Here is a 70,598-nt window from a genome sequence, read left to right as displayed (position 1 = left end):
CCCCGCGCAGGTTCGAACCCTGCCGACTACGTGGCTCTCTGTCTGATTGTGACATTCAGGAGCTTTGTACGAGCTGCATTTTTTTCTCTAACACGGAAAACTGGGCAACCCACATCTCTTTTCAAGCCTGAAGTGAGCAGGTTTTTGTCAAGTCAAGTCAAGTCAAGTGTATTTATATAGCGCTTTTCACAATACAGATTGCATCAAAGCAGCTTCACAGCATTAAACCAAAACACAACAAGGTTGTTTCTAGTGTAAATTTATTGATTGATAAAATTAAATTAATATCCCCAAAATATCCCCAACTGAGCAAGCCAAAGGCAACAGTGGCAAGGAACCGAAAACTCCATCAAGTGACCTAATGGTGTCCTAAAACTCCATCAAGTGACCCAATGGAGAAAAAAAACCTTGGGAGAACCCAGGCTCAGTCGGGGGCCAGTTCTCCTCTGGCATTTATGAACTAGAGGCCAGATTGTAGTTTGAACAGTAAGATTTATGTTATATGAATGCCTGGCTGAAGAGATGCGTCTTTAATCTAGTTTTAAACTGGGAGAGCGAGTCTGAGCAACGAACAGTATCAGGAAGGCTATTCCAGAGTTTCGGAGCTAAATGTGAAAATGCTCTCCCTCCTTTGGTGGATCTGGATATCCTAGGTATGACCAAAAGCCTCGAATTTAGTGATCTTAAAGAGCGCGATGGATTATAGGGCGATAGAAGATCCGTTAAATAGACTGGAGCTAAGCCGTTTAGGGCTTTATAAGTCAGTAGCAATACCTTGTAATTGATACGGAACTTTATAGGTAACCAATGCAGTGATGATAAAATCGGTGTTATATGATCATATTTTCTTGATCTAGTAAGAACTCTAGCGGCTGCATTTTGGACTAACTGTAGCTTGTTTATTGAGGATGCAGGACAACCAGCTAATAAAGCATTACAGTAATCTAGTCTCGAGGTCATGAATGCATGAACTAACTTTTCTGCATCGGAAACATATTACGTAGCTTTTGTGTAGGTGAAGGTGTCGTTGAACTCCTTTTTGCCAACACAATATGTTAGCTGAGTGCATCCTCTGCTGCTCACATCCACATTGATGGTTGGCCCCGGTGTCCTCTGCTGCTCACTTCCAGAAAAGAAAATAGCATGTGACTCACTACCACTATCACTGACTCACTTTCAAGAGTAGTCGTGACTGAGAGGTTAAGGCGATGAACTTGAAATCCTTTGGGGTCTCCCTGCGCAGGTTCGAACCCTGCTGACTACGTGGCCCCTTTATCACTTTGTCTGATTGTGACAGGAGTTGTGACGTCCAGGATCTTTGTACAAGATGCTTTTTTTTCTAACACGGAAATTGGGCTCTTTTCAAGCCTGAAGTGGGCATCGTTTCAAAAGGCCCAGATCATCTGTGATTTTGGCCATTCTATTCAGGCTGTCGGAGCAATGGCTTTGGCATCCCCCGACAACTTCACGGCCTTCACGATGTGCAGCTCAAGAGTCGCCGCATTATAATTTATGAAAAAAACATGGATATTAGTGTTTTGAAATGTTGCATTCGTTCTCTTTTAGAAAAGTCAAACAGAAACCTACTCATTATGTCCCAATTGCTCGTTTGTCTAAACCACCTTAGAGTTAGCAACATACCATGAAAAAAAAAACTCCACTCTTTCAATATCAGTGTTCCTAGCTTTGGAAGGAGCAGCCTATCTCTCTCGTCCCTTTATAAATTGTGGTCTTCATCCTTTAATGCCACAAACTTTAAGCTGACAAAGCATGAACACTTTAAGGAGAAAGTGCTGTTATATCCCTAGGGTGGCTGTTCCCTGGCAAAAGCCCGGCTAGCTCAAATGGTAGAGCATCAGACTTTTAATCTGAGGGTCCAGGGTTCCTGTTCGAGCAAAGGTTTGTTGCAGACCTCCCCTAAACTCTTGCTGTGCTCTTCCCAGCCTTTGAGGGAGGTGGTCTTCCTCTTCAAGATAAGATGTGGCAGGGTTATTTCCCAGCATTTGGTGTTGTTTTGCTTACTGTAATGCTTGGTTACTAGGGACTTTAAGCAACAGCTGCTGATGGAACGGCAACGGCAGCCGGAAGTAAGCGTTAACTGCCGTAGCAAAAGAGCGCAAAAATCAATAAGCGACAGTAAAGAGGACGGCGTAGGGGTAATTTAATCATCAGACAAAATACAAAAAAAGGAAGTGATTTTAAAAAGCAAGAGAAGGGTTGCTTTTGGCATTTAATGATATACAGAAACAATTACAATGCCACATAACCTAAAGTATAACATTAACTTTCTTAATCTGTCACGTAGTAACGACTACGGCAAATCAGCTGTTCTCCCGTAGTAGACAGTTACAGTAGAATGTCGCGAGTTAGCAGTTAATGTCTCACGTGCACAATAGAACGACAGAATGCCGTTGCCGTTCCACCAGAGGCTGTTGCTTAAAGTCCCTACTGTCTAAGCAAGCGGTGGTGGGGGACTTTAAGAGAACTGAGCTGAAGCTTGCCGTTGACTCTGTATGTGCAGGCCCGGGGCCAGTGGAAAGATTGCTTTCTTTGTATAGCATTTAGTACTCTGTGTTGTGCCCGCAGCATGCCCAGTCCAAATCCGGATCATGGCAGTCTTTTCGTGTAGGTGAAGACGTCGTTGAACTCCTTTTTGTCAACACAATATTTTCGCCGGGTTGATCCTCTTCTGCATGCTCACATCCACATTGATGGTTGGCCCCGGTGCTCTCTGATGCTCAAATCCAGAAATGAAAATAGCATGTGTAAATATATGAGAAAACTTGTGAAACCCGATCAGACTGGCTTTATCGCCCATAGACAGGGGACTGATAATGTTCGAAGAGCTTTAAACCTCCAAATAGTGGCACAGAAAAGGAACACCCCATCAATGCTTCTCAGCTTGGATGCTGAGAAAGCGTTTGATCGGGTGGACTGGGGCTTCCTACAACAGACATTGAGGCACATGGGCTTTAATGAGACGTTTATAAAATGGGTCCAAACTTTTTATAAAAACCCAAAGTCACGAGTAAGGGTCAATGGGCACTGCTCAAAATTTTTCCCACTGGGACGCGGCACTAGGCAGGGTGAAGTTCTTTCAGCCTCACTATTTGCTTTGAGTATAGAGCCGTTAGCCGAACCGATTAGATCCAATCCTCTCATACAGGGAATAAGAGATGAATCAAATGTTCAGCATAAATTGTCACTTTTCGCTGACGATATTTTATTATTTCTGGAAAACCCTATCACTTCTGTTCCAGCCTTGCTCCACAGTCTTAAGGAGTATAGTATGATATCAGGTTATAAAATTAATACAAACAAATCCGAAGCCTTAATGACTGTTGGGACTTGGCCATTTCAGTTGGATAATCTTGTCTCATTCAGACACTCCAAGCAGGGGTTTAGATATGTTGGAGTAATTCTTACCCCTAAGACTACGCAGTTGTTTTCATCTAACTATGATAAATTGTTAAAGGAAATCAGAACTGATTTAAACAGATGGGATGTACTACCGCTTTCTCTTTTGGGTAGAATTGAATGTATAAGAATGAATATTCTGCCAAGATTATTATTTCTGTTCCAAAACCTCCCTGCTGTTATACCACAATCTACTTTCAAATTTCTAGATAAATTAATGTCAAAATTTATATGGCAGAACAAAAGACCAAGAGTGCGCCTTAAAATTGTAATGTCGCCTAAGGAAAATGGGGGCTTAAATCTACCAAACTTCAAATTGTACTATTGGGCTGCCCAAATAAAAGCTGTGGTGGCATGGATCATTCGTGATCCGGAGTCACAGTGGGTCTCTATGGAAGAATATTCGGTGCCAGGAGTCTCTCTCTCTCAACTCCCATTTCTCAACCTACAGTCTCAGAAAAAAATAAAAATTGCAAATTTATGGGTCAAACATACATTAAAGATTTGAAATAAGGTCCAAAAGCAGTTGAAGGGAAAGACTGCTTTATCTCGAGCTATGACTATTAATAGAAATATTGAGTTCCTTCCATCTTTATCAGACAGCAGAGGCTTTCGGGGATGGGCTGAGAGGGGTCTCCTCACAGTGAATCAATTGTTTGATGGAAATGTAATTAAAACCTTTGCCCAATTAAGAGCGAAATTCAAGTTACCCTCAAGTGATTTATATAAGTATTTTCAAATAAGGAGCTATGTAACAAAACATAATGATTGGGAACTGATCAGAAGAGAGCCTACAAATATAGAGAAGCATTTTATTAATTTGATTGAAAATGGTGGTGTAATGAAAAAACAAATGTCCTTGATGTACAAAAAAATGTTGATTGACATGTCAGATTGGAGCTGAATGTTACCCTGGATGACGATGTTTGGGTTAACATTTGCTCTGGCTGTAATAAGGGTATGGGCAGTCAGGTCTGGAGGGAGTTTGATTGGAAGACGAAAATTAGATTTTTCAGGACTCCGTTAAAATCTTTCCTCACCAAGAGTAGTATGAGTGACAAATGTTGGAGGAACTGTGGATTGGTCGGTGATCAAACTCACATCTTTTGGGACTATCCCACCAGACATAGCTTTTGGAAGGACATTAAGGGCATTTTGGAAAATCTACTAAAAGTGAGGAGTCATCTCTTTTTACTCCCATATCTTTCCAGACAATCTTTCTCAAGACCAAGCATTTCTTCTCCATCTCCTCTTAATGACGGCAAGGAAAATGATAACAATCTGTTGGTTAAAACCTGAGCCACCTACCGTTACGCAATGGACACAAAAGATAAGACAAGTTTATTTAATGGAACGGTTGACAGCACAACTGCAATTAAAAACCCCAGTTTTTGAAAGAAGATGGGGTCCAGTTATTGACTTTCTGAAATAGGACATAAGCCTATGCCTTAAATTGTTTATGTTTCTTATTGTAAATAATGTACGAAGCCCAGTCTCAGGACAATGTTCATGTTTTTTGTGTGTGTGTGTGTGTGTGTGTGTGTGTGTGTGTGTGTGTGTGTGTGTGTGTGTGTGTGTGTGTGTGTGTGTGTGTGTGTGTGTGTGTGTGTGTGTGTGTGTGTGTGTGTGTGTGTGTGTGTGTGTGTGTGTGTGTGTGTGTGTGTGTGTGTGTGTGTGTGTGTGTGTGTGTGTGTGTGTGTGTGTGTGTGTGTGTGTGTGTGTGTGTGTGTGTGTGTGTGTGTGTGTGTTCACAATAAGCATTGGACTCACTGGCAGGAGTAGTCGTGGCCGAGAGGTTAAGGCGATGGACTTCAAATCCATTGGGGTCTCCCCGTGCAGGTTTGAACCCTGCCGACTACATGGCTCCTTGTCACTTTGTCTGTTTGTGACAGGAATTGTGACATCCAGGAGCTTTGTACGAGCTGCTTTTTTCTCTAACACGGAAAACTGGGCAACCCACATCTCTTTTCAAGCCTAAAGTGAGCAGGTTTTTGTGTAGGTGAAGACGTCATTAGTTTATAAATAAGAGTTTTGGCACACCTGTCTGAGTGGCGCTACAAATTCTTCTAAAATCTGATTTTATTTCGGGCATGTTCATATTTCGGGCATCTCACAATAACAATTAAATGTTGTGCTTTTGTAAAATAAGGAAAACAAACAGGGTGCGCTTTCTGCCGTCTCGGTCTCCGTCACAGAAATGAACCAAAACTCGGTCACGATAAGAAATATGTCTATAGAAAGCTTGAGTGAACAAATATTATCTGATTATGCAATCCATATGAAACCATCCAATATTAAAGTGGCTATGATATAACCATGGCTGTGTATTCCCCTATATTCACTACAGTGGCTGGAAACATTGTTTTCATTCATAATTACTTGCATGGATTCACGTCGCAAATCAATCAGCAAAATTCAAATTTTAGACATGCCCCTGTGTCTCTTTGAGTTCAATGCAGATTTAAGCCAGTCTCCAGTAGAGATCCATTTCCTGGAGAGTTTAGGTGTAGGAGTTTAGTCATAATTACAACTTGTAACTTGTGGTAGAACTCCGACTTGTACCACGTGATCGCTGGACTACCTGGCCACTGCAGATTCATTTGCCGTTGATAGTGTTGCCATAAAAACAATCAATCATCTCCTAATTACGGTAATTATTACGACATCCAACCCTAATCAAACACACCTGAACAAGCTAATCAAGGTCTTCAAGATTAGGCTATATTAAGAGGATAGCAAGTGATTAAGTAAGCTACAGGCAAGTGATTTTCATTAGGGTTGGGTTTTTCTTTGTAGTTTTGGGGTCCTTGCTGTCCGCTCCTCCTGACTCACTAATTCAGTGCATCTTCCAGCAGAGTTGATTTTGAGATTGCAGGTCGAGAGGATGACAGCACAAGTGTACTGCTCATTTAGTGCTGTTTTATTGTGTCTGTCTGCTTGTTTGAGCACAACAGACGCTGGAGTCCTAGGTGAGAAGTTCTTTTAGCTTCATTACGCAGCCTGAAGAAGTGCATAAATAAAGTGCCTTACAAAATTTGATTTCAAACACATCTGCTTACAAAAATACAGTACAGACGTCAAGTGGAAGTTCATCTTTGTATGTTGGTTTACTTTTATTAATAAGCAAAGTATAAATATGCAAACTGTCATAAGTTTATGCATTTTTTCATTGTACAAGTAAAACCCATATAATCACTAATAGGCATTTTTGTTTATTGTAAGACAAGAACATTAGTGTTATAATATGGCTACAAAATTGCTACCGGACTGTATCAATCCTGAGTTTAAACTTTAGGCAAAAGTTTTTTGTTTTTATTTGTTTTAAGAAATGCATAAGCCTACAATATAACGTGGAGAGCTAATTATACCCGGTAACTCTGCATTTTATCTATATTTGTTTTGTTTTCTGTTGAGTAGCTTTATTAAAATGCTTAAAAGGAAATGAGGGTGGTCATGGGGATGGTGTCATTTTTGAAGATGTACACCAGTAAATTTGTAGACAACATATTATCTGATGTCCATGCTTTCTATCAGCATTGCACTATTACTCGCTCTACTACAGTGGGGTAGGTTGTAACTGCACTCTCAGTCTTTGAAACCGATTGATGCAGTTTAGTGAAATATGATAGATTTCTAAGCTACTTGAATTGAAGCAGATAAATGTGTGAATATTATCAAGTTTGAGACTCATTGTAAAACCCCTGACTTGCAAATGCTGAAGCAAACTATTACAGCACTTCCTGGTCTCCCCTAATGATCCTCTTGAATCCTCTTCTGTAGTGTCTGGTCAGTGTCCGGCGACGCTGACGGTCGTGCCCTCCCGACGAGGATGCACTTCTGATAGAGACTGCTCTGGAGGACACAAATGCTGTAAATTTCCCTGTGGGACTGCATGTGTGCCGCCTGTTTTCAGTGAGTTATAATTATTGATGCATGCTATACATCTTCCAGAGAAAACCCTGAGAAAATGTTTTCACTCAGGAATTGCTAGGAAGTTTCACAAATAATTGCAAAGAAACCGCAAGTAACACTTTGAACTAAATGTGAAACTATGAAGTAGATGGACTGAAAATTCCGGTACGATCATCTCTCATTTTTAGTGTTTTTATTTATTTTTCATACAGTGTATGAGACATTCAGTATTCAGTGATGTGGTTTCTCTGTCATGTGTCTCTATAATAGCAAAGGCAGGGGAGTGTCCAAGCACAAATTTTGGAGCGGGACTGTGTGCGGAGTTGTGTTCCTATGACAGTGACTGTCCGAACAATGAGAAATGCTGCTGCAATGGATGTGGACATCAGTGTATGGATCCATTTGCAGGTATTTGTTATAAGTGTTTGGGTCAGCTTCCTCATTTCCGTTTGTCCGTTTTATAATTAATCGTTCTCAATGTAAAAAGTATTCAGCCAATAGCACAGCTTAAAGCACAGGATGGTTTCACAAAATTAATTCATACAATTAATACGACCATGTTTAATAATTAAAGGGGAGTAAAACTTGGTATTTGGGTCTTGTGCTGTATCTGAGACTGAATGCCTCTAAACGGACTGACTAAAGTTGACTATCTGTATCCATCCAGGGAAGCCTGCAGCCGAACCTCCAAAGCCTCCAAGGAAGCCTGCAGCCGAACCTCCAAAGCCTCCAGTAAAGCCTGCAGCCAAGCCTCCAGGGAAGCCAGCAGCCGAACCTCCAAAGCCTCCAGGGAAGCCTCCAGGGAAGCCTGCAGCCGAACTACCTGAGCCGGAGCCTTCTACAGAACTGCCGGAGCCTTCTACCGAACCTCTGGAGCCTTCAGACGAACTGCCAGTGACGCCTGCAGCCGAACCCCCGAAGCCAGCAGCCGAACCTCCAAGGCCTCCAGGGAAGCCAGCAGCCGAACCTCCAAAGCCTCCAGGGAAGCCTCCAGGGAAGCCAGCAGCCGAACCTCCAAAGCCTCCAGGGAAGCCTCCAGGGAAGCCAGCAGCCGAACCTCCAAAGCCTCCAGGGAAGCCTCCAGGGAAGCCAGCAGCCGAACCTCCAAAGCCTCCAGGGAAGCCTCCAGGGAAGCCTGCAGCCGAACTACCTGAGCCGGAGCCTTCTACAGAACTGCCGGAGCCTTCTACCGAACCTCTGGAGCCTTCAGACGAACTGCCAGTGACGCCTGCAGCCGAACCTCCAAGGCCTCCAGGGAAGCCAGCAGCCGAACCTCCAAAGCCTCCAGGGAGGCCTCCAGGGAAGCCAGCAGCCGAACCTCCAAAGCCTCCAGGGAAGCCTCCAGGGAAGCCAGCAGCCGAACCTCCAAAGCCTCCAGGGAAGCCAGCAGCCGAACCTCCAAAGCCTCCAGGGAAGCCTCCAGGGAAGCCAGCAGCCGAACCTCCAAAGCCTCCAGGGAAGCCAGCAGCCGAACCTCCAAAGCCTCCAGGGAAGCCAGCAGCCGAACCTCCAAAGCCTCCAGGGAAGCCTGCAGCCGAACTACCTGAGCCGGAGCCTTCTACCGAACCTCTGGAGCCTTCAAACGAACTTCCAGTGACGCCTGCAGCCGAACCCCCGAAGCCTGCAGCCGAACCTCCAAAGCCTCCAGGGAAGCCTGCAGCCGAACCTCCAAAGCCTCCAGGGAAGCCTCCAGGGAAGCCTGCAGCCGAACCTCCAAAGCCTCCAAAGCCTCCAGGGAAGCCTGCAGCCGAACCGCCCAAGGCTCCAGTGAAGCCTGCAGCTGAACCGCCAACTTACCCTTATGGCCAATGTCCTGGCCATAAGTAATGTGGCTATGCATGCTGTTAACTGTGCTGATTTAACCATTGGATGTATGGTGTGTTTATCACCCTGTTTATCACCAAATAAATCTCACTTCTAAGGCCATTTTCCTCTCTTTTATTTAAGTGAGAAAATTAGGAATTAGATTTTTGTATTCCAGTGTTAATTTGGCTGTTCTCTCACATAATGGCTCATTGGAATCAATGCATGAGATCCCACCCTCCAAAGCCACGCCTCCTTCAAAACGCTTGAGCACAGCAGAGTCTGTAAAGTGTCACGAGACAAAAGACTGCACCAAGTTGCCTCGTGTCTAAAATGCATAACATTACAGTGATAACGAATGTAAATAACTTGCAGTGCTCTAGTTGTACCACCTGACTGATGCAGATTCATTTTGGCATTGACCTGGAAACGTCTGAATCCAAATGCAATGATTGGACAAACAATTCTATTATTGATTGCTATAGGATCTGAAGTTTCAACCAGTATTGCCTCTTGACCAATAGTCTTCTGCTTTCTGCTGAAGCATTTTAGTGAAATTGTGTCTTCTAGTGGTCATTTTAGGAAGTTGCAACTTCAAGCCTACTAACAGATGATCCCTTTAGTTACCTGCGACCAAATGAGTTCTGAATGCCTGTAATGCCGAGTTCACACTGCACAATTTTCAGAGTAGTCGGGTCACTGTTCTTTTCACACTGCACGACTATCTGGGGTAACGTCCAGTTGCTGCTGTGTGCGCACTGCACGATGCACCAATGACAGGGGGTTTCACACTGCATGACTTGACAAAAGAAAGAATCGCTGACAACCGTCTGGTCTGCAAACTGCGTTTCACAACCAAACCCACGCGAGAAGTGATAAGGAAATAATGCAAGATCATTAAATGGTTATTAAAAAATATAGCCTGCAAAAAGATTTGCAATCCAAATTGTCTGTACGCTAATTTGCAGCAAAAAGGAGAGAAAAAAAACAATTATGCTTGGGGAGACGAGGGGAGCAAGAATTGTGTGTTAATTGTGCAAAGAGAGTTGGGGGTAAATAATTTTACAATGTGCTACTGTTGCTGCTGGTCAAGCAAATGTTTGTGCTTTGTTTCTGTTAAAATACTGATATTCTGGTCTATAACTCTTCCCCAAACATCCCGCTGTCCTGTAGTTTTCAGTCAGAACACATTACCACAGCAGGATTTTGAATCGCAGACAGGTCCAGATATTTAACATGCCAAATATCTCACGGGCGTTGGCGACTCATCGATGATTCTCTCAGATCGCGTCGTTGATAATTCACACTGCGTGATTGTCACTCGCGTGAACGAGCACCGATTGCCTATGATTTCGGGCATTTGTTGGCGATCTTCCAAAACCTGTCGGCGAATGAAAATCGTTCAGTGTGAACTCGGCACTGATCCTGTAAAACAGCCCTTCAAATGAGTGACGTTAATCACCTAGATTTAGCTCATTGCAAACAATGTAAGAGTCTGGAATAGAAGTGGAAAGTGCTTGATTTCTTGAACATCCTCACCTTTCTTGATTTTGACATTTTCTTTGCACACTGAACAAAAGAACATCCTTTATTTCAGTAAAAAACTAATGATTTATCATCAAATTAAAAAAGGTTTCTCACTGTCATATTAACATACAATCTCTTGTGAAATAAGTGCACTTAATTGTATTGTGTAGTGTAATTCAAATGTTAAAAATAATCTATTTTAAAAAAAAAACTGTACTTACAGATGAAATAATATTAATACTTAATAAGGCCGCTTAAGAGCACTTAAAGACCCACTGAAGTGCCTTGAAACGCGCAGCATTTTTCAGTGTTGACGTAATTTCCACTGAAACAGGGAGACAGGACGGGACATATTGAGCAGCTCCTCCCCTTTTTAAAATTGGCAATAGCGTTTCTTTTACATTACAGCTTGGCCAGAGCCGTCGAGCTGAATATGTTAGCTCCGCGATCATCCCAGCCCTCCTTCACACACCACGGGCCCCCCTTACGCGTCAAAGATCGCAGATGGCCACAGATTATTGTTGTTCAACATTCACTACCCATTAAAACTTCACACTCTTACTTGATCTGGACAAACTGACAGAAAGATTTAAGACACTAGCTTTGATATTTGACCACTGTTTATGTTAAAACATTCATTTCTTAATTTATGTCAGGAATGCAAAATAATTCATCTGTAACATTCATTATTTTGAATAGAATGTCATCACTCATATGTAGTCAGTAATGTCTTCTCCGGTTTATCTGTGTTTACGTGCATGCACTAGACAGTTCGACAGCCCCGATAAGGCTCTTATTTCTTATTATTAATTTGTTAAAAGAATTCACATAAGGTCCCAAGAATAGTTTTTCTTTGTTTTGTTTTGTTTTTTAGAAAGACTTAAGATAATAGGTGGATTATTCATGTAAAGTGGGATGAAAGAAGTGTAGATGGCCAAGCCATAATGGCAGAATAAAGAGGTGTCAAAGGTTCGTCGATTGACTACAATAAAGCATGAATGGGCCAGTTCTCCTCACCAGACATTAGTCATAGACTGTAAATGGGTGATTACAGGGCAATAACATATTTGATTAGCATCTCATCAGCCTTCTCTAAAAAACTCCCCTGACATCATCTTAGAAATGAGAACAATAGAAGCAGTTAAACTAACAGTAGGACAACAATATGCAAGTGCTATGACCCTTCTCAGTTTAATCTAACGCAGTAAATGTTAATACAATTTTTTTATATAGAATAGAATAGAATAGAATAGAATAGAATAGAAAGTGTTAGTATTAGTGGATCAAGTGCTGTCGAAAAAGAAGCGTCTTCAGCAGTTTCTTGAAAGTGGCTATGGACTCAGCAGCTCTGGTTGAGTTAGGGGCCGATCACACCTGACGCGTTTTTCAGGTTCGAAAACGCGAGGTGCACAGCACTTTACATTACACAGAACGAGCAGTGCGCTGCGTTTTTTATGTTGCTAGGCAACCAATGAAACAGCTGTCCTGTCAGTCAAGTAAACGTCAAATCAGCCTTTTATTACCTTTATTTACTTTCTGTTAACATTGTGGTAGTTACGGTTCGTGAAGTCGTTAAGCTCCTGGTAACCCGCGAGAGCACCACAAGTTTATCCTCTATCATCGCACTCTCCTGGCGTTCAAGCAACTGTAGCTTTCATCACTTAAACGGAAGGCCCGCCTCTCAATTCATTCGATTGGACAGTGGAAAAAAACGCGATGACGTCGGGCGCTTTTTCCGCTCGGAGTTGCTTTTTTTTCAACTTCAAAAACGCGAGGCGCAGCGGGCGGTAAAACGCGAGGCGCAGCAGGCGTATAAACAGCGCGCAGAACGCTCACTGCCATAGGAAACCAATTGAAAATAGGCGCCTCTCACTGCAAAAAACGCGTCAGGTGTGATCGGCCCCTTAGGCAGTTCATTCCACCAGCAGGGAACAGTCATGGTAAAAGTCAGAGAAAGAGATTTTGTGCCTCTTTGAGATGGCACCACAAGACGTCGTTCGCTTGCAGAGCGCAAGTTTCTGGATGGCACATACGTCCGAAGTAATGAGTTTAAGTAAAAGGGAGCAGAGCCAGTGGTTGTTCTGTAGGCAAACGTCAGTGACTTGAATTTGATGCGAGCGGCAACTGGCAACCAGTGCAATTTTTGTGAGGAGAGGAGTGACATGTGCTCTAGCCACTCTAGCTGCGGCATTCTGGATCAGTTGCAGAGGTCTGACCGTGCAAGCTGGAAGACCAGCCAGAGCATTACAATAGTCCAGTCTGGATAGAACTAGCGCTTGGACAAGGAGTTGTGTAGCATGCTCTGATAGGAAGGGCCTGATCCTCCTAATGGCAAATCTACATGACCGGGCAGTTCTAGCAATGTGGTCTGTGAAGTTCAATTGATCATCAATTACAACACCAAGGTTCCTGGCTGACCTTGATGGAGTTATGGATGACGAGTCTAGCTGAATGGTGAAGTTGTGATGAAGTGTTGGGTTGGCCGGGACCACGAGTAGCTCTGTCTTCGCAAGGTTTAGTTGAAGGTGAAATGTTTCGTTGAAATGTCTGTCAGGCAGGCTGAGATACGATCAGCTACCGTCGGATCGTCAGGCTGGAATGAGAGGTAGAGTTGTGTGTCATCAGCGTGTTGTAGTGATAGGAAAAGCCATGTTTCTGAATCACAGATCCTAGTGATGTCATGTAGATGGAGAAGAGAAGTGGTCCAAGCACTGTGCCTGAGGCACTCCAGTAGCTAGATGTTGGGTCTTAGACACCACACCCCTGCACGATACCCTAAAGGACCTACCTGAGAGGTAAGACTTGAACCGTTGGAGTGCGGTTCCTGAGATGCCCTTCATCTTTAGGATTGACAGGAGGATCTGGTGGTTAACTGTGTCAAAGGCAGCAGACAGATCCAGCAGGATGAGAACTGAGGATTTTGTCAGCTGCTCTTGTCAGTCTCAGAGCTTCAGTTACTGAGAGCAGGGCAGTCTCAGTTGAGTGTCCGCTTTTGAAACCAGACTGATTGTTGTCCAAGAGGTTGTTCTGTGTAAGGAAGGAAGAGATCTGGTTGAAAACAACTCGTTCAAGTGTTTTCGCAACGAATGGAAGGAGAGATATCGGTCTGTAATTTTCCAGATGTGCTGGATTTAGAGTGTGTTTCTTAAGCAGTGGGGTAACACGAGCCTGCTTAAATGCTGTGGGAAAGGTACCAGTGTGAAGAGAGGTGTTTATGATGTGTGTGAGTGCGGGTACAAGTGAGGATGAAATAATGACATAATATGTTTATACATTTAATAAATATACTCTTAATCAAATCAAATCAAATCAAGTATATTTGTATAGCGCTTTTCACAATACAGATTGTATCAAAGCAGCTTCACAGTATTAAAATAAAATAATACAACAAAGTTTGTTTCTAGTGGAATTTATTGATTGATAGAATAAAATTAAATATCCCCAAAATATCCCCAACTGAGCAAGCCAAAGGCAACAGTGGCAAGGAACCGAAAAAAAAAAATATGTTTTTTTTTTATGTTTGAGCTTTTATATCTCAATATTAATAAGAGTCTGATTAATTCTGAGTCCTGAACTGTAAACTGTCAAGAGTTGGCTTTCTAAATATATGTTGGTTATGTGTCTATTCAGAATGACTTTTTATTTTGGGTATGTCATGTATGCCCCACTTGCCAAACTTGGGTCTGTCAGGTAAGGGGTTAATGCCACAAACTTTAACCTGACAAAGCACGAACACTTTAAGGAGAAATATACCTGTATACCTGTTATATCCCCAGGGTGGCTGTTCCCTGGCAAGAGCCAGGATAGCTCAGTCGGTAGAGCATTAGACTTTTAATCTGAGGGTCCAGGGTTCAAGTCCCTGTTTGGGTGAAGGTCAGACAGTTTGTTGCAGACGTCCCCTAATCACTTGTTGTCCTCTTTCCAGCATTCGAGATGGCTGTTCATTCTCTGCTGCTCACATCCAGAAAAGAATATAGCATCTGACACACTGGCGGGAGTAGTCGTGGCCGAGAGGTTAAGGCGATGGACTTGAAATCCATTGGGGTCTCCCCGCGCAGGTTCGAACCCTGCCGACTACGTGGCTCTCTGTCTGATTGTGACATTCAGGAGCTTTGTACGAGCTGCATTTTTTTCTCTAACACGGAAAACTGGGCAACCCACATCTCTTTTCAAGCCTGAAGTGAGCAGGTTTTTGTCAAGTCAAGTCAAGTCAAGTGTATTTATATAGCGCTTTTCACAATACAGATTGCATCAAAGCAGCTTCACAGCATTAAACCAAAACACAACAAGGTTGTTTCTAGTGTAAATTTATTGATTGATAAAATTAAATTAATATCCCCAAAATATCCCCAACTGAGCAAGCCAAAGGCAACAGTGGCAAGGAACCGAAAACTCCATCAAGTGACCTAATGGTGTCCTAAAACTCCATCAAGTGACCCAATGGAGAAAAAAAACCTAGGGAGAACCCAGGCTCAGTCGGGGGCCAGTTCTCCTCTGGCATTTATGAACTAGAGGCCAGATTGTAGTTTGAACAGTAAGATTTATGTTATATGAATGCCTGGCTGAAGAGATGCGTCTTTAATCTAGTTTTAAACTGGGAGAGCGAGTCTGAGCAACGAACAGTATCAGGAAGGCTATTCCAGAGTTTCGGAGCTAAATGTGAAAATGCTCTCCCTCCTTTGGTGGATCTGGATATCCTAGGTATGACCAAAAGCCTCGAATTTAGTGATCTTAAAGAGCGCGATGGATTATAGGGCGATAGAAGATCCGTTAAATAGACTGGAGCTAAGCCGTTTAGGGCTTTATAAGTCAGTAGCAATACCTTGTAATTGATACGGAACTTTATAGGTAACCAATGCAGTGATGATAAAATCGGTGTTATATGATCATATTTTCTTGATCTAGTAAGAACTCTAGCGGCTGCATTTTGGACTAACTGTAGCTTGTTTATTGAGGATGCAGGACAACCAGCTAATAAAGCATTACAGTAATCTAGTCTCGAGGTCATGAATGCATGAACTAACTTTTCTGCATCGGAAACATATTACGTAGCTTTTGTGTAGGTGAAGGTGTCGTTGAACTCCTTTTTGCCAACACAATATGTTAGCTGAGTGCATCCTCTGCTGCTCACATCCACATTGATGGTTGGCCCCGGTGTCCTCTGCTGCTCACTTCCAGAAAAGAAAATAGCATGTGACTCACTACCACTATCACTGACTCACTTTCAAGAGTAGTCGTGACTGAGAGGTTAAGGCGATGAACTTGAAATCCTTTGGGGTCTCCCTGCGCAGGTTCGAACCCTGCTGACTACGTGGCCCCTTTATCACTTTGTCTGATTGTGACAGGAGTTGTGACGTCCAGGATCTTTGTACAAGATGCTTTTTTTTCTAACACGGAAATTGGGCTCTTTTCAAGCCTGAAGTGGGCATCGTTTCAAAAGGCCCAGATCATCTGTGATTTTGGCCATTCTATTCAGGCTGTCGGAGCAATGGCTTTGGCATCCCCCGACAACTTCACGGCCTTCACGATGTGCAGCTCAAGAGTCGCCGCATTATAATTTATGAAAAAAACATGGATATTAGTGTTTTGAAATGTTGCATTCGTTCTCTTTTAGAAAAGTCAAACAGAAACCTACTCATTATGTCCCAATTGCTCGTTTGTCTAAACCACCTTAGAGTTAGCAACATACCATGAAAAAAAAAACTCCACTCTTTCAATATCAGTGTTCCTAGCTTTGGAAGGAGCAGCCTATCTCTCTCGTCCCTTTATAAATTGTGGTCTTCATCCTTTAATGCCACAAACTTTAAGCTGACAAAGCATGAACACTTTAAGGAGAAAGTGCTGTTATATCCCTAGGGTGGCTGTTCCCTGGCAAAAGCCCGGCTAGCTCAAATGGTAGAGCATCAGACTTTTAATCTGAGGGTCCAGGGTTCCTGTTCGAGCAAAGGTTTGTTGCAGACCTCCCCTAAACTCTTGCTGTGCTCTTCCCAGCCTTTGAGGGAGGTGGTCTTCCTCTTCAAGATAAGATGTGGCAGGGTTATTTCCCAGCATTTGGTGTTGTTTTGCTTGCTGTAATGCTTGGTTACTAGGGACTTTAAGCAACAGCTGCTGATGGAACGGCAACGGCAGCCGGAAGTAAGCGTTAACTGCCGTAGCAAAAGAGCGCAAAAATCAATAAGCGACAGTAAAGAGGACGGCGTAGGGGTAATTTAATCATCAGACAAAATACAAAAAAAGGAAGTGATTTTAAAAAGCAAGAGAAGGGTTGCTTTTGGCATTTAATGATATACAGAAACAATTACAATGCCACATAACCTAAAGTATAACATTAACTTTCTTAATCTGTCACGTAGTAACGACTACGGCAAATCAGCTGTTCTCCCGTAGTAGACAGTTACAGTAGAATGTCGCGAGTTAGCAGTTAATGTCTCACGTGCACAATAGAACGACAGAATGCCGTTGCCGTTCCACCAGAGGCTGTTGCTTAAAGTCCCTACTGTCTAAGCAAGCGGTGGTGGGGGACTTTAAGAGAACTGAGCTGAAGCTTGCCGTTGACTCTGTATGTGCAGGCCCGGGGCCAGTGGAAAGATTGCTTTCTTTGTATAGCATTTAGTACTCTGTGTTGTGCCCGCAGCATGCCCAGTCCAAATCCGGATCATGGCAGTCTTTTCGTGTAGGTGAAGACGTCGTTGAACTCCTTTTTGTCAACACAATATTTTCGCCGGGTTGATCCTCTTCTGCATGCTCACATCCACATTGATGGTTGGCCCCGGTGCTCTCTGATGCTCAAATCCAGAAATGAAAATAGCATGTGTAAATATATGAGAAAACTTGTGAAACCCGATCAGACTGGCTTTATCGCCCATAGACAGGGGACTGATAATGTTCGAAGAGCTTTAAACCTCCAAATAGTGGCACAGAAAAGGAACACCCCATCAATGCTTCTCAGCTTGGATGCTGAGAAAGCGTTTGATCGGGTGGACTGGGGCTTCCTACAACAGACATTGAGGCACATGGGCTTTAATGAGACGTTTATAAAATGGGTCCAAACTTTTTATAAAAACCCAAAGTCACGAGTAAGGGTCAATGGGCACTGCTCAAAATTTTTCCCACTGGGACGCGGCACTAGGCAGGGTGAAGTTCTTTCAGCCTCACTATTTGCTTTGAGTATAGAGCCGTTAGCCGAACCGATTAGATCCAATCCTCTCATACAGGGAATAAGAGATGAATCAAATGTTCAGCATAAATTGTCACTTTTCGCTGACGATATTTTATTATTTCTGGAAAACCCTATCACTTCTGTTCCAGCCTTGCTCCACAGTCTTAAGGAGTATAGTATGATATCAGGTTATAAAATTAATACAAACAAATCCGAAGCCTTAATGACTGTTGGGACTTGGCCATTTCAGTTGGATAATCTTGTCTCATTCAGACACTCCAAGCAGGGGTTTAGATATGTTGGAGTAATTCTTACCCCTAAGACTACGCAGTTGTTTTCATCTAACTATGATAAATTGTTAAAGGAAATCAGAACTGATTTAAACAGATGGGATGTACTACCGCTTTCTCTTTTGGGTAGAATTGAATGTATAAGAATGAATATTCTGCCAAGATTATTATTTCTGTTCCAAAACCTCCCTGCTGTTATACCACAATCTACTTTCAAATTTCTAGATAAATTAATGTCAAAATTTATATGGCAGAACAAAAGACCAAGAGTGCGCCTTAAAATTGTAATGTCGCCTAAGGAAAATGGGGGCTTAAATCTACCAAACTTCAAATTGTACTATTGGGCTGCCCAAATAAAAGCTGTGGTGGCATGGATCATTCGTGATCCGGAGTCACAGTGGGTCTCTATGGAAGAATATTCGGTGCCAGGAGTCTCTCTCTCTCAACTCCCATTTCTCAACCTACAGTCTCAGAAAAAAATAAAAATTGCAAATTTATGGGTCAAACATACATTAAAGATTTGAAATAAGGTCCAAAAGCAGTTGAAGGGAAAGACTGCTTTATCTCGAGCTATGACTATTAATAGAAATATTGAGTTCCTTCCATCTTTATCAGACAGCAGAGGCTTTCGGGGATGGGCTGAGAGGGGTCTCCTCACAGTGAATCAATTGTTTGATGGAAATGTAATTAAAACCTTTGCCCAATTAAGAGCGAAATTCAAGTTACCCTCAAGTGATTTATATAAGTATTTTCAAATAAGGAGCTATGTAACAAAACATAATGATTGGGAACTGATCAGAAGAGAGCCTACAAATATAGAGAAGCATTTTATTAATTTGATTGAAAATGGTGGTGTAATGAAAAAACAAATGTCCTTGATGTACAAAAAAATGTTGATTGACATGTCAGATAATACACAACATATAAAACAACAATGGGAAATGGAGCTGAATGTTACCCTGGATGACGATGTTTGGGTTAACATTTGCTCTGGCTGTAATAAGGGTATGGGCAGTCAGGTCTGGAGGGAGTTTGATTGGAAGACGAAAATTAGATTTTTCAGGACTCCGTTAAAATCTTTCCTCACCAAGAGTAGTATGAGTGACAAATGTTGGAGGAACTGTGGATTGGTCGGTGATCAAACTCACATCTTTTGGGACTATCCCACCAGACATAGCTTTTTGAAGGACATTAAGGGCATTTTGGAAAATCTACTAAAAGTGAGGAGTCATCTCTTTTTACTCCCAAATATTTTTACTGGATATCTTTCCAGACAATCTTTCTCAAGACCAAGCATTTCTTCTCCATCTCCTCTTAATGACGGCAAGGAAAATGATAACAATCTGTTGGTTAAAACCTGAGCCACCTACCGTTACGCAATGGACACAAAAGATAAGACAAGTTTATTTAATGGAACGGTTGACAGCACAACTGCAATTAAAAACCCCAGTTTTTGAAAGAAGATGGGGTCCAGTTATTGACTTTCTGAAATAGGACATAAGCCTATGCCTTAAATTGTTTATGTTTCTGATAGTAAATAATGTATGAAGCCCAGTCTCAGGACAATGTTTTTTGTGTGTGTGTGTGTGTGTGTGTGTGTGTGTGTGTGTGTGTGTGTGTGTGTGTGTGTGTGTGTGTGTGTGTGTGTGTGTGTGTGTGTGTGTGTGTGTGTGTGTGTGTGTGTGTGTGTGTGTGTGTGTGTGTGTGTGTGTGTGTGTGTGTGTGTGTGTGTGTGTGTGTGTGTGTGTGTGTGTGTGTGTGTGTGTGTGTATTCACAATAAGCATTGGACTCACTGGCAGGAGTAGTCGTGGCCGAGAGGTTAAGGCGATGGACTTCAAATCCATTGGGGTCTCCCCGTGCAGGTTTGAACCCTGCCGACTACATGGCTCCTTGTCACTTTGTCTGTTTGTGACAGGAATTGTGACATCCAGGAGCTTTGTACGAGCTGCTTTTTTCTCTAACACGGAAAACTGGGCAACCCACATCTCTTTTCAAGCCTGAAGTGAGCAGGTTTTTGTGTAGGTGAAGATGTCATTAGTTTATAAATAAGAGTTTTGGCACACCTGTCTGAGTGGCGCTACAAATTCTTCTAAAATCTGATTTTATTTCGGGCATGTTCATATTTCGGGCATCTCACAATAACAATTAAATGTTGTGCTTTTGTAAAATAAGGAAAACAAACAGGGTGCGCTTTCTGCCGTCTCGGTCTCCGTCACAGAAATGAACCAAAACTCGGTCACGATAAGAAATATGTCTATAGAAAGCTTGAGTGAACAAATATTATCTGATTATGCAATCCATATAAAACCATCCAATATTAAAGTGGCTATGATATAACCATGGCTGTGTATTCCCCTATATTCACTACAGTGGCTGGAAACATTGTTTTCATTCATAATTACTTGCATGGATTCACGTCGCAAATCAATCAGCAAAATTCAAATTTTAGACATGCCCCTGTGTCTCTTTGAGTTCAATGCAGATTTAAGCCAGTCTCCAGTAGAGATCCATTTCCTGGAGAGTTTAGGTGTAGGAGTTTAGTCATAATTACAACTTGTAACTTGTGGTAGAACTCCGACTTGTACCACGTGATCGCTGGACTACCTGGCCACTGCAGATTCATTTGCCGTTGATAGTGTTGCCATAAAAACAATCAATCATCTCCTAATTACGGTAATTATTACGACATCCAACCCTAATCAAACACACCTGAACAAGCTAATCAAGGTCTTCAAGATTAGGCTATATTAAGAGGATAGCAAGTGATTAAGTAAGCTACAGGCAAGTGATTTTCATTAGGGTTGGGTTTTTCTTTGTAGTTTTGGGGTCCTTGCTGTCCGCTCCTCCTGACTCACTAATTCAGTGCATCTTCCAGCAGAGTTGATTTTGAGATTGCAGGTCAAGAGGATGACAGCACAAGTGTACTGCTCATTTAGTGCTGTTTTATTGTGTCTGTCTGCTTGTTTGAGCACAACAGACGCTGGAGTCCTAGGTGAGAAGTTCTTTTAGCTTCATTACGCAGCCTGAAGAAGTGCATAAATAAAGTGCCTTACAAAATTTGATTTCAAACACATCTGCTTACAAAAATACAGTACAGACGTCAAGTGGAAGTTCATCTTTGTATGTTGGTTTACTTTTATTAATAAGCAAAGTATAAATATGCAAACTGTCATAAGTTTATGCATTTTTTCATTGTACAAGTAAAACCCATATAATCACTAATAGGCATTTTTGTTTATTGTAAGACAAGAACATTAGTGTTATAATATGGCTACAAAATTGCTACCGGACTGTATCAATCCTGAGTTTAAACTTTAGGCAAAAGTTTTTTGTTTTTATTTGTTTTAAGAAATGCATAAGCCTACAATATAACGTGGAGAGCTAATTATACCCGGTAACTCTGCATTTTATCTATATTGGTTTTGTTTTCTGTTGAGTAGCTTTATTAAAATGCTTAAAAGGAAATGAGGGTGGTCATGGGGATGGTGTCATTTTTGAAGATGTACACCAGTAAATTTGTAGACAACATATTATCTGATGTCCATGCTTTCTATCAGCATTGCACTATTACTCGCTCTACTACAGTGGGGTAGGTTGTAACTGCACTCTCAGTCTTTGAAACCGATTGATGCAGTTTAGTGAAAAATGATAGATTTCTAAGCTACTTGAATTGAAGCAGATAAATGTGTGAATATTATCAAGTTTGAGACTCATTGTAAAACCCCTGACTTGCAAATGCTGAAGCAAACTATTACAGCACTTCCTGGTCTCCCCTAATGATCCTCTTGAATCCTCTTCTGTAGTGTCTGGTCAGTGTCCGGCGACGCTGACGGTCGTGCCCTCCCGACGAGGATGCACTTCTGATAGAGACTGCTCTGGAGGACACAAATGCTGTAAATTTCCCTGTGGGACTGCATGTGTGCCGCCTGTTTTCAGTGAGTTATAATTATTCATGCATGCTATACATCTTCCAGAGAAAACCCTGAGAAAATGTTTTCACTCAGGAATTGCTAGGAAGTTTCACAAATAATTGCAAAGAAACCGCAAGTAACACTTTGAACTAAATGTGAAACTATGAAGTAGATGGACTGAAAATTCCGGTACGATCATCTCTCATTTTTAGTGTTTTTATTTATTTTTCATACAGTGTATGAGACATTCAGTATTCAGTGATGTGGTTTCTCTGTCATGTGTCTCTATAATAGCAAAGGCAGGGGAGTGTCCAAGCACAAATTTTGGAGCGGGACTGTGTGCGGAGTTGTGTTCCTATGACAGTGACTGTCCGAACAATGAGAAATGCTGCTGCAATGGATGTGGACATCAGTGTATGGATCCATTTGCAGGTATTTGTTATAAGTGTTTGGGTCAGCTTCCTCATTTCCGTTTGTCCGTTTTATAATTAATCGTTCTCAATGTAAAAAGTATTCAGCCAATAGCACAGCTTAAAGCACAGGATGGTTTCACAAAATTAATTCATACAATTAATACGACCATGTTTAATAATTAAAGGGGAGTAAAACTTGGTATTTGGGTCTTGTGCTGTATCTGAGACTGAATGCCTCTAAACGGACTGACTAAAGTTGACTATCTGTATCCATCCAGGGAAGCCTGCAGCCGAACCTCCAAAGCCTCCAAGGAAGCCTGCAGCCGAACCTCCAAAGCCTCCAGTAAAGCCTGCAGCCGAACCTCCAGGGAAGCCTCCAGGGAAGCCAGCAGCCGAACCTCCAAAGCCTCCAGGGAAGCCTCCAGGGAAGCCTGCAGCCGAACTACCTGAGCCGGAGCCTTCTACAGAACTGCCGGAGCCTTCTACCGAACCTCTGGAGCCTTCAGACGAACTGCCAGTGACGCCTGCAGCCGAACCTCCAAGGCCTCCAGGGAAGCCAGCAGCCGAACCTCCAAAGCCTCCAGGGAAGCCTCCAGGGAAGCCAGCAGCCGAACCTCCAAAGCCTCCAGGGAAGCCTCCAGGGAAGCCAGCAGCCGAACCTCCAAAGCCTCCAGGGAAGCCAGCAGCCGAACCTCCAAAGCCTCCAGGGAAGCCAGCAGCCGAACCTCCAAAGCCTCCAGGGAAGCCAGCAGCCGAACCTCCAAAGCCTCCAGGGAAGCCTCCAGGGAAGCCAGCAGCCGAACCTCCAAAGCCTCCAGGGAAGCCTCCAGGGAAGCCTGCAGCCGAACTACCTGAGCCGGAGCCTTCTACAGAACTGCCGGAGCCTTCTACCGAACCTCTGGAGCCTTCAGACGAACTGCCAGTGACGCCTGCAGCCGAACCTCCAAGGCCTCCAGGGAAGCCAGCAGCCGAACCTCCAAAGCCTCCAGGGAGGCCTCCAGGGAAGCCAGCAGCCGAACCTCCAAAGCCTCCAGGGAAGCCTCCAGGGAAGCCAGCAGCCGAACCTCCAAAGCCTCCAGGGAAGCCAGCAGCCGAACCTCCAAAGCCTCCAGGGAAGCCAGCAGCCGAACCTCCAAAGCCTCCAGGGAAGCCTCCAGGGAAGCCTGCAGCCGAACTACCTGAGCCGGAGCCTTCTACCGAACCTCTGGAGCCTTCAAACGAACTTCCAGTGACGCCTGCAGCCGAACCCCCGAAGCCTGCAGCCGAACCTCCAAAGCCTCCAGGGAAGCCTGCAGCCGAACCTCCAAAGCCTCCAGGGAAGCCTCCAGGGAAGCCTGCAGCCGAACCTCCAAAGCCTCCAGGGAAGCCTGCAGTCGAACCGCCCAAGGCTCCAGTGAAGCCTGCAGCTGAACCGCCAACTTACCCTTATGGCCAATGTCCTGGCCATAAGTAATGTGGCTATGCATGCTGTTAACTGTGCTGATTTAACCATTGGATGTATGGTGTGTTTATCACCCTGTTTATCACCAAATAAATCTCACTTCTAAGGCCATTTTCCTCTCTTTTATTTAAGTGAGAAAATTAGGAATTAGATTTTTGTATTCCAGTGTTAATTTGGCTGTTCTCTCACATAATGGCTCATTGGAATCAATGCATGAGATCCCACCCTCCAAAGCCACGCCTCCTTCAAAACGCTTGAGCACAGCAGAGTCTGTAAAGTGTCGCGAGACAAAAGACTGCACCAAGTTGCCTCGTGTCTAAAATGCATAACATTACAGTGATAACGAATGTAAATAACTTGCAGTGCTCTAGTTGTACCACCTGACTGATGCAGATTCATTTTGGCATTGACCTGGAAACGTCTGAATCCAAATGCAATGATTGGACAAACAATTCTATTATTGATTGCTATAGGATCTGAAGTTTCAACCAGTATTGCCTCTTGACCAATAGTCTTCTGCTTTCTGCTGAAGCATTTTAGTGAAATTGTGTCTTCTAGTGGTCATTTTAGGAAGTTGCAACTTCAAGCCTACTAACAGATGATCCCTTTAGTTACCTGCGACCAAATGAGTTCTGAATGCCTGTAATGCCGAGTTCACACTGCACAATTTTCAGAGTAGTCGGGTCACTGTTCTTTTCACACTGCACGACTATCTGGGGTAACGTCCAGTTGCTGCTGTGTGCGCACTGCACGATGCACCAATGACAGGGGGTTTCACACTGCATGACTTGACAAAAGAAAGAATCGCTGACAACCGTCTGGTCTGCAAACTGCGTTTCACAACCAAACCCACGCGAGAAGTGATAAGGAAATAATGCAAGATCATTAAATGGTTATTAAAAAATATAGCCTGCAAAAAGATTTGCAATCCAAATTGTCTGTACGCTAATTTGCAGCAAAAAGGAGAGAAAAAAAACAATTATGCTTGGGGAGACGAGGGGAGCAAGAATTGTGTGTTAATTGTGCAAAGAGAGTTGGGGGTAAATAATTTTACAATGTGCTACTGTTGCTGCTGGTCAAGCAAATGTTTGTGCTTTGTTTCTGTTAAAATACTGATATTCTGGTCTATAACTCTTCCCCAAACATCCCGCTGTCCTGTAGTTTTCAGTCAGAACACATTACCACAGCAGGATTTTGAATCGCAGACAGGTCCAGATATTTAACATGCCAAATATCTCACGGGCGTTGGCGACTCATCGATGATTCTCTCAGATCGCGTCGTTGATAATTCACACTGCGTGATTGTCACTCGCGTGAACGAGCACCGATTGCCTATGATTTCGGGCATTTGTTGGCGATCTTCCAAAACCTGTCGGCGAATGAAAATCGTTCAGTGTGAACTCGGCACTGATCCTGTAAAACAGCCCTTCAAATGAGTGACGTTAATCACCTAGATTTAGCTCATTGCAAACAATGTAAGAGTCTGGAATAGAAGTGGAAAGTGCTTGATTTCTTGAACATCCTCACCTTTCTTGATTTTGACATTTTCTTTGCACACTGAACAAAAGAACATCCTTTATTTCAGTAAAAAACTAATGATTTATCATCAAATTAAAAAAGGTTTCTCACTGTCATATTAACATACAATCTCTTGTGAAATAAGTGCACTTAATTGTATTGTGTAGTGTAATTCAAATGTTAAAAATAATCTATTTTAAAAAAAAAACTGTACTTACAGATGAAATAATATTAATACTTAATAAGGCCGCTTAAGAGCACTTAAAGACCCACTGAAGTGCCTTGAAACGCGCAGCATTTTTCAGTGTTGACGTAATTTCCACTGAAACAGGGAGACAGGACGGGACATATTGAGCAGCTCCTCCCCTTTTTAAAATTGGCAATAGCGTTTCTTTTACATTACAGCTTGGCCAGAGCCGTCGAGCTGAATATGTTAGCTCCGCGATCATCCCAGCCCTCCTTCACACACCACGGGCCCCCCTTACGCGTCAAAGATCGCAGATGGCCACAGATTATTGTTGTTCAACATTCACTACCCATTAAAACTTCACACTCTTACTTGATCTGGACAAACTGACAGAAAGATTTAAGACACTAGCTTTGATATTTGACCACTGTTTATGTTAAAACATTCATTTCTTAATTTATGTCAGGAATGCAAAATAATTCATCTGTAACATTCATTATTTTGAATAGAATGTCATCACTCATATGTAGTCAGTAATGTCTTCTCCGGTTTATCTGTGTTTACGTGCATGCACTAGACAGTTCGACAGCCCCGATAAGGCTCTTATTTCTTATTATTAATTTGTTAAAAGAATTCACATAAGGTCCCAAGAATAGTTTTTCTTTGTTTTGTTTTGTTTTTTAGAAAGACTTAAGATAATAGGTGGATTATTCATGTAAAGTGGGATGAAAGAAGTGTAGATGGCCAAGCCATAATGGCAGAATAAAGAGGTGTCAAAGGTTCGTCGATTGACTACAATAAAGCATGAATGGGCCAGTTCTCCTCACCAGACATTAGTCATAGACTGTAAATGGGTGATTACAGGGCAATAACATATTTGATTAGCATCTCATCAGCCTTCTCTAAAAAACTCCCCTGACATCATCTTAGAAATGAGAACAATAGAAGCAGTTAAACTAACAGTAGGACAACAATATGCAAGTGCTATGACCCTTCTCAGTTTAATCTAACGCAGTAAATGTTAATACAATTTTTTTATATAGAATAGAATAGAATAGAATAGAATAGAATAGAAAGTGTTAGTATTAGTGGATCAAGTGCTGTCGAAAAAGAAGCGTCTTCAGCAGTTTCTTGAAAGTGGCTATGGACTCAGCAGCTCTGGTTGAGTTAGGGGCCGATCACACCTGACGCGTTTTTCAGGTTCGAAAACGCGAGGTGCACAGCACTTTACATTACACAGAACGAGCAGTGCGCTGCGTTTTTTATGTTGCTAGGCAACCAATGAAACAGCTGTCCTGTCAGTCAAGTAAACGTCAAATCAGCCTTTTATTACCTTTATTTACTTTCTGTTAACATTGTGGTAGTTACGGTTCGTGAAGTCGTTAAGCTCCTGGTAACCCGCGAGAGCACCACAAGTTTATCCTCTATCATCGCACTCTCCTGGCGTTCAAGCAACTGTAGCTTTCATCACTTAAACGGAAGGCCCGCCTCTCAATTCATTCGATTGGACAGTGGAAAAAAACGCGATGACGTCGGGCGCTTTTTCCGCTCGGAGTTGCTTTTTTTTCAACTTCAAAAACGCGAGGCGCAGCGGGCGGTAAAACGCGAGGCGCAGCAGGCGTATAAACAGCGCGCAGAACGCTCACTGCCATAGGAAACCAATTGAAAATAGGCGCCTCTCACTGCAAAAAACGCGTCAGGTGTGATCGGCCCCTTAGGCAGTTCATTCCACCAGCAGGGAACAGTCATGGTAAAAGTCAGAGAAAGAGATTTTGTGCCTCTTTGAGATGGCACCACAAGACGTCGTTCGCTTGCAGAGCGCAAGTTTCTGGATGGCACATACGTCCGAAGTAATGAGTTTAAGTAAAAGGGAGCAGAGCCAGTGGTTGTTCTGTAGGCAAACGTCAGTGACTTGAATTTGATGCGAGCGGCAACTGGCAACCAGTGCAATTTTTGTGAGGAGAGGAGTGACATGTGCTCTAGCCACTCTAGCTGCGGCATTCTGGATCAGTTGCAGAGGTCTGACCGTGCAAGCTGGAAGACCAGCCAGAGCATTACAATAGTCCAGTCTGGATAGAACTAGCGCTTGGACAAGGAGTTGTGTAGCATGCTCTGATAGGAAGGGCCTGATCCTCCTAATGGCAAATCTACATGACCGGGCAGTTCTAGCAATGTGGTCTGTGAAGTTCAATTGATCATCAATTACAACACCAAGGTTCCTGGCTGACCTTGATGGAGTTATGGATGACGAGTCTAGCTGAATGGTGAAGTTGTGATGAAGTGTTGGGTTGGCCGGGACCACGAGTAGCTCTGTCTTCGCAAGGTTTAGTTGAAGGTGAAATGTTTCGTTGAAATGTCTGTCAGGCAGGCTGAGATACGATCAGCTACCGTCGGATCGTCAGGCTGGAATGAGAGGTAGAGTTGTGTGTCATCAGCGTGTTGTAGTGATAGGAAAAGCCATGTTTCTGAATCACAGATCCTAGTGATGTCATGTAGATGGAGAAGAGAAGTGGTCCAAGCACTGTGCCTGAGGCACTCCAGTAGCTAGATGTTGGGTCTTAGACACCACACCCCTGCACGATACCCTAAAGGACCTACCTGAGAGGTAAGACTTGAACCGTTGGAGTGCGGTTCCTGAGATGCCCTTCATCTTTAGGATTGACAGGAGGATCTGGTGGTTAACTGTGTCAAAGGCAGCAGACAGATCCAGCAGGATGAGAACTGAGGATTTTGTCAGCTGCTCTTGTCAGTCTCAGAGCTTCAGTTACTGAGAGCAGGGCAGTCTCAGTTGAGTGTCCGCTTTTGAAACCAGACTGATTGTTGTCCAAGAGGTTGTTCTGTGTAAGGAAGGAAGAGATCTGGTTGAAAACAACTCGTTCAAGTGTTTTCGCAACGAATGGAAGGAGAGATATCGGTCTGTAATTTTCCAGATGTGCTGGATTTAGAGTGTGTTTCTTAAGCAGTGGGGTAACACGAGCCTGCTTAAATGCTGTGGGAAAGGTACCAGTGTGAAGAGAGGTGTTTATGATGTGTGTGAGTGCGGGTACAAGTGAGGATGAAATAATGACATAATATGTTTATACATTTAATAAATATACTCTTAATCAAATCAAATCAAATCAAGTATATTTGTATAGCGCTTTTCACAATACAGATTGTATCAAAGCAGCTTCACAGTATTAAAATAAAATAATACAACAAAGTTTGTTTCTAGTGGAATTTATTGATTGATAGAATAAAATTAAATATCCCCAAAATATCCCCAACTGAGCAAGCCAAAGGCAACAGTGGCAAGGAACCGAAAAAAAAAAATATGTTTTTTTTTTATGTTTGAGCTTTTATATCTCAATATTAATAAGAGTCTGATTAATTCTGAGTCCTGAACTGTAAACTGTCAAGAGTTGGCTTTCTAAATATATGTTGGTTATGTGTCTATTCAGAATGACTTTTTATTTTGGGTATGTCATGTATGCCCCACTTGCCAAACTTGGGTCTGTCAGGTAAGGGGTTAATGCCACAAACTTTAACCTGACAAAGCACGAACACTTTAAGGAGAAATATACCTGTATACCTGTTATATCCCCAGGGTGGCTGTTCCCTGGCAAGAGCCAGGATAGCTCAGTCGGTAGAGCATTAGACTTTTAATCTGAGGGTCCAGGGTTCAAGTCCCTGTTTGGGTGAAGGTCAGACAGTTTGTTGCAGACGTCCCCTAATCACTTGTTGTCCTCTTTCCAGCATTCGAGATGGCTGTTCATTCTCTGCTGCTCACATCCAGAAAAGAATATAGCATCTGACACACTGGCGGGAGTAGTCGTGGCCGAGAGGTTAAGGCGATGGACTTGAAATCCATTGGGGTCTCCCCGCGCAGGTTCGAACCCTGCCGACTACGTGGCTCTCTGTCTGATTGTGACATTCAGGAGCTTTGTACGAGCTGCATTTTTTTCTCTAACACGGAAAACTGGGCAACCCACATCTCTTTTCAAGCCTGAAGTGAGCAGGTTTTTGTCAAGTCAAGTCAAGTCAAGTGTATTTATATAGCGCTTTTCACAATACAGATTGCATCAAAGCAGCTTCACAGCATTAAACCAAAACACAACAAGGTTGTTTCTAGTGTAAATTTATTGATTGATAAAATTAAATTAATATCCCCAAAATATCCCCAACTGAGCAAGCCAAAGGCAACAGTGGCAAGGAACCGAAAACTCCATCAAGTGACCTAATGGTGTCCTAAAACTCCATCAAGTGACCCAATGGAGAAAAAAAACCTAGGGAGAACCCAGGCTCAGTCGGGGGCCAGTTCTCCTCTGGCATTTATGAACTAGAGGCCAGATTGTAGTTTGAACAGTAAGATTTATGTTATATGAATGCCTGGCTGAAGAGATGCGTCTTTAATCTAGTTTTAAACTGGGAGAGCGAGTCTGAGCAACGAACAGTATCAGGAAGGCTATTCCAGAGTTTCGGAGCTAAATGTGAAAATGCTCTCCCTCCTTTGGTGGATCTGGATATCCTAGGTATGACCAAAAGCCTCGAATTTAGTGATCTTAAAGAGCGCGATGGATTATAGGGCGATAGAAGATCCGTTAAATAGACTGGAGCTAAGCCGTTTAGGGCTTTATAAGTCAGTAGCAATACCTTGTAATTGATACGGAACTTTATAGGTAACCAATGCAGTGATGATAAAATCGGTGTTATATGATCATATTTTCTTGATCTAGTAAGAACTCTAGCGGCTGCATTTTGGACTAACTGTAGCTTGTTTATTGAGGATGCAGGACAACCAGCTAATAAAGCATTACAGTAATCTAGTCTCGAGGTCATGAATGCATGAACTAACTTTTCTGCATCGGAAACATATTACGTAGCTTTTGTGTAGGTGAAGGTGTCGTTGAACTCCTTTTTGCCAACACAATATGTTAGCTGAGTGCATCCTCTGCTGCTCACATCCACATTGATGGTTGGCCCCGGTGTCCTCTGCTGCTCACTTCCAGAAAAGAAAATAGCATGTGACTCACTACCACTATCACTGACTCACTTTCAAGAGTAGTCGTGACTGAGAGGTTAAGGCGATGAACTTGAAATCCTTTGGGGTCTCCCTGCGCAGGTTCGAACCCTGCTGACTACGTGGCCCCTTTATCACTTTGTCTGATTGTGACAGGAGTTGTGACGTCCAGGATCTTTGTACAAGATGCTTTTTTTTCTAACACGGAAATTGGGCTCTTTTCAAGCCTGAAGTGGGCATCGTTTCAAAAGGCCCAGATCATCTGTGATTTTGGCCATTCTATTCAGGCTGTCGGAGCAATGGCTTTGGCATCCCCCGACAACTTCACGGCCTTCACGATGTGCAGCTCAAGAGTCGCCGCATTATAATTTATGAAAAAAACATGGATATTAGTGTTTTGAAATGTTGCATTCGTTCTCTTTTAGAAAAGTCAAACAGAAACCTACTCATTATGTCCCAATTGCTCGTTTGTCTAAACCACCTTAGAGTTAGCAACATACCATGAAAAAAAAAACTCCACTCTTTCAATATCAGTGTTCCTAGCTTTGGAAGGAGCAGCCTATCTCTCTCGTCCCTTTATAAATTGTGGTCTTCATCCTTTAATGCCACAAACTTTAAGCTGACAAAGCATGAACACTTTAAGGAGAAAGTGCTGTTATATCCCTAGGGTGGCTGTTCCCTGGCAAAAGCCCGGCTAGCTCAAATGGTAGAGCATCAGACTTTTAATCTGAGGGTCCAGGGTTCCTGTTCGAGCAAAGGTTTGTTGCAGACCTCCCCTAAACTCTTGCTGTGCTCTTCCCAGCCTTTGAGGGAGGTGGTCTTCCTCTTCAAGATAAGATGTGGCAGGGTTATTTCCCAGCATTTGGTGTTGTTTTGCTTGCTGTAATGCTTGGTTACTAGGGACTTTAAGCAACAGCTGCTGATGGAACGGCAACGGCAGCCGGAAGTAAGCGTTAACTGCCGTAGCAAAAGAGCGCAAAAATCAATAAGCGACAGTAAAGAGGACGGCGTAGGGGTAATTTAATCATCAGACAAAATACAAAAAAAGGAAGTGATTTTAAAAAGCAAGAGAAGGGTTGCTTTTGGCATTTAATGATATACAGAAACAATTACAATGCCACATAACCTAAAGTATAACATTAACTTTCTTAATCTGTCACGTAGTAACGACTACGGCAAATCAGCTGTTCTCCCGTAGTAGACAGTTACAGTAGAATGTCGCGAGTTAGCAGTTAATGTCTCACGTGCACAATAGAACGACAGAATGCCGTTGCCGTTCCACCAGAGGCTGTTGCTTAAAGTCCCTACTGTCTAAGCAAGCGGTGGTGGGGGACTTTAAGAGAACTGAGCTGAAGCTTGCCGTTGACTCTGTATGTGCAGGCCCGGGGCCAGTGGAAAGATTGCTTTCTTTGTATAGCATTTAGTACTCTGTGTTGTGCCCGCAGCATGCCCAGTCCAAATCCGGATCATGGCAGTCTTTTCGTGTAGGTGAAGACGTCGTTGAACTCCTTTTTGTCAACACAATATTTTCGCCGGGTTGATCCTCTTCTGCATGCTCACATCCACATTGATGGTTGGCCCCGGTGCTCTCTGATGCTCAAATCCAGAAATGAAAATAGCATGTGTAAATATATGAGAAAACTTGTGAAACCCGATCAGACTGGCTTTATCGCCCATAGACAGGGGACTGATAATGTTCGAAGAGCTTTAAACCTCCAAATAGTGGCACAGAAAAGGAACACCCCATCAATGCTTCTCAGCTTGGATGCTGAGAAAGCGTTTGATCGGGTGGACTGGGGCTTCCTACAACAGACATTGAGGCACATGGGCTTTAATGAGACGTTTATAAAATGGGTCCAAACTTTTTATAAAAACCCAAAGTCACGAGTAAGGGTCAATGGGCACTGCTCAAAATTTTTCCCACTGGGATGCGGCACTAGGCAGGGTGAAGTTCTTTCAGCCTCACTATTTGCTTTGAGTATAGAGCCGTTAGCCGAACCGATTAGATCCAATCCTCTCATACAGGGAATAAGAGATGAATCAAATGTTCAGCATAAATTGTCACTTTTCGCTGACGATATTTTATTATTTCTGGAAAACCAGCTTCTAGCTTCTGTTCCAGCCTTGCTCCACAGTCTTAAGGAGTATAGTATGATATCAGGTTATAAAATTAATACAAACAAATCCGAAGCCTTAATGACTGTTGGGACTTGGCCATTTCAGTTGGATAATCTTGTCTCATTCAGACACTCCAAGCAGGGGTTTAGATATGTTGGAGTAATTCTTACCCCTAAGACTACGCAGTTGTTTTCATCTAACTATGATAAATTGTTAAAGGAAATCAGAACTGATTTAAACAGATGGGATGTACTACCGCTTTCTCTTTTGGGTAGAATTGAATGTATAAGAATGAATATTCTGCCAAGATTATTATTTCTGTTCCAAAACCTCCCTGCTGTTATACCACAATCTACTTTCAAATTTCTAGATAAATTAATGTCAAAATTTATATGGCAGAACAAAAGACCAAGAGTGCGCCTTAAAATTGTAATGTCGCCTAAGGAAAATGGGGGCTTAAATCTACCAAACTTCAAATTGTACTATTGGGCTGCCCAAATAAAAGCTGTGGTGGCATGGATCATTCGTGATCCGGAGTCACAGTGGGTCTCTATGGAAGAATATTCAGTGCCAGGAGTCTCTCTCTCTCAACTCCCATTTCTCAACCTACAGTCTCAGAAAAAAATAAAAATTGCAAATTTATGGGTCAAACATACATTAAAGATTTGAAATAAGGTCCAAAAGCAGTTGAAGGGAAAGACTGCTTTATCTCGAGCTATGACTATTAATAGAAATATTGAGTTCCTTCCATCTTTATCAGACAGCAGAGGCTTTCGGGGATGGGCTGAGAGGGGTCTCCTCACAGTGAATCAATTGTTTGATGGAAATGTAATTAAAACCTTTGCCCAATTAAGAGCGAAATTCAAGTTACCCTCAAGTGATTTATATAAGTATTTTCAAATAAGGAGCTATGTAACAAAACATAATGATTGGGAACTGATCAGAAGAGAGCCTACAAATATAGAGAAGCATTTTATTAATTTGATTGAAAATGGTGGTGTAATGAAAAAACAAATGTCCTTGATGTACAAAAAAATGTTGATTGACATGTCAGATAATACACAACATATAAAACAACAATGGGAAATGGAGCTGAATGTTACCCTGGATGACGATGTTTGGGTTAACATTTGCTCTGGCTGTAATAAGGGTATGGGCAGTCAGGTCTGGAGGGAGTTTGATTGGAAGACGAAAATTAGATTTTTCAGGACTCCGTTAAAATCTTTCCTCACCAAGAGTAGTATGAGTGACAAATGTTGGAGGAACTGTGGATTGGTCGGTGATCAAACTCACATCTTTTGGGACTATCCCACCAGACATAGCTTTTGGAAGGACATTAAGGGCATTTTGGAAAATCTACTAAAAGTGAGGAGTCATCTCTTTTTACTCCCATATCTTTCCAGACAATCTTTCTCAAGACCAAGCATTTCTTCTCCATCTCCTCTTAATGACGGCAAGGAAAATGATAACAATCTGTTGGTTAAAACCTGAGCCACCTACCGTTACGCAATGGACACAAAAGATAAGACAAGTTTATTTAATGGAACGGTTGACAGCACAACTGCAATTAAAAACCCCAGTTTTTGAAAGAAGATGGGGTCCAGTTATTGACTTTCTGAAATAGGACATAAGCCTATGCCTTAAATTGTTTATGATTCTTATTGTAAATAATGTATGAAGCCCAGTCTCAGGACAATGTTCATGTTTTTTGTGTGTGTGTGTGTGTGTGTGTGTGTGTGTGTGTGTGTGTGTGTGTGTGTGTGTGTGTGTGTGTGTGTGTGTGTGTGTGTGTGTGTGTGTGTGTGTGTGTGTGTGTGTGTGTGTGTGTGTGTGTGTGTGTGTGTGTGTGTGTGTGTGTGTGTGTGTGTGTGTGTGTGTGTGTGTGTGTGTGTGTGTGTGTGTGTGTGTGTGTGTGTGTATTCACAATAAGCATTGGACTCACTGGCAGGAGTAGTCGTGGCCGAGAGGTTAAGGCGATGGACTTCAAATCCATTGGGGTCTCCCCGTGCAGGTTTGAACCCTGCCGACTACATGGCTCCTTGTCACTTTGTCTGTTTGTGACAGGAATTGTGACATCCAGGAGCTTTGTACGAGCTGCTTTTTTCTCTAACACGGAAAACTGGGCAACCCACATCTCTTTTCAAGCCTGAAGTGAGCAGGTTTTTGTGTAGGTGAAGATGTCATTAGTTTATAAATAAGAGTTTTGGCACACCTGTCTGAGTGGCGCTACAAATTCTTCTAAAATCTGATTTTATTTCGGGCATGTTCATATTTCGGGCATCTCACAATAACAATTAAATGTTGTGCTTTTGTAAAATAAGGAAAACAAACAGGGTGCGCTTTCTGCCGTCTCGGTCTCCGTCACAGAAATGAACCAAAACTCGGTCACGATAAGAAATATGTCTATAGAAAGCTTGAGTGAACAAATATTATCTGATTATGCAATCCATATAAAACCATCCAATATTAAAGTGGCTATGATATAACCATGGCTGTGTATTCCCCTATATTCACTACAGTGGCTGGAAACATTGTTTTCATTCATAATTACTTGCATGGATTCACGTCGCAAATCAATCAGCAAAATTCAAATTTTAGACATGCCCCTGTGTCTCTTTGAGTTCAATGCAGATTTAAGCCAGTCTCCAGTAGAGATCCATTTCCTGGAGAGTTTAGGTGTAGGAGTTTAGTCATAATTACAACTTGTAACTTGTGGTAGAACTCCGACTTGTACCACGTGATCGCTGGACTACCTGGCCACTGCAGATTCATTTGCCGTTGATAGTGTTGCCATAAAAACAATCAATCATCTCCTAATTACGGTAATTATTACGACATCCAACCCTAATCAAACACACCTGAACAAGCTAATCAAGGTCTTCAAGATTAGGCTATATTAAGAGGATAGCAAGTGATTAAGTAAGCTACAGGCAAGTGATTTTCATTAGGGTTGGGTTTTTCTTTGTAGTTTTGGGGTCCTTGCTGTCCGCTCCTCCTGACTCACTAATTCAGTGCATCTTCCAGCAGAGTTGATTTTGAGATTGCAGGTCAAGAGGATGACAGCACAAGTGTACTGCTCATTTAGTGCTGTTTTATTGTGTCTGTCTGCTTGTTTGAGCACAACAGACGCTGGAGTCCTAGGTGAGAAGTTCTTTTAGCTTCATTACGCAGCCTGAAGAAGTGCATAAATAAAGTGCCTTACAAAATTTGATTTCAAACACATCTGCTTACAAAAATACAGTACAGACGTCAAGTGGAAGTTCATCTTTGTATGTTGGTTTACTTTTATTAATAAGCAAAGTATAAATATGCAAACTGTCATAAGTTTATGCATTTTTTCATTGTACAAGTAAAACCCATATAATCACTAATAGGCATTTTTGTTTATTGTAAGACAAGAACATTAGTGTTATAATATGGCTACAAAATTGCTACCGGACTGTATCAATCCTGAGTTTAAACTTTAGGCAAAAGTTTTTTGTTTTTATTTGTTTTAAGAAATGCATAAGCCTACAATATAACGTGGAGAGCTAATTATACCCGGTAACTCTGCATTTTATCTATATTGGTTTTGTTTTCTGTTGAGTAGCTTTATTAAAATGCTTAAAAGGAAATGAGGGTGGTCATGGGGATGGTGTCATTTTTGAAGATGTACACCAGTAAATTTGTAGACAACATATTATCTGATGTCCATGCTTTCTATCAGCATTGCACTATTACTCGCTCTACTACAGTGGGGTAGGTTGTAACTGCACTCTCAGTCTTTGAAACCGATTGATGCAGTTTAGTGAAAAATGATAGATTTCTAAGCTACTTGAATTGAAGCAGATAAATGTGTGAATATTATCAAGTTTGAGACTCATTGTAAAACCCCTGACTTGCAAATGCTGAAGCAAACTATTACAGCACTTCCTGGTCTCCCCTAATGATCCTCTTGAATCCTCTTCTGTAGTGTCTGGTCAGTGTCCGGCGACGCTGACGGTCGTGCCCTCCCGACGAGGATGCACTTCTGATAGAGACTGCTCTGGAGGACACAAATGCTGTAAATTTCCCTGTGGGACTGCATGTGTGCCGCCTGTTTTCAGTGAGTTATAATTATTGATGCATGCTATACATCTTCCAGAGAAAACCCTGAGAAAATGTTTTCACTCAGGAATTGCTAGGAAGTTTCACAAATAATTGCAAAGAAACCGCAAGTAACACTTTGAACTAAATGTGAAACTATGAAGTAGATGGACTGAAAATTCCGGTACGATCATCTCTCATTTTTAGTGTTTTTATTTATTTTTCATACAGTGTATGAGACATTCAGTATTCAGTGATGTGGTTTCTCTGTCATGTGTCTCTATAATAGCAAAGGCAGGGGAGTGTCCAAGCACAAATTTTGGAGCGGGACTGTGTGCGGAGTTGTGTTCCTATGACAGTGACTGTCCGAACAATGAGAAATGCTGCTGCAATGGATGTGGACATCAGTGTATGGATCCATTTGCAGGTATTTGTTATAAGTGTTTGGGTCAGCTTCCTCATTTCCGTTTGTCCGTTTTATAATTAATCGTTCTCAATGTAAAAAGTATTCAGCCAATAGCACAGCTTAAAGCACAGGATGGTTTCACAAAATTAATTCATACAATTAATACGACCATGTTTAATAATTAAAGGGGAGTAAAACTTGGTATTTGGGTCTTGTGCTGTATCTGAGACTGAATGCCTCTAAACGGACTGACTAAAGTTGACTATCTGTATCCATCCAGGGAAGCCTGCAGCCGAACCTCCAAAGCCTCCAGTAAAGCCTGCAGCCGAACCTCCAGGGAAGCCTCCAGGGAAGCCAGCAGCCGAACCTCCAAAGCCTCCAGGGAAGCCTCCAGGGAAGCCTGCAGCCGAACTACCTGAGCCGGAGCCTTCTACAGAACTGCCGGAGCCTTCTACCGAACCTCTGGAGCCTTCAGACGAACTGCCAGTGACGCCTGCAGCCGAACCCCCGAAGCCAGCAGCCGAACCTCCAAGGCCTCCAGGGAAGCCAGCAGCCGAACCTCCAAAGCCTCCAGGGAAGCCTCCAGGGAAGCCAGCAGCCGAACCTCCAAAGCCTCCAGGGAAGCCTCCAGGGAAGCCAGCAGCCGAACCTCCAAAGCCTCCAGGGAAGCCAGCAGCCGAACCTCCAAAGCCTCCAGGGAAGCCAGCAGCCGAACCTCCAAAGCCTCCAGGGAAGCCAGCAGCCGAACCTCCAAAGCCTCCAGGGAAGCCTCCAGGGAAGCCAGCAGCCGAACCTCCAAAGCCTCCAGGGAAGCCTCCAGGGAAGCCTGCAGCCGAACTACCTGAGCCGGAGCCTTCTACAGAACTGCCGGAGCCTTCTACCGAACCTCTGGAGCCTTCAGACGAACTGCCAGTGACGCCTGCAGCCGAACCTCCAAGGCCTCCAGGGAAGCCAGCAGCCGAACCTCCAAAGCCTCCAGGGAGGCCTCCAGGGAAGCCAGCAGCCGAACCTCCAAAGCCTCCAGGGAAGCCTCCAGGGAAGCCAGCAGCCGAACCTCCAAAGCCTCCAGGGAAGCCAGCAGCCGAACCTCCAAAGCCTCCAGGGAAGCCAGCAGCCGAACCTCCAAAGCCTCCAGGGAAGCCTCCAGGGAAGCCTGCAGCCGAACTACCTGAGCCGGAGCCTTCTACCGAACCTCTGGAGCCTTCAAACGAACTTCCAGTGACGCCTGCAGCCGAACCCCCGAAGCCTGCAGCCGAACCTCCAAAGCCTCCAGGGAAGCCTGCAGCCGAACCTCCAAAGCCTCCAGGGAAGCCTCCAGGGAAGCCTGCAGCCGAACCTCCAAAGCCTCCAAAGCCTCCAGGGAAGCCTGCAGTCGAACCGCCCAAGGCTCCAGTGAAGCCTGCAGCTGAACCGCCAACTTACCCTTATGGCCAATGTCCTGGCCATAAGTAATGTGGCTATGCATGCTGTTAACTGTGCTGATTTAACCATTGGATGTATGGTGTGTTTATCACCCTGTTTATCACCAAATAAATCTCACTTCTAAGGCCATTTTCCTCTCTTTTATTTAAGTGAGAAAATTAGGAATTAGATTTTTGTATTCCAGTGTTAATTTGGCTGTTCTCTCACATAATGGCTCATTGGAATCAATGCATGAGATCCCACCCTCCAAAGCCACGCCTCCTTCAAAACGCTTGAGCACAGCAGAGTCTGTAAAGTGTCACGAGACAAAAGACTGCACCAAGTTGCCTCGTGTCTAAAATGCATAACATTACAGTGATAACGAATGTAAATAACTTGCAGTGCTCTAGTTGTACCACCTGACTGATGCAGATTCATTTTGGCATTGACCTGGAAACGTCTGAATCCAAATGCAATGATTGGACAAACAATTCTATTATTGATTGCTATAGGATCTGAAGTTTCAACCAGTATTGCCTCTTGACCAATAGTCTTCTGCTTTCTGCTGAAGCATTTTAGTGAAATTGTGTCTTCTAGTGGTCATTTTAGGAAGTTGCAACTTCAAGCCTACTAACAGATGATCCCTTTAGTTACCTGCGACCAAATGAGTTCTGAATGCCTGTAATGCTGAGTTCACACTGCACAATTTTCAGAGTAGTCGGGTCACTGTTCTTTTCACACTGCACGACTATCTGGGGTAACGTCCAGTTGCTGCTGTGTGCGCACTGCACGATGCACCAATGACAGGGGGTTTCACACTGCATGACTTGACAAAAGAAAGAATCGCTGACAACCGTCTGGTCTGCAAACTGCGTTTCACAACCAAACCCACGCGAGAAGTGATAAGGAAATAATGCAAGATCATTAAATGGTTATTAAAAAATATAGCCTGCAAAAAGATTTGCAATCCAAATTGTCTGTACGCTAATTTGCAGCAAAAAGGAGAGAAAAAAAACAATTATGCTTGGGGAGACGAGGGGAGCAAGAATTGTGTGTTAATTGTGCAAAGAGAGTTGGGGGTAAATAATTTTACAATGTGCTACTGTTGCTGCTGGTCAAGCAAATGTTTGTGCTTTGTTTCTGTTAAAATACTGATATTCTGGTCTATAACTCTTCCCCAAACATCCCGCTGTCCTGTAGTTTTCAGTCAGAACACATTACCACAGCAGGATTTTGAATCGCAGACAGGTCCAGATATTTAACATGCCAAATATCTCACGGGCGTTGGCGACTCATCGATGATTCTCTCAGATCGCGTCGTTGATAATTCACACTGCGTGATTGTCACTCGCGTGAACGAGCACCGATTGCCTATGATTTCGGGCATTTGTTGGCGATCTTCCAAAACCTGTCGGCGAATGAAAATCGTTCAGTGTGAACTCGGCACTGATCCTGTAAAACAGCCCTTCAAATGAGTGACGTTAATCACCTAGATTTAGCTCATTGCAAACAATGTAAGAGTCTGGAATAGAAGTGGAAAGTGCTTGATTTCTTGAACATCCTCACCTTTCTTGATTTTGACATTTTCTTTGCACACTGAACAAAAGAACATCCTTTATTTCAGTAAAAAACTAATGATTTATCATCAAATTAAAAAAGGTTTCTCACTGTCATATTAACATACAATCTCTTGTGAAATAAGTGCACTTAATTGTATTGTGTAGTGTAATTCAAATGTTAAAAATAATCTATTTTAAAAAAAAAACTGTACTTACAGATGAAATAATATTAATACTTAATAAGGCCGCTTAAGAGCACTTAAAGACCCACTGAAGTGCCTTGAAACGCGCAGCATTTTTCAGTGTTGACGTAATTTCCACTGAAACAGGGAGACAGGACGGGACATATTGAGCAGCTCCTCCCCTTTTTAAAATTGGCAATAGCGTTTCTTTTACATTACAGCTTGGCCAGAGCCGTCGAGCTGAATATGTTAGCTCCGCGATCATCCCAGCCCTCCTTCACACACCACGGGCCCCCCTTACGCGTCAAAGATCGCAGATGGCCACAGATTATTGTTGTTCAACATTCACTACCCATTAAAACTTCACACTCTTACTTGATCTGGACAAACTGACAGAAAGATTTAAGACACTAGCTTTGATATTTGACCACTGTTTATGTTAAAACATTCATTTCTTAATTTATGTCAGGAATGCAAAATAATTCATCTGTAACATTCATTATTTTGAATAGAATGTCATCACTCATATGTAGTCAGTAATGTCTTCTCCGGTTTATCTGTGTTTACGTGCATGCACTAGACAGTTCGACAGCCCCGATAAGGCTCTTATTTCTTATTATTAATTTGTTAAAAGAATTCACATAAGGTCCCAAGAATAGTTTTTCTTTGTTTTGTTTTTTAGAAAGACTTAAGATAATAGGTGGATTATTCATGTAAAGTGGGATGAAAGAAGTGTAGATGGCCAAGCCATAATGGCAGAATAAAGAGGTGTCAAAGGTTCGTCGATTGACTACAATAAAGCATGAATGGGCCAGTTCTCCTCACCAGACATTAGTCATAGACTGTAAATGGGTGATTACAGGGCAATAACATATTTGATTAGCATCTCATCAGCCTTCTCTAAAAAACTCCCCTGACATCATCTTAGAAATGAGAACAATAGAAGCAGTTAAACTAACAGTAGGACAACAATATGCAAGTGCTATGACCCTTCTCAGTTTAATCTAACGCAGTAAATGTTAATACAATTTTTTTATATAGAATAGAATAGAATAGAATAGAATAGAAAGTGTTAGTATTAGTGGATCAAGTGCTGTCGAAAAAGAAGCGTCTTCAGCAGTTTCTTGAAAGTGGCTATGGACTCAGCAGCTCTGGTTGAGTTAGGGGCCGATCACACCTGACGCGTTTTTCAGGTTCGAAAACGCGAGGTGCACAGCACTTTACATTACACAGAACGAGCAGTGCGCTGCGTTTTTTATGTTGCTAGGCAACCAATGAAACAGCTGTCCTGTCAGTCAAGTAAACGTCAAATCAGCCTTTTATTACCTTTATTTACTTTCTGTTAACATTGTGGTAGTTACGGTTCGTGAAGTCGTTAAGCTCCTGGTAACCCGCGAGAGCACCACAAGTTTATCCTCTATCATCGCACTCTCCTGGCGTTCAAGCAACTGTAGCTTTCATCACTTAAACGGAAGGCCCGCCTCTCAATTCATTCGATTGGACAGTGGAAAAAAACGCGATGACGTCGGGCGCTTTTTCCGCTCGGAGTTGCTTTTTTTTCAACTTCAAAAACGCGAGGCGCAGCGGGCGGTAAAACGCGAGGCGCAGCAGGCGTATAAACAGCGCGCAGAACGCTCACTGCCATAGGAAACCAATTGAAAATAGGCGCCTCTCACTGCAAAAAACGCGTCAGGTGTGATCGGCCCCTTAGGCAGTTCATTCCACCAGCAGGGAACAGTCATGGTAAAAGTCAGAGAAAGAGATTTTGTGCCTCTTTGAGATGGCACCACAAGACGTCGTTCGCTTGCAGAGCGCAAGTTTCTGGATGGCACATACGTCCGAAGTAATGAGTTTAAGTAAAAGGGAGCAGAGCCAGTGGTTGTTCTGTAGGCAAACGTCAGTGACTTGAATTTGATGCGAGCGGCAACTGGCAACCAGTGCAATTTTTGTGAGGAGAGGAGTGACATGTGCTCTAGCCACTCTAGCTGCGGCATTCTGGATCAGTTGCAGAGGTCTGACCGTGCAAGCTGGAAGACCAGCCAGAGCATTACAATAGTCCAGTCTGGATAGAACTAGCGCTTGGACAAGGAGTTGTGTAGCATGCTCTGATAGGAAGGGCCTGATCCTCCTAATGGCAAATCTACATGACCGGGCAGTTCTAGCAATGTGGTCTGTGAAGTTCAATTGATCATCAATTACAACACCAAGGTTCCTGGCTGACCTTGATGGAGTTATGGATGACGAGTCTAGCTGAATGGTGAAGTTGTGATGAAGTGTTGGGTTGGCCGGGACCACGAGTAGCTCTGTCTTCGCAAGGTTTAGTTGAAGGTGAAATGTTTCGTTGAAATGTCTGTCAGGCAGGCTGAGATACGATCAGCTACCGTCGGATCGTCAGGCTGGAATGAGAGGTAGAGTTGTGTGTCATCAGCGTGTTGTAGTGATAGGAAAAGCCATGTTTCTGAATCACAGATCCTAGTGATGTCATGTAGATGGAGAAGAGAAGTGGTCCAAGCACTGTGCCTGAGGCACTCCAGTAGCTAGATGTTGGGTCTTAGACACCACACCCCTGCACGATACCCTAAAGGACCTACCTGAGAGGTAAGACTTGAACCGTTGGAGTGCGGTTCCTGAGATGCCCTTCATCTTTAGGATTGACAGGAGGATCTGGTGGTTAACTGTGTCAAAGGCAGCAGACAGATCCAGCAGGATGAGAACTGAGGATTTTGTCAGCTGCTCTTGTCAGTCTCAGAGCTTCAGTTACTGAGAGCAGGGCAGTCTCAGTTGAGTGTCCGCTTTTGAAACCAGACTGATTGTTGTCCAAGAGGTTGTTCTGTGTAAGGAAGGAAGAGATCTGGTTGAAAACAACTCGTTCAAGTGTTTTCGCAACGAATGGAAGGAGAGATATCGGTCTGTAATTTTCCAGATGTGCTGGATTTAGAGTGTGTTTCTTAAGCAGTGGGGTAACACGAGCCTGCTTAAATGCTGTGGGAAAGGTACCAGTGTGAAGAGAGGTGTTTATGATGTGTGTGAGTGCGGGTACAAGTGAGGATGAAATAATGACATAATATGTTTATACATTTAATAAATATACTCTTAATCAAATCAAATCAAATCAAGTATATTTGTATAGCGCTTTTCACAATACAGATTGTATCAAAGCAGCTTCACAGTATTAAAATAAAATAATACAACAAAGTTTGTTTCTAGTGGAATTTATTGATTGATAGAATAAAATTAAATATCCCCAAAATATCCCCAACTGAGCAAGCCAAAGGCAACAGTGGCAAGGAACCGAAAAAAAAATATGTTTTTGTTTTTATGTTTGAGCTTTTATATCTCAATATTAATAAGAGTCTGATTAATTCTGAGTCCTGAACTGTAAACTGTCAAGAGTTGGCTTTCTAAATATATGTTGGTTATGTGTCTATTCAGAATGACTTTTTATTTTGGGTATGTCATGTATGCCCCACTTGCCAAACTTGGGTCTGTCAGGTAAGGGGTTAATGCCACAAACTTTAACCTGACAAAGCACGAACACTTTAAGGAGAAATATACCTGTATACCTGTTATATCCCCAGGGTGGCTGTTCCCTGGCAAGAGCCAGGATAGCTCAGTCGGTAGAGCATTAGACTTTTAATCTGAGGGTCCAGGGTTCAAGTCCCTGTTTGGGTGAAGGTCAGACAGTTTGTTGCAGACGTCCCCTAATCACTTGTTGTCCTCTTTCCAGCATTCGAGATGGCTGTTCATTCTCTGCTGCTCACATCCAGAAAAGAATATAGCATCTGACACACTGGCGGGAGTAGTCGTGGCCGAGAGGTTAAGGCGATGGACTTGAAATCCATTGGGGTCTCCCTGCGCAGGTTCGAACCCTGCCGACTACGTGGCTCTCTGTCTGATTGTGACATTCAGGAGCTTTGTACGAGCTGCATTTTTTTCTCTAACACGGAAAACTGGGCAACCCACATCTCTTTTCAAGCCTGAAGTGAGCAGGTTTTTGTCAAGTCAAGTCAAGTCAAGTGTATTTATATAGCGCTTTTCACAATACAGATTGCATCAAAGCAGCTTCACAGCATTAAACCAAAACACAACAAGGTTGTTTCTAGTGTAAATTTATTGATTGATAAAATTAAATTAATATCCCCAAAATATCCCCAACTGAGCAAGCCAAAGGCAACAGTGGCAAGGAACCGAAAACTCCATCAAGTGACCTAATGGTGTCCTAAAACTCCATCAAGTGACCCAATGGAGAAAAAAAACCTTGGGAGAACCCAGGCTCAGTCGGGGGCCAGTTCTCCTCTGGCATTTATGAACTAGAGGCCAGATTGTAGTTTGAACAGTAAGATTTATGTTATATGAATGCCTGGCTGAAGAGATGCGTCTTTAATCTAGTTTTAAACTGGGAGAGCGAGTCTGAGCAACGAACAGTATCAGGAAGGCTATTCCAGAGTTTCGGAGCTAAATGTGAAAATGCTCTCCCTCCTTTGGTGGATCTGGATATCCTAGGTATGACCAAAAGCCTCGAATTTAGTGATCTTAAAGAGCGCGATGGATTATAGGGCGATAGAAGATCCGTTAAATAGACTGGAGCTAAGCCGTTTAGGGCTTTATAAGTCAGTAGCAATACCTTGTAATTGATACGGAACTTTATAGGTAACCAATGCAGTGATGATAAAATCGGTGTTATATGATCATATTTTCTTGATCTAGTAAGAACTCTAGCGGCTGCATTTTGGACTAACTGTAGCTTGTTTATTGAGGATGCAGGACAACCAGCTAATAAAGCATTACAGTAATCTAGTCTCGAGGTCATGAATGCATGAACTAACTTTTCTGCATCGGAAACATATTACGTAGCTTTTGTGTAGGTGAAGGTGTCGTTGAACTCCTTTTTGCCAACACAATATGTTAGCTGAGTGCATCCTCTGCTGCTCACATCCACATTGATGGTTGGCCCCGGTGTCCTCTGCTGCTCACTTCCAGAAAAGAAAATAGCATGTGACTCACTACCACTATCACTGACTCACTTTCAAGAGTAGTCGTGACTGAGAGGTTAAGGCGATGAACTTGAAATCCTTTGGGGTCTCCCTGCGCAGGTTCGAACCCTGCTGACTACGTGGCCCCTTTATCACTTTGTCTGATTGTGACAGGAGTTGTGACGTCCAGGATCTTTGTACAAGATGCTTTTTTTTCTAACACGGAAATTGGGCTCTTTTCAAGCCTGAAGTGGGCATCGTTTCAAAAGGCCCAGATCATCTGTGATTTTGGCCATTCTATTCAGGCTGTCGGAGCAATGGCTTTGGCATCCCCCGACAACTTCACGGCCTTCACGATGTGCAGCTCAAGAGTCGCCGCATTATAATTTATGAAAAAAACATGGATATTAGTGTTTTGAAATGTTGCATTCGTTCTCTTTTAGAAAAGTCAAACAGAAACCTACTCATTATGTCCCAATTGCTCGTTTGTCTAAACCACCTTAGAGTTAGCAACATACCATGAAAAAAAAAACTCCACTCTTTCAATATCAGTGTTCCTAGCTTTGGAAGGAGCAGCCTATCTCTCTCGTCCCTTTATAAATTGTGGTCTTCATCCTTTAATGCCACAAACTTTAAGCTGACAAAGCATGAACACTTTAAGGAGAAAGTGCTGTTATATCCCTAGGGTGGCTGTTCCCTGGCAAAAGCCCGGCTAGCTCAAATGGTAGAGCATCAGACTTTTAATCTGAGGGTCCAGGGTTCCTGTTCGAGCAAAGGTTTGTTGCAGACCTCCCCTAAACTCTTGCTGTGCTCTTCCCAGCCTTTGAGGGAGGTGGTCTTCCTCTTCAAGATAAGATGTGGCAGGGTTATTTCCCAGCATTTGGTGTTGTTTTGCTTGCTGTAATGCTTGGTTACTAGGGACTTTAAGCAACAGCTGCTGATGGAACGGCAACGGCAGCCGGAAGTAAGCGTTAACTGCCGTAGCAAAAGAGCGCAAAAATCAATAAGCGACAGTAAAGAGGACGGCGTAGGGGTAATTTAATCATCAGACAAAATACAAAAAAAGGAAGTGATTTTAAAAAGCAAGAGAAGGGTTGCTTTTGGCATTTAATGATATACAGAAACAATTACAATGCCACATAACCTAAAGTATAACATTAACTTTCTTAATCTGTCACGTAGTAACGACTACGGCAAATCAGCTGTTCTCCCGTAGTAGACAGTTACAGTAGAATGTCGCGAGTTAGCAGTTAATGTCTCACGTGCACAATAGAACGACAGAATGCCGTTGCCGTTCCACCAGAGGCTGTTGCTTAAAGTCCCTACTGTCTAAGCAAGCGGTGGTGGGGGACTTTAAGAGAACTGAGCTGAAGCTTGCCGTTGACTCTGTATGTGCAGGCCCGGGGCCAGTGGAAAGATTGCTTTCTTTGTATAGCATTTAGTACTCTGTGTTGTGCCCGCAGCATGCCCAGTCCAAATCCGGATCATGGCAGTCTTTTCGTGTAGGTGAAGACGTCGTTGAACTCCTTTTTGTCAACACAATATTTTCGCCGGGTTGATCCTCTTCTGCATGCTCACATCCACATTGATGGTTGGCCCCGGTGCTCTCTGATGCTCAAATCCAGAAATGAAAATAGCATGTGTAAATATATGAGAAAACTTGTGAAACCCGATCAGACTGGCTTTATCGCCCATAGACAGGGGACTGATAATGTTCGAAGAGCTTTAAACCTCCAAATAGTGGCACAGAAAAGGAACACCCCATCAATGCTTCTCAGCTTGGATGCTGAGAAAGCGTTTGATCGGGTGGACTGGGGCTTCCTACAACAGACATTGAGGCACATGGGCTTTAATGAGACGTTTATAAAATGGGTCCAAACTTTTTATAAAAACCCAAAGTCACGAGTAAGGGTCAATGGGCACTGCTCAAAATTTTTCCCACTGGGACGCGGCACTAGGCAGGGTGAAGTTCTTTCAGCCTCACTATTTGCTTTGAGTATAGAGCCGTTAGCCGAACCGATTAGATCCAATCCTCTCATACAGGGAATAAGAGATGAATCAAATGTTCAGCATAAATTGTCACTTTTCGCTGACGATATTTTATTATTTCTGGAAAACCCTATCACTTCTGTTCCAGCCTTGCTCCACAGTCTTAAGGAGTATAGTATGATATCAGGTTATAAAATTAATACAAACAAATCCGAAGCCTTAATGACTGTTGGGACTTGGCCATTTCAGTTGGATAATCTTGTCTCATTCAGACACTCCAAGCAGGGGTTTAGATATGTTGGAGTAATTCTTACCCCTAAGACTACGCAGTTGTTTTCATCTAACTATGATAAATTGTTAAAGGAAATCAGAACTGATTTAAACAGATGGGATGTACTACCGCTTTCTCTTTTGGGTAGAATTGAATGTATAAGAATGAATATTCTGCCAAGATTATTATTTCTGTTCCAAAACCTCCCTGCTGTTATACCACAATCTACTTTCAAATTTCTAGATAAATTAATGTCAAAATTTATATGGCAGAACAAAAGACCAAGAGTGCGCCTTAAAATTGTAATGTCGCCTAAGGAAAATGGGGGCTTAAATCTACCAAACTTCAAATTGTACTATTGGGCTGCCCAAATAAAAGCTGTGGTGGCATGGATCATTCGTGATCCGGAGTCACAGTGGGTCTCTATGGAAGAATATTCGGTGCCAGGAGTCTCTCTCTCTCAACTCCCATTTCTCAACCTACAGTCTCAGAAAAAAATAAAAATTGCAAATTTATGGGTCAAACATACATTAAAGATTTGAAATAAGGACCAAAAGCAGTTGAAGGGAAAGACTGCTTTATCTCGAGCTATGACTATTAATAGAAATATTGAGTTCCTTCCATCTTTATCAGACAGCAGAGGCTTTCGGGGATGGGCTGAGAGGGGTCTCCTCACAGTGAATCAATTGTTTGATGGAAATGTAATTAAAACCTTTGCCCAATTAAGAGCGAAATTCAAGTTACCCTCAAGTGATTTATATAAGTATTTTCAAATAAGGAGCTATGTAACAAAACATAATGATTGGGAACTGATCAGAAGAGAGCCTACAAATATAGAGAAGCATTTTATTAATTTGATTGAAAATGGTGGTGTAATGAAAAAACAAATGTCCTTGATGTACAAAAAAATGTTGATTGACATGTCAGATAATACACAACATATAAAACAACAATGGGAAATGGAGCTGAATGTTACCCTGGATGACGATGTTTGGGTTAACATTTGCTCTGGCTGTAATAAGGGTATGGGCAGTCAGGTCTGGAGGGAGTTTGATTGGAAGACGAAAATTAGATTTTTCAGGACTCCGTTAAAATCTTTCCTCACCAAGAGTAGTATGAGTGACAAATGTTGGAGGAACTGTGGATTGGTCGGTGATCAAACTCACATCTTTTGGGACTATCCCACCAGACATAGCTTTTGGAAGGACATTAAGGGCATTTTGGAAAATCTACTAAAAGTGAGGAGTCATCTCTTTTTACTCCCAAATATTTTTACTGGATATCTTTCCAGACCATCTTTCTCAAGACCAAGCATTTCTTCTCCATCTCCTCTTAATGACGGCAAGGAAAATGATAACAATCTGTTGGTTAAAACCTGAGCCACCTACCGTTACGCAATGGACACAAAAGATAAGACAAGTTTATTTAATGGAACGGTTGACAGCACAACTGCAATTAAAAACCCCAGTTTTTGAAAGAAGATGGGGTCCAGTTATTGACTTTCTGAAATAGGACATAAGCCTATGCCTTAAATTGTTTATGTTTCTGATTGTAAATAATGTATGAAGCCCAGTCTCAGGACAATGTTCATGTCTTTTTTTTTGTGTGTGTGTGTGTGTGTGTGTGTGTGTGTGTGTGTGTGTGTGTGTGTGTGTGTGTGTGTGTGTGTGTGTGTGTGTGTGTGTGTGTGTGTGTGTGTGTGTGTGTGTGTGTGTGTGTGTGTGTGTGTGTGTGTGTGTGTGTGTGTGTGTGTGTGTGTGTGTGTGTGTGTGTGTGTGTGTATTCACAATAAGCATTGGACTCACTGGCAGGAGTAGTCGTGGCCGAGAGGTTAAGGCGATGGACTTCAAATCCATTGGGGTCTCCCCGTGCAGGTTTGAACCCTGCCGACTACATGGCTCCTTGTCACTTTGTCTGTTTGTGACAGGAATTGTGACATCCAGGAGCTTTGTACGAGCTGCTTTTTCCTCTAACACGGAAAACTGGGCAACCCACATCTCTTTTCAAGCCTGAAGTGAGCAGGTTTTTGTGTAGGTGAAGATGTCATTAGTTTATAAATAAGAGTTTTGGCACACCTGTCTGAGTGGCGCTACAAATTCTTCTAAAATCTGATTTTATTTCGGGCATGTTCATATTTCGGGCATCTCACAATAACAATTAAATGTTGTGCTTTTGTAAAATAAGGAAAACAAACAGGGTGCGCTTTCTGCCGTCTCGGTCTCCGTCACAGAAATGAACCAAAACTCGGTCACGATAAGAAATATGTCTATAGAAAGCTTGAGTGAACAAATATTATCTGATTATGCAATCCATATGAAACCATCCAATATTAAAGTGGCTATGATATAACCATGGCTGTGTATTCCCCTATATTCACTACAGTGGCTGGAAACATTGTTTTCATTCATAATTACTTGCATGGATTCACGTCGCAAATCAATCAGCAAAATTCAAATTTTAGACATGCCCCTGTTCTCTTTGAGTTCAATGCAGATTTAAGCCAGTCTCCAGTAGAGATCCATTTCCTGGAGAGTTTAGGTGTAGGAGTTTAGTCATAATTACAACTTGTAACTTGTGGTAGAACTCCGACTTGTACCACGTGATCGCTGGACTACCTGGCCACTGCAGATTCATTTGCCGTTGATAGTGTTGCCATAAAAACAATCAATCATCTCCTAATTACGGTAATTATTACGACATCCAACCCTAATCAAACACACCTGAACAAGCTAATCAAGGTCTTCAAGATTGGGCTATATTAAGAGGATAGCAAGTGATTAAGTAAGCTACAGGCAAGTGATTTTCATTAGGGTTGGGTTTTTCTTTGTAGTTTTGGGGTCCTTGCTGTCCGCTCCTCCTGACTCACTAATTCAGTGCATCTTCCAGCAGAGTTGATTTTGAGATTGCAGGTCGAGAGGATGACAGCACAAGTGTACTGCTCATTTAGTGCTGTTTTATTGTGTCTGTCTGCTTGTTTGAGCACAACAGACGCTGGAGTCCTAGGTGAGAAGTTCTTTTAGCTTCATTACGCAGCCTGAAGAAGTGCATAAATAAAGTGCCTTACAAAATTTGATTTCAAACACATCTGCTTACAAAAATACAGTACAGACGTCAAGTGGAAGTTCATCTTTGTATGTTGGTTTACTTTTATTAATAAGCAAAGTATAAATATGCAAACTGTCATAAGTTTATGCATTTTTTCATTGTACAAGTAAAACCCATATAATCACTAATAGGCATTTTTGTTTATTGTAAGACAAGAACATTAGTGTTATAATATGGCTACAAAATTGCTACCGGACTGTATCAATCCTGAGTTTAAACTTTAGGCAAAAGTTTTTTTGTTTTTATTTGTTTTAAGAAATGCATAAGCCTACAATATAACGTGGAGAGCTAATTATACCCGGTAACTCTGCATTTTATCTATATTTGTTTTGTTTTCTGTTGAGTAGCTTTATTAAAATGCTTAAAAGGAAATGAGGGTGGTCATGGGGATGGTGTCATTTTTGAAGATGTACACCAGTAAATTTGTAGACAACATATTATCTGATGTCCATGCTTTCTATCAGCATTGCACTATTACTCGCTCTACTACAGTGGGGTAGGTTGTAACTGCACTCTCAGTCTTTGAAACCGATTGATGCAGTTTAGTGAAAAATGATAGATTTCTAAGCTACTTGAATTGAAGCAGATAAATGTGTGAATATTATCAAGTTTGAGACTCATTGTAAAACCCCTGACTTGCAAATGCTGAAGCAAACTATTACAGCACTTCCTGGTCTCCCCTAATGATCCTCTTGAATCCTCTTCTGTAGTGTCTGGTCAGTGTCCGGCGACGCTGACGGTCGTGCCCTCCCGACGAGGATGCACTTCTGATAGAGACTGCTCTGGAGGACACAAATGCTGTAAATTTCCCTGTGGGACTGCATGTGTGCCGCCTGTTTTCAGTGAGTTATAATTATTCATGCATGCTATACATCTTCCAGAGAAAACCCTGAGAAAATGTTTTCACTCAGGAATTGCTAGGAAGTTTCACAAATAATTGCAAAGAAACCGCAAGTAACACTTTGAACTAAATGTGAAACTATGAAGTAGATGGACTGAAAATTCCGGTACGATCATCTCTCATTTTTAGTGTTTTTATTTATTTTTCATACAGTGTATGAGACATTCAGTATTCAGTGATGTGGTTTCTCTGTCATGTGTCTCTATAATAGCAAAGGCAGGGGAGTGTCCAAGCACAAATTTTGGAGCGGGACTGTGTGCGGAGTTGTGTTCCTATGACAGTGACTGTCCGAACAATGAGAAATGCTGCTGCAATGGATGTGGACATCAGTGTATGGATCCATTTGCAGGTATTTGTTATAAGTGTTTGGGTCAGCTTCCTCATTTCCGTTTGTCCGTTTTATAATTAATCGTTCTCAATGTAAAAAGTATTCAGCCAATAGCACAGCTTAAAGCACAGGATGGTTTCACAAAATTAATTCATACAATTAATACGACCATGTTTAATAATTAAAGGGGAGTAAAACTTGGTATTTGGGTCTTGTGCTGTATCTGAGACTGAATGCCTCTAAACGGACTGACTAAAGTTGACTATCTGTATCCATCCAGGGAAGCCTGCAGCCGAACCTCCAAAGCCTCCAAGGAAGCCTGCAGCCGAACCTCCAAAGCCTCCAGTAAAGCCTGCAGCCGAACCTCCAGGGAAGCCTCCAGGGAAGCCAGCAGCCGAACCTCCAAAGCCTCCAGGGAAGCCTCCAGGGAAGCCTGCAGCCGAACTACCTGAGCCGGAGCCTTCTACAGAACTGCCGGAGCCTTCTACCGAACCTCTGGAGCCTTCAGACGAACTGCCAGTGACGCCTGCAGCCGAACCCCCGAAGCCAGCAGCCGAACCTCCAAGGCCTCCAGGGAAGCCAGCAGCCGAACCTCCAAGGCCTCCAGGGAAGCCAGCAGCCGAACCTCCAAAGCCTCCAGGGAAGCCTCCAGGGAAGCCAGCAGCCGAACCTCCAAAGCCTCCAGGGAAGCCTCCAGGGAAGCCAGCAGCCGAACCTCCAAAGCCTCCAGGGAAGCCAGCAGCCGAACCTCCAAAGCCTCCAGGGAAGCCAGCAGCCGAACCTCCAAAGCCTCCAGGGAAGCCTCCAGGGAAGCCTGCAGCCGAACTACCTGAGCCGGAGCCTTCTACAGAACTGCCGGAGCCTTCTATCGAACCTCTGGAGCCTTCAGACGAACTGCCAGTGACGCCTGCAGCCGAACCTCCAAGGCCTCCAGGGAAGCCAGCAGCCGAACCTCCAAAGCCTCCAGGGAGGCCTCCAGGGAAGCCAGCAGCCGAACCTCCAAAGCCTCCAGGGAAGCCTCCAGGGAAGCCAGCAGCCGAACCTCCAAAGCCTCCAGGGAAGCCAGCAGCCGAACCTCCAAAGCCTCCAGGGAAGCCAGCAGCCGAACCTCCAAAGCCTCCAGGGAAGCCAGCAGCCGAACCTCCAAAGCCTCCAGGGAAGCCTGCAGCCGAACTACCTGAGCCGGAGCCTTCTACCGAACCTCTGGAGCCTTCAAACGAACTTCCAGTGACGCCTGCAGCCGAACCTCCAAAGCCTCCAGGGAAGCCTGCAGCCGAACCTCCAAAGCCTCCAGGGAAGCCTCCAGGGAAGCCTGCAGCCGAACCTCCAAAGCCTCCAAAGCCTCCAGGGAAGCCTGCAGCCGAACCGCCCAAGGCTCCAGTGAAGCCTGCAGCTGAACCGCCAACTTACCCTTATGGCCAATGTCCTGGCCATAAGTAATGTGGCTATGCATGCTGTTAACTGTGCTGATTTAACCATTGGATGTATGGTGTGTTTATCACCCTGTTTATCACCAAATAAATCTCACTTCTAAGGCCATTTTCCTCTCTTTTATTTAAGTGAGAAAATTAGGAATTAGATTTTTGTATTCCAGTGTTAATTTGGCTGTTCTCTCACATAATGGCTCATTGGAATCAATGCATGAGATCCCACCCTCCAAAGCCACGCCTCCTTCAAAACGCTTGAGCACAGCAGAGTCTGTAAAGTGTCACGAGACAAAAGACTGCACCAAGTTGCCTCGTGTCTAAAATGCATAACATTACAGTGATAACGAATGTAAATAACTTGCAGTGCTCTAGTTGTACCACCTGACTGATGCAGATTCATTTTGGCATTGACCTGGAAACGTCTGAATCCAAATGCAATGATTGGACAAACAATTCTATTATTGATTGCTATAGGATCTGAAGTTTCAACCAGTATTGCCTCTTGACCAATAGTCTTCTGCTTTCTGCTGAAGCATTTTAGTGAAATTGTGTCTTCTAGTGGTCATTTTAGGAAGTTGCAACTTCAAGCCTACTAACAGATGATCCCTTTAGTTACCTGCGACCAAATGAGTTCTGAATGCCTGTAATGCCGAGTTCACACTGCACAATTTTCAGAGTAGTCGGGTCACTGTTCTTTTCACACTGCACGACTATCTGGGGTAACGTCCAGTTGCTGCTGTGTGCGCACTGCACGATGCACCAATGACAGGGGGTTTCACACTGCATGACTTGACAAAAGAAAGAATCGCTGACAACCGTCTGGTCTGCAAACTGCGTTTCACAACCAAACCCACGCGAGAAGTGATAAGGAAATAATGCAAGATCATTAAATGGTTATTAAAAAATATAGCCTGCAAAAAGATTTGCAATCCAAATTGTCTGTACGCTAATTTGCAGCAAAAAGGAGAGAAAAAAAACAATTATGCTTGGGGAGACGAGGGGAGCAAGAATTGTGTGTTAATTGTGCAAAGAGAGTTGGGGGTAAATAATTTTACAATGTGCTACTGTTGCTGCTGGTCAAGCAAATGTTTGTGCTTTGTTTCTGTTAAAATACTGATATTCTGGTCTATAACTCTTCCCCAAACATCCCGCTGTCCTGTAGTTTTCAGTCAGAACACATTACCACAGCAGGATTTTGAATCGCAGACAGGTCCAGATATTTAACATGCCAAATATCTCACGGGCGTTGGCGACTCATCGATGATTCTCTCAGATCGCGTCGTTGATAATTCACACTGCGTGATTGTCACTCGCGTGAACGAGCACCGATTGCCTATGATTTCGGGCATTTGTTGGCGATCTTCCAAAACCTGTCGGCGAATGAAAATCGTTCAGTGTGAACTCGGCACTGATCCTGTAAAACAGCCCTTCAAATGAGTGACGTTAATCACCTAGATTTAGCTCATTGCAAACAATGTAAGAGTCTGGAATAGAAGTGGAAAGTGCTTGATTTCTTGAACATCCTCACCTTTCTTGATTTTGACATTTTCTTTGCACACTGAACAAAAGAACATCCTTTATTTCAGTAAAAAACTAATGATTTATCATCAAATTAAAAAAGGTTTCTCACTGTCATATTAACATACAATCTCTTGTGAAATAAGTGCACTTAATTGTATTGTGTAGTGTAATTCAAATGTTAAAAATAATCTATTTTAAAAAAAAACTGTACTTACAGATGAAATAATATTAATACTTAATAAGGCCGCTTAAGAGCACTTAAAGACCCACTGAAGTGCCTTGAAACGCGCAGCATTTTTCAGTGTTGACGTAATTTCCACTGAAACAGGGAGACAGGACGGGACATATTGAGCAGCTCCTCCCCTTTTTAAAATTGGCAATAGCGTTTCTTTTACATTACAGCTTGGCCAGAGCCGTCGAGCTGAATATGTTAGCTCCGCGATCATCCCAGCCCTCCTTCACACACCACGGGCCCCCCTTACGCGTCAAAGATCGCAGATGGCCACAGATTATTGTTGTTCAACATTCACTACCCATTAAAACTTCACACTCTTACTTGATCTGGACAAACTGACAGAAAGATTTAAGACACTAGCTTTGATATTTGACCACTGTTTATGTTAAAACATTCATTTCTTAATTTATGTCAGGAATGCAAAATAATTCATCTGTAACATTCATTATTTTGAATAGAATGTCATCACTCATATGTAGTCAGTAATGTCTTCTCCGGTTTATCTGTGTTTACGTGCATGCACTAGACAGTTCGACAGCCCCGATAAGGCTCTTATTTCTTATTATTAATTTGTTAAAAGAATTCACATAAGGTCCCAAGAATAGTTTTTCTTTGTTTTGTTTTGTTTTTTAGAAAGACTTAAGATAATAGGTGGATTATTCATGTAAAGTGGGATGAAAGAAGTGTAGATGGCCAAGCCATAATGGCAGAATAAAGAGGTGTCAAAGGTTCGTCGATTGACTACAATAAAGCATGAATGGGCCAGTTCTCCTCACCAGACATTAGTCATAGACTGTAAATGGGTGATTACAGGGCAATAACATATTTGATTAGCATCTCATCAGCCTTCTCTAAAAAACTCCCCTGACATCATCTTAGAAAATGTTATAAAATGTATCTACACTTCATAGTTTTAGAGATATCATCCTCAGATTTAAAATGAAGCATGATCACACCGGTGGCTACACTGTGGTTGTGGTTATAAGTTGTTATATTACATTCACATAGTTTACATTTATTCATTTAGCAGACGCTTTTATCCAAAGCGACTTACAAATGAGAACAATAGAAGCAGTTAAACTAACAGTAGGACAACAATATGCAAGTGCTATGACCCTTCTCAGTTTAATCTAACGCAGTAAATGTTAATACAATTTTTTTATATAGAATAGAATAGAATAGAATAGAATAGAAAGTGTTAGTATTAGTGGATCAAGTGCTGTCGAAAAAGAAGCGTCTTCAGCAGTTTCTTGAAAGTGGCTATGGACTCAGCAGCTCTGGTTGAGTTAGGGGCCGATCACACCTGACGCGTTTTTCAGGTTCGAAAACGCGAGGTGCACAGCACTTTACATTACACAGAACGAGCAGTGCGCTGCGTTTTTTATGTTGCTAGGCAACCAATGAAACAGCTGTCCTGTCAGTCAAGTAAACGTCAAATCAGCCTTTTATTACCTTTATTTACTTTCTGTTAACATTGTGGTAGTTACGGTTCGTGAAGTCGTTAAGCTCCTGGTAACCCGCGAGAGCACCACAAGTTTATCCTCTATCATCGCACTCTCCTGGCGTTCAAGCAACTGTAGCTTTCATCACTTAAACGGAAGGCCCGCCTCTCAATTCATTCGATTGGACAGTGGAAAAAAACGCGATGACGTCGGGCGCTTTTTCCGCTCGGAGTTGCTTTTTTTTCAACTTCAAAAACGCGAGGCGCAGCGGGCGGTAAAACGCGAGGCGCAGCAGGCGTATAAACAGCGCGCAGAACGCTCACTGCCATAGGAAACCAATTGAAAATAGGCGCCTCTCACTGCAAAAAACGCGTCAGGTGTGATCGGCCCCTTAGGCAGTTCATTCCACCAGCAGGGAACAGTCATGGTAAAAGTCAGAGAAAGAGATTTTGTGCCTCTTTGAGATGGCACCACAAGACGTCGTTCGCTTGCAGAGCGCAAGTTTCTGGATGGCACATACATCCGAAGTAATGAGTTTAAGTAAAAGGGAGCAGAGCCAGTGGTTGTTCTGTAGGCAAACGTCAGTGACTTGAATTTGATGCGAGCGGCAACTGGCAACCAGTGCAATTTTTGTGAGGAGAGGAGTGACATGTGCTCTAGCCACTCTAGCTGCGGCATTCTGGATCAGTTGCAGAGGTCTGACCGTGCAAGCTGGAAGACCAGCCAGGAGAGCATTACAATAGTCCAGTCTGGATAGAACTAGCGCTTGGACAAGGAGTTGTGTAGCATGCTCTGATAGGAAGGGCCTGATCCTCCTAATGGCAAATCTACATGACCGGGCAGTTCTAGCAATGTGGTCTGTGAAGTTCAATTGATCATCAATTACAACACCAAGGTTCCTGGCTGACCTTGATGGAGTTATGGATGACGAGTCTAGCTGAATGGTGAAGTTGTGATGAAGTGTTGGGTTGGCCGGGACCACGAGTAGCTCTGTCTTCGCAAGGTTTAGTTGAAGGTGAAATGTTTCGTTGAAATGTCTGTCAGGCAGGCTGAGATACGATCAGCTACCGTCGGATCGTCAGGCTGGAATGAGAGGTAGAGTTGTGTGTCATCAGCGTGTTGCAGTGATAGGAAAAGCCATGTTTCTGAATCACAGATCCTAGTGATGTCATGTAGATGGAGAAGAGAAGTGGTCCAAGCACTGTGCCCTGAGGCACTCCAGTAGCTAGATGTTGGGTCTTAGACACCACACCCCTGCACGATACCCTAAAGGACCTACCTGAGAGGTAAGACTTGAACCGTTGGAGTGCGGTTCCTGAGATGCCCTTCATCTTTAGGATTGACAGGAGGATCTGGTGGTTAACTGTGTCAAAGGCAGCAGACAGATCCAGCAGGATGAGAACTGAGGATTTGGAAGCTGCTCTTGTCAGTCTCAGAGCTTCAATTACTGAGAGCAGGGCAGTCTCAGTTGAGTGTCCGCCTTTGAAACCAAACTGATTGTTGTCCAAGAGGTTGTTCTGTGTAAGGAAGGAAGAGATCTGGTTGAAAACAACTCGTTCAAGTGTTTTCGCAACGAATGGAAGGAGAGATATCGGTCTGTAATTTTCCAGATGTGCTGGATTTAGAGTGTGTTTCTTAAGCAGTGGGGTAACACGAGCCTGCTTAAATGCTGTGGGAAAGGTACCAGTGTGAAGAGAGGTGTTTATGATGTGTGTGAGTGCGGGTACAAGTGAGGATGAAATAATGACATAATATGTTTATACATTTAATAAATATACTCTTAATATATGTTTTTGTTTTTATGTTTGAGCTTTTATATCTCAATATTAATAAGAGTCTGATTAATTCTGAGTCCTGAACTGTAAACTGTCAAGAGTTGGCTTTCTAAATATATGTTGGTTATGTGTCTATTCAGAATGACTTTTTATTTTGGGTATGTCATGTATGCCCCACTTGCCAAACTTGGGTCTGTCAGGTAAGGGGTTAATGCCACAAACTTTAACCTGACAAAGCACGAACACTTTAAGGAGAAATATACCTGTATACCTGTTATATCCCCAGGGTGGCTGTTCCCTGGCAAGAGCCAGGGTAGCTCAGTCGGTAGAGCATTAGACTTTTAATCTGAGGGTCCAGGGTTCAAGTCCCTGTTTGGGTGAAGGTCAGACAGTTTGTTGCAGACGTCCCCATCTGACACACTGGCGGGAGTAGTCGTGGCCGAGAGGTTAAGGCGATGGACTTGAAATCCATTGGGGTCTCCCCGCGCAGGTTCGAACCCTGCCGACTACGTGGCTCTCTGTCTGTTTGCGACAGGAATTGTGACATTCAGGAGCTTTGTACGAGCTGCATTTTTTTCTCTAACACGGAAAACTGGGCAACCCACATCTCTTTTCAAGCCTGAAGTGAGCAGGTTTTTGTCAAGTCAAGTCAAGTCAAGTGTATTTATATAGCGCTTTTCACAATACAGATTGCATCAAAGCAGCTTCACAGCATTAAACCAAAATAACACAACAAGGTTGTTTCTAGTGTAAATTTATTGATTGATAAAATTTAATTAATATCCCCAAAATATCCCCAACTGAGCAAGCCAAAGGCAACAGTGGCAAGGAACCGAAAACTCCATCAAGTGACCTAATGGTGTCCTAAAACTCCATCAGGTGACCCAATGGAGAAAAAAAACGTACTCGGTTACTAACGTAACCTCGGTTCTCTCTAGAAGAGGGAACGAGTACTGCGTTTTATCAAAACGCTACGGGAAAAGTCTCTTTTCACGAAACACTGAAGCAAAAAATTATCCTTTAATTTTCATATATGTAAAACGCGTTGCGGCAGCAGCAGTCAGCTGAAGCGAGACGGCTTGTTCGCTCATTGGCTGCTCTGCGGCAACTGCATAAGCCTATCGAGCGAGGCCTGAGGTGACGTCAGGCCAATGAGGGCGCTTCGCGACTTCGCCACTTCCCGCCGAGACGGGCGTGGCTTACCTCTATAAAAGGAGCTCGAGAAGGCTGATTCACTTGATTTTGATCGCCGAAGCGAACCAGAGTGAACCAAACGCACGGCAGGGAACGCAGTACTCGTTCCCTCTTCTAGAGAGAACCGAGGTTACGTTAGTAACCGAGTACGTTCTCTTACGAGAGTTCTCTCGTACTGCGTTTTATCAAAACGCTACGGGAACCCCTTGCAAAACGCTGTGCGTGCTGGGATAAAAACACTGATCACCGGAAGCTATTTCAGGCATACAGTGCATAATCACCAGATAGACTCACACAGAGTCAGGGAATAAGGGGGGGGACCTTAATTCCCTATACTGCAGCGTCCGCAGACTTAACGTGACCTCACAGGGAGAGTCTAAAGACAGGAGGGGTTTTCCTCCGTCCTTATATAGACATGTCCACAGACGCGAATATGACATCACATAGACAGGGTAGGGAGCCTGCACTAATGTGGGAAACGTGGGTCTTACACAGTTCTGCCCAATATAGTCGGTAGCGCATTGCGCCTGTAAATAGATTACACCGACAAAAGCTTAGCCTGTAAGGCGGGAACCTCTAGGTTATAAAACCTGATAAATGTAGACGGAGAGGCCCAGCCTGCCGCCGTACATATATCCTGTAAGGAAATCCCGCTGGACCAAGCCCACGAGGAGGCAACGCCTCTCGTAGAGTGCGCTCTGACTCCCAACGGGCATTGAATGCCCTTGGCAGTATAAGCCAGCGCTATGGCGTCAACTATCCATCTGGATAGACTCTGTTTCGAAACAGCCATTCCTTTGGAACGTCCGCTGAACGAGACAAAGAGCTGCTCTGTCTGTCTGAAGGCAGCAGAGCGGGACATATAAGTTCTTAAAGCCCTAACAGGGCAAAGAAAACTCGAGTCCCCCTCCTCACTCGACGCCGGCAGGGCAGCCAGGGAAATAACCTGAGCCCGAAAAGGCGTGTTGAGGGATTTCGGCACATAGCCGTGCTTAGGTTTGAGTATGACCTTAGAGTCATTAGGACCAAACTCCAAGCACGTCGGGCTCACAGAGAGCGCGTGCAGATCGCCTATGCGCTTCACTGAAGCGAGAGCCATCAAAAACACTGTTTTGAAAGACAAATGTTTGAGGCTGATAGACTGGATAGGCTCGAAAGGGGCACCTTTCATGGCCGCCAGGACCGTAGAAAGGTCCCACATAGGGACTGAAGGAGGTCTGGGTGGATTCAGTCTCCTAGCTCCCCTGAGGAAGCGGATGACTAAATCATTCCTTCCCAGTGACTGACCCAGCGTTGAACCGGAGAACGCTGAAATAGCCGCCACATACACCTTGAGCGTGGAAGGGGATCTGCCCTTATCCAACAGCTCTTGTAGGAAGGAGAGAACCTCCGTTACCTCACATTCGAGGGGTGAAAGGCTCCGAGCTGTACACCAGCCGGAAAAAACCGACCACTTTAAAGCATAGAGCCGCCGGGTCGACAGCGCTCTAGCCTCAGTGATGGTATTCATGACTCCCTCTGCGAGACCAACGGGTATCCGTTGAGCGCCCACACATGAAGGGACCACAGTTCCGGGTGTGGGTGCCAAATCGAGCCCCTGGCCTGCGAGAGGAGATCTCTCCTCAACGGCACTGGCCATGGAGCGATGTCTGCTAACTGCATCAGAACTGGGAACCATGCCTGGTTCTTCCAGAACGGTGCTACAAGCAGCACTGGGCATTTTGTTTTCCTGACCCGTTCCAACACCTGTGGCAGGAGGGAGACGGGGGGAAAAGCGTATAGCGGGCAGCGCGGCCACCTTTGGGACAGCGCGCTGTCGGTCTTTGAAAAGAACGCGGGGCAGTGAGCGTTTTCGTGGGACGCGAATGGGTCCACCTCCGCTTTGCCGAATCTCTCCCACAACAGCCGGACTGTTTGTGGGTGTAGAGACCATTCGCCTGGGGGAACGTTGTTCCTGGACAGTCTGTCTGGGCCCACATTCTGAAGCCCAGGTACATGCACTGCTCTCAGCGAGCGTAAGTTGTGCTGAGCCCATAGTAGGAGGCGATTCGCCAGCCTGTACAGGGATATGGAATTCAGACCGCCCTGGCGATTTATGTAGGACACCACAGCCATGTTGTCCGAACGGACTATGACGTGCTGGTCCTTGAAGTGGGGACAAAAAACGCGTCAGCGCGTTGTGCACTGTCAGTATTTCTAGGCAGTTTATGTGTTGGAGCTTTTCTCGTTCCGACCATAGGCCGAAGAACGGTCTGCCCTCGAGCAGCGCTCCCCATCCCGAGGTGGATGCGTCTGTCGACACCATCCTCACCCTCGAGGAAGTCCCCAGGCTTACACCTGATCGGTACCAGTCGTCCGCCATCCAAGGCACCAGGGCTGTGACACAGTCCTGATCGACCTTGAGGCGTAATCGACCGGACACCCGCGCTTTCAACCAGAACTGCAGCGGGCGCATGCGGAGCAAGCCCAGCCAGAGAACTGACGATGCTGAGGCCATGAGACCCAGCATCCTTTGAAACTTCCTGAGCGGGGTGAAAGCGCCGCGGCGGAAGACTTCGCCGCGCGCTGAATGCTCAGCACGCGCTGTGGCGACATCCGCGCTGTCATAGACTGTGAGTCCAGAACTATACCCAGAAACGAAATCGTTTGACTGGGGTTCAGTGAACTCTTCGCCCAATTGACCGTGATACCAAGATTCTCGAGGTGATCGAGTAAAATGGCTCTGTGCTCTACGAGCTGAGATCGTGATTGGGCTAGGATCAACCAGTCGTCCAAATAGTTCAGCACTCGCATGCCTCTGAGTCTGAGAGGAGCGAGCGCTGCGTCCATGCATTTCGTAAATGTACGAGGTGCCAGGGACAAGCCGAAAGGCAGGACTGTATACTGGTATGTCTGACCCTCGAAGGCGAATCTCAAGTATCGCCTGTGATGTGACGCTATCTGTATTTGAAAATACGCGTCCTTCAGATCTATCGACATGAACCAGTCTTCTCGGCGAACATGCGCGAGAATTTTGCTGGTCGTGAGCATTTTGAAACGGCGTTTCACTAACACTCTGTTCAGCCGTCTTAGATCCAGAATGGGTCTGATACCGCCGTCCTTTTTGGGGACTAGAAAGTATCTGCTGTATATCCCCTGTTCGCTTTGAGCTCGGGGAACACGCTCTATCGCCCCTTTGCTTATCAGTTTTGATATTTCGGCGCGAAGTAGGTGTGCTACTTTCAACGGTACCGAAGTTTCGACGCGCGCTGTGAAGCGTGGAGGGCGTCGATAAAACTGTAGCGAGAAGCCTCTCTTTATAATGCCTAAGACCCAGTCCGAAACCCCTGGAAGCGCTGCCCATGCATCTGCATGGTTGGCTAAGGGCCGGATACAGAGCGCGCTCTGTTTGTCGTGCGACAGAGGTGCTACGGGGCTCACAAACGTAGGCGTTATGCCTGTGGCATTTGAGGCGGGGGGCGCGCTTAATACAGCGGGCGGAACGCTCGTCCTCGACCTTACAACAGTGCTTGGCTGAGTGAGGGAGGGCTGCGAGAGTCCCGTTGGACTCATGTGTGCGAGTAGATGTGGGCTGGGAGCGGGCACATTTACTGCTTTGGGCGCGCTGCCTGTGTGAGCAGCGCGCGCGCTCACAGGTCTCGTTTTTACAGAGAGCCTGTGATCTGATAGACATAGTGTTCGTGGGCACTGGGTAGCGGGCACTTTTACTATGTTGGAAGCGCAATCGACCTGAGTCGAATTTATGTGCGCGAGCCCTAAGTGTAGGGCTGTGCTTGTGTGTAGAGATGGGCACTGAGGAGTGGGCATCGACACTACACTTATAGCACCATCGGCCGTGGCCGGGACACCAGAAAATACCGTGAGTAAGTGTGGGCGCGGGAGAGCGGGCACAGTTACTGCAATGAGTGCACTGTCTGTCTGAGCAGAGTGAATGCACACAGGTTTTGTCTTTACAGAAACCACAAGGCATGCAGAACATAGTGTTTGTGGGCACTAGGCAGTGGGCACGTTCACTATGTTGCGTGCGTGATCGACCCGAGTCGAATATATGAGCGCGGGCCCTGTGTGAAGGGCTGTGCTAGTGTGTAGGGATGGGCACTAGCAGTGGGCATCTTCTCTACACATATAGCATCATCGGCCGTGGCCGGGACTTCGGTAGAAGTCCGGCCATGTACCACGTGCTCGTGGGCTGCAAAAAACACGTCTGCAGTTGCCTCTCGGGGAACAAACAGAGTGATTTGCATTCGGCGGCATAAATATTTTCTGCCGGCCGGCCTGGGGTTCGAACCTCCGATCCCCCGCGCGCAAGTCTAAGAATCTACCACTGGACCACAGTGAAGATACATAGACAAAGTCGGCGCGAGTATTATCCACACTGGCGTTTGCGTGCAGGCATGTACCACGTGCTCGTGGGCAGCAAAAAACACGTCTGCAGTTGCCTCTCGGGGAACAAACAGAGTGATTTGCATTCGGCGGCATAAATATTTTCTGCAGGCCGGCCTGGGGTTCGAACCTCCGATCCCCTGCGCGCAAGTCTAAGAATCTACCACTGGACCACAGTGAAGATACATAAACAAAGTCAGCGCGAGTATTATCCACACTGGCGTTTGCTTGCAGGCATGTACCACGTGCTCGTGGGCAGCAAAAAACACGTCTGCAGTTGCCTCTCGGGGAACAGACAGAGTGATTTGCATTTTCAGACGCCTGCAAAATGCCAGAATGTGAGAAGAGTGGAAATCGCCCAGTTTCAGCGGGGCTGAAAACACTCCATTCTCCTTTCGCCAGTGACGCACGGGAACCGTAGAAACGGTGTTCGGTTGCAGGCAAGCGGGTACTACGCGCTCGCTGGCTGCAAAATGCATCTCTGCAGTCGCCTTCAGGGGACTGACAGAGCAAGCATTGGCGGCATAAATATATATGCCGCTAGACCGGGATCCGAACCCCGGTCTCCCGCGTGGAAAACCTATAATTCCACCACTGAGCCACAGGGGGATACAGGCTTTTGAAAGCGGCGTCAACATGTATTCTTCGGCGTTTGCTGGCAGGCAAGCGTGTAACAGACTCACTTGCTGCAATAATATTTCCAGTCGCCGAACAGGGAACTGAGAAATGTGAGAGAAAAGAGGTCAGACCGACCAACGGTGGGACTAAGAACACTCTTTTCTCCTTCGCCGGTGAATGACGCGTGCAGAGGCAGGGTAGCTTTTCTTGTAACGTAAAGAAAAACTAATCCCGCCATCCGCTTCCAGGAAGGGCAGCCTCGGAAAGGATGCCCGGCGAGTCCTCAGAGTCACCGTAGGCAATTGGCTCGGAGTGAAGGCGTTCGCCGTCAGCGAGCGCGAGCGCTGCATGAGAAGGCATCTTGAAAAACTCACTCTTTTAGGGGTGTGTGTTGCAAAGCGAACACACACACACACACATACACAAGAACAAGAATGTAAAGGATATGGCGTCGGAAAGCGCAGCAGGTACGGCGGTAGAAGGCGGCGTTGGCCAGCGGCTTCAAGGGCTCGTCCCGCTGAAGTGCTTGCATCAGACGACGCGTGCTTCCTCGTGATCCAGCGATGCGTGCGCTTCGCTGAAGAGATTAAAATCAAGTGAATCAGCCTTCTCGAGCTCCTTTTATAGAGGTAAGCCACGCCCGTCTCGGCGGGAAGTGGCGAAGTCGCGAAGCGCCCTCATTGGCCTGACGTCACCTCAGGCCTCGCTCGATAGGCTTATGCAGTTGCCGCAGAGCAGCCAATGAGCGAACAAGCCGTCTCGCTTCAGCTGACTGCTGCTGCCGCAACGCGTTTTACATATATGAAAATTAAAGGATAATTTTTTGCTTCAGTGTTTCGTGAAAAGAGACTTTTCCCGTAGCGTTTTGATAAAACGCAGTACGAGAGAACTCTCGTAAGAGAACCTTGGGAGAACCCAGGCTCAGTCGGGGGCCAGTTCTCCTCTGGCATTTATGAACTAGAGGCCAGATTGTAGTTTGAACAGTAAGATTTAAAATGTTATATGAATGCCTGGCTGAAGAGATGCGTCTTTAATCTAGTTTTAAACTGGGAGAGCGAGTCTGAGCAACGAACAGTATCAGGAAGGCTATTCCAGAGTTTCGGAGCTAAATGTGAAAATGCTCTCCCTCCTTTGGTGGATCTGGATATCCTAGGTATGACCAAAAGCCTCGAATGTAGTGATCTTAAAGAGCGCGATGGATTATAGGGCGATAGAAGATCCGTTAAATAGACTGGAGCTAAGCCGTTTAGGGCTTTATAAGTCAGTAGCAATACCTTGTAATTGATACGGAACTTTATAGGTAACCAATGCAGTGATGATAAAATCGGTGTTATATGATCATATTTTCTTGATCTAGTAAGAACTCTAGCGGCTGCATTTTGGACTAACTGTAGCTTGTTTATTGAGGATGCAGGACAACCAGCTAATAAAGCATTACAGTAATCTAGTCTCGAGGTCATGAATGCATGAACTAACTTTTCTGCATCGGAAACTGATAGCATATTACGTAGCTTTTGTGTAGGTGAAGGCAGAGGTGGGCACAAATACATCAAAAACTATTTTGTTACAAACTACAAATACTGGCTCATGAAATGTAACAAAATAATATACAAAATACTGATGTGAAAAATGTATTTAAATAAAATACAAGTAATTAGTATTTTGAAAATACAAAAATACTCCCACAATAATCTTAAAGGGTTAGTTCACCCAAAAATGAAAATTCTGTCAGTAATTACTCACCCTCATGTTGTTCCAACCGCGTAAGACCTTCGTTCATCTTCAGAACATAAATTAAGATATTTTTGATGAAATCTGAGAGATGGATCACTCCGACATAGGCATAAGGCATTATAACTTGCTGGCCCAGAAAATGTATTAAAGCTGCATTATGCTTTTTGCTCGCAGGTTTCTCTATAGAGCTCCCCCTACAGCTTCGGAATAGATATTTGACAACACTGTCGTTAAAACTCGTTGGCTCGTCCCATCTTCTCCCGCTGGTCATGTGCACTTGTTTTCAAAGAACCCGGCGAACGCACAGAGCCATGTCCACTGAGGTATGTATAATACACAGAAGGCTAGCATATAAATGTTTAGATAGTGTATGTGTGCAGTGCCGTAAAGCAGTTTGTTACATCACGAGACCTGATATCACGCGATACTTCCTGATGCTGCGGCCACCGGCCCAAAGTTGCAAGGGTGTTTTTTCGTCTCACAGGCGCTCGAGGGGTGCGAGAAGACCACCATTCAACCCGAAAACAGTCATATAACCATTCCAATTACTCCGAAGCTGTTCGGTTAAGATAAAAAAGTTACTTAGTTCACCTTTAAAGACATTGTTAATATAGTCCAAGTGACTACAGTGGCTCAATCTTAAGTTTATAAAGCGACGAGAATACTTTTTGTGCGGAAAAAAAAACAACTTTATTCCACTATTCATTTCCTTCTCTCTGGGCCTCGAGTTATTTCACGTAGTGTTTTAGCGCAGCGCATCTGTGTTGCACGTCACACGCATCACACACATGACCAGCGTCGGCCAATAGTGAGCCTACATGTGACGTGCAACACAGACGCGCTGCGCAGTTATACTACGTGAAATAACTCGAGGCCCAGAGAGAAGGAAATGAAAAGTGGAATAAAGTTATTTTTGTTGTTTTTTTGCGCACAAAAAGTATTCTCGTCACTTTATAAACTTAAGATTGAGCCACTGTAGTCACTTGGACTATATTAACGATATCTTTAATACATTTTTTGGGCCAGCAAGTTATAATGTCTTAGAAGCCTATGGAGGAGTGATCCAGCTCTCAGATTTAATCAAAAATATCTTCATTTGTGTTCCGAAGATGAACGAAGGTCTTACGGGGTTGGAACAACATGAGGGTGAGTAATTACTGACAGAATTTTCATTTTTGGGTGAACTAACCCTTTAATGCCGTTTTTAAGAGGAGCAGCACCACTTCCTCTCCTGTGTTCAAAACTCATTCACTTCTTGGAGGGAGCCCGTTCTACAGGGTGTGTGATAAGCATATGGTGATTTTTCTTAAGTATTTGAAATACTCTAAATACACTCCCTCAAAATATTTTGTTACAAACTACATTTTATTTTTCCCACACCTGCAAAATACAAATTACAAAATACACTAAAGTAATTAAATACGTATTTAAAATACATTTAATTGAAATACTGCCCATGTCTGGGTGAAGGTGTCGTTGAACTCCTTTTTGCCAACACAATATGTTAGCTGAGTGCATCCTCTGCTGCTCACATCCACATTGATGGTTGGCCCCAGTGTCCTCTGCTGCTCACTTCCAGAAAAGAAAATAGCATGTGACTCACTACCACTATCACTGACTCACTTTCAAGAGTAGTTGTGACTGAGAGGTTAAGGCGATGAACTTGAAATCCTTTGGGGTCTCCCCGCGCAGGTTCGAACCCTGCTGACTACGTGGCCCCTTTATCACTTTGTCTGATTGTGACAGGAGTTGTGACGTCCAGAATCTTTGTACAAGATGCTTTTTTTTCTAACACGGAAATTGGGCTCTTTTCAAGCCTGAAGTGGGCATCGTTTCAAAAGGCCCAGATCATCTGTGATTTTGGCCATTCTATTCAGGCTGTCGGAGCAATGGCTTTGGCATCCCCCGACAACTTCACGGCCTTCACGATGTGCAGCTCAAGAGTCGCCGCATTATAATTTATGAAAAAAACATGGATATTAGTGTTTTGAAATGTTGCATTCGTTCTCTTTTAGAAAAGTCAAACAGAAACCTACTCATTATGTCCCAATTGCTCGTTTGTCTAAACCACCTTAGAGTTAGCAACATACCATGAAAAAAAAAACTCCACTCTTTCAATATCATTGTTCCTAGCTTTGGAAGGAGCAGCCTATCTCTCTCGTCCCTTTATAAATTGTGGTCTTCATCCTTTAATGCCACAAACTTTAAGCTGACAAAGCATGAACACTTTAAGGAGAAAGTGCTGTTATATCCCTAGGGTGGCTGTTCCCTGGCAAAAGCCCGGCTAGCTCAAATGGTAGAGCATCAGACTTTTAATCTGAGGGTCCAGGGTTCCTGTTCGAGCAAAGGTTTGTTGCAGACCTCCCCTAAACTCTTGCTGTGCTCTTCCCAGCCTTTGAGGGAGGTGGTCTTCCTCTTCAAGATAAGATGTGGCAGGGTTATTTCCCAGCATTTGGTGTTGTTTTGCTTGCTGTAATGCTTGGTTACTAGGGACTTTAAGCAACAGCTGCTGATGGAACGGCAACGGCAGCCGGAAGTAAGCGTTAACTGCCGTAGCAAAAGAGCGCAAAAATCAATAAGCGACAGTAAAGAGGACGGCGTAGGGGTAATTTAATCATCAGACAAAATACAAAAAAAGGAAGTGATTTTAAAAAGCAAGAGAAGGGTTGCTTTTGGCATTTAATGATATACAGAAACAATTACAATGCCACATAACCTAAAGTATAACATTAACTTTCTTAATCTGTCACGTAGTAACGACTACGGCAAATCAGCTGTTCTCCCGTAGTAGACAGTTACAGTAGAATGTCGCGAGTTAGCAGTTAATGTCTCACGTGCACAATAGAACGACAGAATGCCGTTGCCGTTCCACCAGAGGCTGTTGCTTTAAGTCCCTACTGTCTAAGCAAGCGGTGGTGGGGGACTTTAAGAGAACTGAGCTGAAGCTTGCCGTTGACTCTGTATGTGCAGGCCCGGGGCCAGTGGAAAGATTGCTTTCTTTGTATAGCATTTAGTACTCTGTGTTGTGCCCGCAGCATGCCCAGTCCAAATCCGGATCATGGCAGTCTTTTCGTGTAGGTGAAGACGTCGTTGAACTCCTTTTTGTCAACACAATATTTTCGCCGGGTTGATCCTCTTCTGCATGCTCACATCCACATTGATGGTTGGCCCCGGTGCTCTCTGATGCTCAAATCCAGAAATGAAAATAGCATGTGTAAATATATGAGAAAACTTGTGAAACCCGATCAGACTGGCTTTATCGCCCATAGACAGGGGACTGATAATGTTCGAAGAGCTTTAAACCTCCAAATAGTGGCACAGAAAAGGAACACCCCATCAATGCTTCTCAGCTTGGATGCTGAGAAAGCGTTTGATCGGGTGGACTGGGGCTTCCTACAACAGACATTGAGGCACATGGGCTTTAATGAGACGTTTATAAAATGGGTCCAAACTTTTTATAAAAACCCAAAGTCACGAGTAAGGGTCAATGGGCACTGCTCAAAATTTTTCCCACTGGGACGCGGCACTAGGCAGGGTGAAGTTCTTTCAGCCTCACTATTTGCTTTGAGTATAGAGCCGTTAGCCGAACCGATTAGATCCAATCCTCTCATACAGGGAATAAGAGATGAATCAAATGTTCAGCATAAATTGTCACTTTTCGCTGACGATATTTTATTATTTCTGGAAAACCCTATCACTTCTGTTCCAGCCTTGCTCCACAGTCTTAAGGAGTATAGTATGATATCAGGTTATAAAATTAATACAAACAAATCCGAAGCCTTAATGACTGTTGGGACTTGGCCATTTCAGTTGGATAATCTTGTCTCATTCAGACACTCCAAGCAGGGGTTTAGATATGTTGGAGTAATTCTTACCCCTAAGACTACGCAGTTGTTTTCATCTAACTATGATAAATTGTTAAAGGAAATCAGAACTGATTTAAACAGATGGGATGTACTACCGCTTTCTCTTTTGGGTAGAATTGAATGTATAAGAATGAATATTCTGCCAAGATTATTATTTCTGTTCCAAAACCTCCCTGCTGTTATACCACAATCTACTTTCAAATTTCTAGATAAATTAATGTCAAAATTTATATGGCAGAACAAAAGACCAAGAGTGCGCCTTAAAATTGTAATGTCGCCTAAGGAAAATGGGGGCTTAAATCTACCAAACTTCAAATTGTACTATTGGGCTGCCCAAATAAAAGCTGTGGTGGCATGGATCATTCGTGATCCGGAGTCACAGTGGGTCTCTATGGAAGAATATTCGGTGCCAGGAGTCTCTCTCTCTCAACTCCCATTTCTCAACCTACAGTCTCAGAAAAAAATAAAAATTGCAAATTTATGGGTCAAACATACATTAAAGATTTGAAATAAGGTCCAAAAGCAGT

General features: G+C 43.7%; 4 protein-coding genes across 4 annotated transcripts; all 4 read left to right on the top strand.

The window, feature by feature from the left end:
- Positions 1-6,166: 6,166 nt before the first annotated feature.
- On the top strand, positions 6,167-9,250 carry LOC311090746 (uncharacterized protein). The gene is made up of 4 exons (XM_084126234.1): positions 6,167-6,386; positions 7,198-7,329; positions 7,600-7,737; positions 7,997-9,250. The coding sequence occupies exons 1-4, from the start codon at positions 6,302-6,304 to the stop codon at positions 9,154-9,156; spliced, it is 1,515 nt and encodes a 504-aa protein (XP_083982360.1). The 5' UTR covers positions 6,167-6,301; the 3' UTR covers positions 9,157-9,250.
- An 11,633-nt stretch (positions 9,251-20,883) lies between these two features.
- LOC311090741 (uncharacterized protein) lies at positions 20,884-23,980 on the top strand. Its single transcript, XM_084126230.1, has 4 exons — positions 20,884-21,101; positions 21,913-22,044; positions 22,315-22,452; positions 22,712-23,980. Exons 1-4 carry the CDS (start codon positions 21,017-21,019, stop codon positions 23,884-23,886), a joined length of 1,530 nt encoding a protein of 509 aa, XP_083982356.1. The 5' UTR covers positions 20,884-21,016; the 3' UTR covers positions 23,887-23,980.
- An 11,638-nt stretch (positions 23,981-35,618) lies between these two features.
- LOC311090742 (uncharacterized protein) lies at positions 35,619-38,713 on the top strand. The gene is made up of 4 exons (XM_084126231.1): positions 35,619-35,837; positions 36,649-36,780; positions 37,051-37,188; positions 37,448-38,713. The coding sequence occupies exons 1-4, from the start codon at positions 35,753-35,755 to the stop codon at positions 38,617-38,619; spliced, it is 1,527 nt and encodes a 508-aa protein (XP_083982357.1). The 5' UTR covers positions 35,619-35,752; the 3' UTR covers positions 38,620-38,713.
- An 11,613-nt stretch (positions 38,714-50,326) lies between these two features.
- On the top strand, positions 50,327-53,410 carry LOC311090745 (uncharacterized protein). Its single transcript, XM_084126233.1, has 4 exons — positions 50,327-50,545; positions 51,358-51,489; positions 51,760-51,897; positions 52,157-53,410. The coding sequence occupies exons 1-4, from the start codon at positions 50,461-50,463 to the stop codon at positions 53,314-53,316; spliced, it is 1,515 nt and encodes a 504-aa protein (XP_083982359.1). The 5' UTR covers positions 50,327-50,460; the 3' UTR covers positions 53,317-53,410.
- The last annotated feature ends 17,188 nt before the right edge of the window (positions 53,411-70,598 follow it).

The sequence above is a fragment of the Abramis brama genome, assembly GCF_963993115.1.
Source record: "Abramis brama genome assembly, chromosome: 10".
Taxonomy (NCBI): domain Eukaryota; kingdom Metazoa; phylum Chordata; class Actinopteri; order Cypriniformes; family Leuciscidae; genus Abramis; species Abramis brama.
This window is presented reverse-complemented; position numbering and strand designations above follow the sequence as displayed.

Excerpts from the sequence above, each read along its gene's own strand:
- LOC311090746 (XM_084126234.1), top strand. The coding sequence starts at position 6,302 with ATGACAGCACAAGTGTACTGCTCATTTAGTGCTGTTTTATTGTGTCTG. Across the intron at positions 6,387-7,197 it reads AACAGACGCTGGAGTCCTAG|TGTCTGGTCAGTGTCCGGCG; the intron begins GTGAGAAGTTCT and ends CCTCTTCTGTAG. Across the intron at positions 7,330-7,599 it reads ATGTGTGCCGCCTGTTTTCA|CAAAGGCAGGGGAGTGTCCA; the intron begins GTGAGTTATAAT and ends TCTCTATAATAG.
- LOC311090741 (XM_084126230.1), top strand. The coding sequence starts at position 21,017 with ATGACAGCACAAGTGTACTGCTCATTTAGTGCTGTTTTATTGTGTCTG. Across the intron at positions 21,102-21,912 it reads AACAGACGCTGGAGTCCTAG|TGTCTGGTCAGTGTCCGGCG; the intron begins GTGAGAAGTTCT and ends CCTCTTCTGTAG. Across the intron at positions 22,045-22,314 it reads ATGTGTGCCGCCTGTTTTCA|CAAAGGCAGGGGAGTGTCCA; the intron begins GTGAGTTATAAT and ends TCTCTATAATAG.
- LOC311090742 (XM_084126231.1), top strand. The coding sequence starts at position 35,753 with ATGACAGCACAAGTGTACTGCTCATTTAGTGCTGTTTTATTGTGTCTG. Across the intron at positions 35,838-36,648 it reads AACAGACGCTGGAGTCCTAG|TGTCTGGTCAGTGTCCGGCG; the intron begins GTGAGAAGTTCT and ends CCTCTTCTGTAG. Across the intron at positions 37,189-37,447 it reads GTGTATGGATCCATTTGCAG|GGAAGCCTGCAGCCGAACCT; the intron begins GTATTTGTTATA and ends GTATCCATCCAG.
- LOC311090745 (XM_084126233.1), top strand. The coding sequence starts at position 50,461 with ATGACAGCACAAGTGTACTGCTCATTTAGTGCTGTTTTATTGTGTCTG. Across the intron at positions 50,546-51,357 it reads AACAGACGCTGGAGTCCTAG|TGTCTGGTCAGTGTCCGGCG; the intron begins GTGAGAAGTTCT and ends CCTCTTCTGTAG. Across the intron at positions 51,898-52,156 it reads GTGTATGGATCCATTTGCAG|GGAAGCCTGCAGCCGAACCT; the intron begins GTATTTGTTATA and ends GTATCCATCCAG.